This window comes from Vicia villosa, linkage group LG5, assembly GCF_029867415.1.
Source record: "Vicia villosa cultivar HV-30 ecotype Madison, WI linkage group LG5, Vvil1.0, whole genome shotgun sequence".
Taxonomy (NCBI): domain Eukaryota; kingdom Viridiplantae; phylum Streptophyta; class Magnoliopsida; order Fabales; family Fabaceae; genus Vicia; species Vicia villosa.
Window position 1 is genome coordinate 158,404,832 of NC_081184.1, and position 72,089 is coordinate 158,476,920.

At 32.8% G+C, this 72,089-nt stretch overlaps 7 protein-coding genes and 1 pseudogene across 8 annotated transcripts; 5 read left to right on the forward strand and 3 right to left on the reverse strand.

Annotated features, from left to right (window-relative positions):
- Nucleotides 1–731: 731 nt before the first annotated feature.
- On the forward strand, nucleotides 732–7,176 carry LOC131603477 (calmodulin-binding transcription activator 4). Its single transcript, XM_058875792.1, has 14 exons — nucleotides 732–809; nucleotides 942–1,004; nucleotides 1,356–1,487; nucleotides 2,448–2,563; nucleotides 2,698–2,786; nucleotides 3,044–3,089; nucleotides 3,466–3,922; nucleotides 4,064–4,164; nucleotides 4,288–4,378; nucleotides 4,471–4,691; nucleotides 4,855–5,528; nucleotides 5,672–6,254; nucleotides 6,381–6,668; nucleotides 6,862–7,176. The coding sequence occupies exons 2-14, from the start codon at nucleotides 995–997 to the stop codon at nucleotides 6,952–6,954; spliced, it is 2,901 nt and encodes a 966-aa protein (XP_058731775.1). The 5' UTR covers nucleotides 732–809; nucleotides 942–994; the 3' UTR covers nucleotides 6,955–7,176.
- A 2,140-nt stretch (nucleotides 7,177–9,316) lies between these two features.
- Nucleotides 9,317–10,887, reverse strand: LOC131603479 (nuclear transport factor 2A-like). The gene is made up of 2 exons (XM_058875793.1): nucleotides 10,540–10,887; nucleotides 9,317–9,664 (listed from the first exon to the last, which is right to left on the reverse strand). Exons 1-2 carry the CDS (start codon nucleotides 10,834–10,836, stop codon nucleotides 9,590–9,592), a joined length of 372 nt encoding a protein of 123 aa, XP_058731776.1. The 5' UTR covers nucleotides 10,837–10,887; the 3' UTR covers nucleotides 9,317–9,589.
- A 3,178-nt stretch (nucleotides 10,888–14,065) lies between these two features.
- On the reverse strand, nucleotides 14,066–19,100 carry LOC131603480 (histidine kinase 3-like). The gene is made up of 9 exons (XM_058875794.1): nucleotides 18,050–19,100; nucleotides 17,426–17,707; nucleotides 17,183–17,352; nucleotides 16,635–17,034; nucleotides 16,492–16,543; nucleotides 16,180–16,409; nucleotides 15,964–16,062; nucleotides 14,701–15,836; nucleotides 14,066–14,600 (listed from the first exon to the last, which is right to left on the reverse strand). Exons 1-9 carry the CDS (start codon nucleotides 18,380–18,382, stop codon nucleotides 14,387–14,389), a joined length of 2,916 nt encoding a protein of 971 aa, XP_058731777.1. The 5' UTR covers nucleotides 18,383–19,100; the 3' UTR covers nucleotides 14,066–14,386.
- A 560-nt stretch (nucleotides 19,101–19,660) lies between these two features.
- On the forward strand, nucleotides 19,661–21,738 carry LOC131605841 (uncharacterized). The gene is made up of 2 exons (XM_058878148.1): nucleotides 19,661–20,390; nucleotides 21,107–21,738. The coding sequence occupies exons 1-2, from the start codon at nucleotides 19,661–19,663 to the stop codon at nucleotides 21,736–21,738; spliced, it is 1,362 nt and encodes a 453-aa protein (XP_058734131.1).
- An 8,581-nt stretch (nucleotides 21,739–30,319) lies between these two features.
- Nucleotides 30,320–32,087, forward strand: LOC131603481 (uncharacterized). The gene is made up of 3 exons (XM_058875795.1): nucleotides 30,320–30,478; nucleotides 30,910–31,066; nucleotides 31,903–32,087. Exons 1-3 carry the CDS (start codon nucleotides 30,476–30,478, stop codon nucleotides 31,947–31,949), a joined length of 207 nt encoding a protein of 68 aa, XP_058731778.1. The 5' UTR covers nucleotides 30,320–30,475; the 3' UTR covers nucleotides 31,950–32,087.
- Nucleotides 32,088–35,747: 3,660 nt separating this feature from the next.
- LOC131605842 (protein FAR1-RELATED SEQUENCE 11-like) lies at nucleotides 35,748–39,836 on the reverse strand (annotated as a pseudogene).
- Nucleotides 39,837–43,349: 3,513 nt separating this feature from the next.
- LOC131607950 (squamosa promoter-binding-like protein 2) lies at nucleotides 43,350–46,724 on the forward strand. Of its 2 annotated transcripts, none has more exons than XM_058879895.1 (5): nucleotides 43,350–43,666; nucleotides 43,929–44,642; nucleotides 44,800–44,939; nucleotides 45,424–45,642; nucleotides 45,722–46,724. In XM_058879895.1, exons 2-5 carry the CDS (start codon nucleotides 43,960–43,962, stop codon nucleotides 46,051–46,053), a joined length of 1,374 nt encoding a protein of 457 aa, XP_058735878.1. In that variant the 5' UTR covers nucleotides 43,350–43,666; nucleotides 43,929–43,959; the 3' UTR covers nucleotides 46,054–46,724. The 2 variants fall into 2 exon arrangements, with proteins under 2 accessions (XP_058735878.1, XP_058735879.1); XM_058879896.1 differs by having other exon boundaries at nucleotides 43,350–43,531.
- Nucleotides 46,725–54,051: 7,327 nt separating this feature from the next.
- Nucleotides 54,052–55,239, forward strand: LOC131603482 (arabinogalactan O-methyltransferase 1-like). The gene has a single exon (XM_058875797.1). It carries the CDS (start codon nucleotides 54,196–54,198, stop codon nucleotides 55,072–55,074), a length of 879 nt encoding a protein of 292 aa, XP_058731780.1. The 5' UTR covers nucleotides 54,052–54,195; the 3' UTR covers nucleotides 55,075–55,239.
- The last annotated feature ends 16,850 nt before the right edge of the window (nucleotides 55,240–72,089 follow it).

A 72,089-nucleotide genomic window follows, 5' to 3' on the forward strand; every position in this document is an offset into this window, starting at 1 on the left:
ATAAACGAGTTTATAAATACAAAGTAATTCTAAACAAAACTGAAATTATTTTAACACTTAACAATATTTTTATTGAAGTAATATTTAAAATTTTAATTTATATGATTCAGTGTAATTCATGAAACACAATCCTCGTTCATTGTAGCGAACTTTCATTTATATAATCATAGATAGAAAAAAGTTTCAATTGAAAACTCATTTATTCTGTATTAAATATAATTTTAAAAATATGAGAAAACAAAATGTAAATAATACTCAGAATCAACTAATAAGGTACTTCTATATCATTATTTCAGGAATTTATTTTTAAAACACGGTAAAAACACATCTAATTGATAAATTTTTTGTTAATAATATTAAGGAAAAGCTAACATGTGCCCTTGGGGCACATGTTTTTTTCTAATTATAGAATCCTTAACATGTGCCCCTAAGGGCACACATTAGAATGACCCATAATATTATTCTATAATGTCATCTAAAAATATAATGTATTTTTGTTAAATTATTTTTACAAGAAACTTTAAATAAAAATAATAATTTAAATATTTTTTATAAAAAAAAAATCATTTTTAGTATATGTTTTTTTTGGATATTATCCCTTTTATTAAATGAAAATATCTACACGTGTAAAATGGAAAGAATGAAACCGGCATAGAAGACAAGAACAACTGCATACAGTACTATAAAGCAAATAACAATCTCAAATACTAAATAAAAATTACAAGTCTCGTTGGTTTTAGTCTTTAATCGGTCGTTGTCGCCGAGTTGTTATTTGTTTAATACTATTATTATTATTATCTATCTGACCAGTAAGTAAACACCTTCACCTTCAATTCTTCAATTTTATTTCTACAACCTTTTCGCTTTTCTTTCGATTTTCCAGCTCCGTCTTGAACCAAATCACAATTTTCACTACAACACAGCAATTTCCACTGTTTCAGAACCAAAAAATGCTCTCTGCCTTTTGATTTGATCATCCAGATTCAGTTATACCATGGCATCTGGTAAACATGTTTACTTTTTTTTTCTGTTTGGTCAATAGTATTGTCTTTAAAATTTTCAGGTTAGTTTGTTGAGAATGAAAGGGCGTTGAATTGATTTTGACTAGGTTTGATTTTTAGATTCGGTAGTTGAATTGGGGACCATCACGGTTTTATTTTGTAAATCACGTTAAAGTAGTTTACTGTATTCTCTATATCATGCTTTATACTTGACATGTATCTATCTGTGTCTTGCATTTTGGTTTTGTTTAAATTGTTTTGCTCTCTTTGACACATTTTGCTTCTAACTAATTCATTGGAATTTGGATTAATTGATAGGAGAGTTTTACTTATTTATCATTGTTCTTGTCTCAGGTTACGAATATGATATCAATGATCTGTATCAAGAAGCTCAAAGGAGATGGTTGAAGCCGGCAGAAGTGATGTACATTTTGCAGAATAATGAAAAGTACCAGTTCACTCAAGAGCCACCGCAACAGCCAACAAGTAATCTCTTTATTCAATTGATGATAGAAATTTAAAAAATTGACGCCTTTTACTCTTACTGTATTAAGGCATATGAACTGTTAGTTGTTAGTTAGGAGCTCTGAAACACGGACATCTTTAAGATTAGGCGTGTTCCTGTATTTGACACGCGTCAGTGTCTGACACCTGTACAACAAGTGTCGTATTTCATTTTTTTTTTTTTGCTTCGGCACACCTTAGACACTCCTCAGACACTTTTACGAGAGTTAAAAATGTGTCGAAGAAGTGATGATCAATGAATGGATTTAAATTCATTGAATTTGATTACACCATTTTTAGCTTTTTGGTATAGTAGATAGACAAATGAAGATAAAAAACTATTATATTTTGTTTAGGAACTTTTTTAAAATGAAACAAATTGCTCGGTTTAGATGCTTTTATATAAATTAGTATTGTCAACATATCAGTGTCGTGTAAAGTCTCTGCATCGCAGTCGGTGCTTCATAGGTTAGGAGTAACTGTTTGTAGTTAAGTTAGTTATAAGTTGAGTCAACTAATTAATTGGTGTTAGTTTATAGCCTTGTAGCTTGTTACTCATATATAAGTTGAATTCACCAGAGACATTACACTAAAGCCCTGTTGGGATAAAAACTTACTTAGACACTTATAGCATGAGTGTTTATCATATCAATACTTTTGTATAAGTTATTCCTATAACAAGATAAAATAAAGTCAATTTGTTTTCATATACAAACATGTCAAAAGCTGTTTCCATAAGGTTTCTCAAATAGTCTCACAAGTCACAACTGCATATGTTAGTAGATAAATTCAAATAGACTGTTAAGAGGAATAATTTCATATAATAGAGTTTTCTGTTGTTCCATTTCTTGCCAATTCCATTTCATAAGATCATGTTTATTTCTATAGAATGACTATAATTGCTTCTGCATGTTTAACATTATCAATTGGTCTCCTAAACAGGTGGTTCCCTATTTCTGTTTAACAGAAGAGTACTGCGTTTCTTCCGTAAAGATGGTCATGCTTGGCGGAAGAAAAGAGATGGAAGAGCTGTAGGAGAAGCCCACGAACGGCTGAAGGTGCATTATAAGTGTTTATGCTCTTATGTTTATTAGTTGTTCGCGAAAAAGGAAAATTTAGTATGTGCTTTTACCACATTTTGATTTTTATTTTTCATTTCGCTTTGAATAATAAAAAAAATCTGCATGACTAGGTTGGAAATGTTGAAGCCATAAACTGTTACTATGCACATGGAGAGCAGAACCCTAATTTCCAGAGACGGAGCTATTGGATGTTGGACCCGTGAGTATTTTTTTCTGTTACATAGCTGCTTATCCCTCATACTATCAAGTTTATTATCGCATTTTGTATATCCTTTAAAATGAAGAGCATGCAATTTTTTGGTAAAAGCACATACTGCAGGTAACTAAATATTAAAAGAATTGCCGAGATTATAGCGTTTTGACACGAATTCAACCTTCAATCTTCATAATTTGATCATCTATATGTTATTGTAGCAGCTGTTGTCCTTAATCACTTCTGCTGTTGTTTCATGGCAGGGAATTTGACTATATTGTTCTCGTTCATTACAGAGACACGGGCGAGGTAAGTCTTCAGAACGTGATTTCAGATAAGCATTGAAAGAGTACCTCGTAATTTTTATAGTATCACTCTAAAGAGACTGGGGAAAGGAGTTCTTTTGCAAGATAGTTCATTTTCTAACTGTGTTCCAATCCTTATTAGATGTATTACAGTTTACGACTTCCTCCTTTTACACTGTCTGTGAAATATCAACCATTTTCCATACTCTTATGTACTAAAATTTTGTAAATGACTCCTCTAATAATCCATAAGCTGTTTATATCGTTCCTGTATGGCAATTGTTTGATCATATTATGTTATTCACCATGTTCTTAGCAACAGTAAGATACTTTCGGTCAGTAGTAGATTTCACATTACTGTTTACACGCACATGTTGCAGGGAAGGCTCAGTTCTGGACCTGGCACACAATTGTCACCGGGTTCCTCTTCTGCGTTCAGTCAGAGTCCTAGGTCGTTTAATACTCAGAATCGAGGTTCAACGTTTGTTGATGATTCCTATGGACCTAATCAGAGTTTCTCCAGTCCTGGATCTGCAGAAGTTACCTCTGATATATTCATTTTGAACAATGGAATGGGTCACTCTGAAGGAACGGAAGCAGAATCAGGAACCTCAACTGAACTTAAGGTTACTCAAGCTTTACGCCGATTGGAGGAGCAGTTAAGTTTGAATGATGAAAGCTTTGAAGAAATTGTTCCCTTCTACAATGAGAATGAAGCTACCCATGATTCAAAACCACAGAATCATCAAGGGGTGATCTACAAGCAAGAGGAATCTGCTTCTCTCTCTGGACCAAATAGTCAGGGGCTGCTATATGACGGATATAATGGGAGGCAAGGTATATAAAAAACGTCAGCTGTTGAAAATATATACATGCTTTAAATCAGTGTAGATATTTTCTCCACCACTTCCTTAAAATTAAACATCATCTGCTTAGGGAGGAGAGTAAAAATGCTAAAAGTGGTGTATATTCTTGTAGGTGATAGTGGTGAAAGTTATTGTGAATTACTAGACCGTAATTTCGCTGATGGAAATGAAAAGGCTTTATCTTGGAAAAATGTATACTTGCCTGCTGAAAATGTAAGTATTGCTAGAACATATTTCACAAAATTTGTATCATTTATCAAAATTAATATTTGCTCAAATGTTGAAATAATATTTTTTTTTCGTGTCTCTTCAATTATTAAAATTTGATACTTAAAGCAAGAGAGCTCACAATCTTCAATAAGGGAACCAGTTACGAACCAGGAAAACTGTTGGAGGACAAATTTCAACACTGATAATGCTGGAAACTGTATGATTTACTTTCACCTTATCAATTTAACATTTATTTTTTGGCTTATTTTGGAGTTCCTCCCACCTCTGATGCGCCTCACATGTCACCAGCTGTTTTCTCACTACCTCAAGGTGTTGGTGGAGGCACACTTCCATATTCTTCTATGGTAGAAACACAAGATACTCGTTCTGGCTACTATGCACCATTGTTTGACCAAAGCCAAATTGGAGCATCTCATGATGCATGTTCAAGCTTAACAGTTTCACAAAAACAGAAATTTACTATTAAGGCAATCTCCCCAGAATGGGGTTATGCCTCTGAGACTACAAAGGTTTGTGCCTTTCAAGGCTTTTTGCTTGCTTGCCCTATACTATGATTTATAACTAGCGGTATCTCTGAACATTTGAACATTGAAAAAGCTCATTCTTGTCTTTAAAATGATTTTATTGATGCATTCCTTATTTGATTCCTAAAGCCCCATGTGTTGTGCACAGGTTTTCATTATTGGATCTTTTCTTTGTCGTCCCTCTGATTCTGCCTGGGCCTGTATGCTTGGTGACGTTGAAGTTCCCGTTGAGATAATTCAGGATGGTGTAATGTGTTGTGAAGTTCCATCTCACATTCCTGGAAATGTTACTTTGTGTATTACTTCTGGAAACCGAGAGTCATGCAGTGAAGTAAGAGAGTTTGAGTATCGTGATAACACCAAGAGTTGCACCAAATGTAGTCCATTGCAAATAGAAGGCACTAGAACTCCAGACGAGCTGTTATTACTTGCTAGATTTGGGCAGGTGCTCCTTTCCGCGTCACCTATAAGTGATGATAACAATGAATCGGGAATTTTCATAAAACAGAAAGCTGATGATGATTCATGGAGCCATATTATAGATTCTCTTCTATTTGGCGGTGGAACTTCTTCTAGTACTTCCAATTGGCTTCTTGAAGAGCTTCTAAAGGATAAGCTACAGCAGTGGCTTACTTGCAGATCCAGGAGAGTAGATGAAGAAACAGGCTGTTCGTTGACCAAGAAAGAACAAGGGATTATTCACATGGTTGCTGGGTTGGGTTTTGAGTGGGCCTTGAACCCTATTCTCAGCTGTGGTGTGAATATAAATTTCCGCGACATCAGCGGGTGGACTGCCCTTCATTGGGCTGCACGTTTTGGGAGGTAATGGAAATTTTCAAAATGCTTCTCATATCAGAAATCATTTGAACATCATTCTTTCAACGTTAAACACTTTCATGATTTAGCGGATTCTTTCTAAAGTATTTTGTATGTTTTTTGACTGAAGTGTTTGTTATTCCCTACAGGGAAAAAATGGTTGCGTCGCTTTTAGCATCTGGTGCATCTGCTGGAGCAGTGACAGATCCTAATAAACAAGATCCAATTGGTAAAACTGCAGCATCAATTGCAGCCAGCAGCGGACATAAAGGACTGGCAGGGTATCTTTCAGAGGTAGCTATAACAAGCCACCTGTCATCTCTTACACTTGAAGAGAGTGAGCTATCTAAAAGTTCTGCGGAGCTTCAAGCTGATTTAACTGTTAGTAATGCCTCCAAGGAAAATATTGCTTTCAGTGAGGACCGGGCCTCGCTCAAAGATTCGTTAGCTGCTGTAAGAAATACAACTCAGGCAGCTGCTCGAATACAAGCTGCTTTTCGTTCACATTCATTTAGAAAACGGAGAGTAAAAGAAGCAGTTGGTGTTATGAGTGGACATAATATCGATGCAAATAGCATTGAAGACATGCCAGAGCTTTATGCTTTATCAAAACTGGCCTTTCGGAACTCACGAGAACATAACTCAGCTGCATTATCAATTCAGAAAAAATATCGAGGTTGGAAAGATCGAAGGGATTTCTTATCATTGCGCCAAAAAGTTGTGAAGATACAGGTAATTGATGTTAGCTTTACAGTTTGACCCTAAAAAAATGAAATAATTAGAGCTCCATAAGTCGCAGAGATTTCTTATCAACTGCATTATTATCAAGCTTCAGTTATTTATAATTTATTTTGGCAGGCTCATGTGAGGGGTTACCAAGTTAGGAAGCATTACCGAGTATTATGGGCGGTTGGAATCTTGGACAAAGTTGTGCTAAGATGGCGTAGAAAAGGAGTTGGTTTGCGAGGTTTCAAACCAGAGACGGAGATTAATGAAAATGAAGATGAAGATATTCTCAAGGTGTTCAGAAAACAGAAAGTAGATGTTGAAATCAAAGAGGCTGTCTCAAGGGTGCTGTCCATGGTCAAATCTCCTGATGCTCGGGATCAATATCATCGCATGCTTGAGAAGTACCGTCAAGCCAAGGTAAGTTAGTCTTCAAAGCTGCATAATGAAATATTGATTTATAAATTATAAGGTTTCTGCTATCGGGTTATCCATCATTCATAGGTCATTTTATACTTAGTTAGAAGTAACCATGCAGATCTATATAAATCATTTTGACTTTAGAGTATCATTGTTTTGTGTTACAACGTATAACTTGGCAACTTTTTTGCAGGCTGAACTTGCGAGTACGAGTGAAGAAAAATTGATAACAACTTCTATAGAAGATTATTTAAACATGGAGGATGATTCTTATCAATATCCCTAGGGAGCAATGCTAACGTTATTGATTTCCACCCTATTGAATTATCAGTTTCCGCCATCAACGTTTTGTTGGTCTTTGTATTTGTATCTAGACTAGATGCTTAGAACAAGCTAACGTGTTTGCTGTTGAAACAGTAGATTGTATGTATGTTAGTGATGATGAAAATTAATCTCTGTAAAGCATAAAATGGTTGTGAATGCAGGTAGGACATGGTTTTGAGTTGAAGGAACTGAGTTTATTTTTTCCTCTCATTTGATCATGATATATGTTTGAAATTTAGATATTTGCTTGTGGCTGCTTATAGGCATCTAGAATGGTAGGATCACATTGGATTCTGTATAGGATATATGTTGGAAGACGCATTTGTCTTTTTAGAGAAAGTATTATTTGGGGTTGCTCTTGTTAAGCACAAGTAGTACTAATGATTGCATAAACAATGCTCATGTGTTTTGAAAGAGCGCGGATCAGCTGGGTTGGGCCTTTCAAGATTTTAGGGTTTATATATGAAAGGGAATTTCTTTTTTCATTCTTAGATGCATCTCTGAAATATATCAAGTACACATTCGAAGATGCAACTCCAGACTAAATAAGTGTAATAGGGATTAGAGGCGGCTCACTTGTTTGCGTTCAATTTTGTGAAAAATTGGGGTCCAGAGATGCATCTCGAAACTCTAGAGACATTTTGGGATTTTTACCAAAGGTTTGTGAGAAGGTATAGAAGTGGAAAAAGAAATTCTCTATATGAAAGGGAATTTTAAAATTGCATAGGAGTTTGTCCGGATAATCTATTCGCACAAAAATATAGCTTGCATTTGAATTTTACTATTTGAACGAAGCAAATTGAGGTAATTTTAGAAATTATAAAAAAACAAAACAGAAGATCATTTGGAGTTGCATCTCTAGAGAGACTCTTAGTTTTTGAAAAAATAAGGAGAAAATAAGGGTCTCTCGGGAGATGTATCTTTGAAGTATATCATGCAGACATGATCATGCATGTAAGGTCCTTATTGCTCTACAACTTTTATAAATAGGGTTTCTCAATCCATTTTCTTTACACAAACCAGAATGTCTACATATCCCCATCTTGCTTTTGTATATTTCAATGGCACAAAACCCCTACTTCAATTTCGGATTTGCGAGGATATATTTCTCGTCGATCTGAAAACCAAACTGAATACTCTCATGCAATATTTAAAAAATCGAAGAGTTGTCAAGCTCGAGTACCGTTCACCCTCGATAGACAACGAATAAAATATACGATTCACAATACTGTAGATGATGATTTAAAGGTGATGTGAAGTACCTTTTACCTTTACTCAACAAAGGTTCCGATTGAATTAGATGCGACAATTCAAAGATCAACCAGTGATATTATAAGAATGTTACAACGTTTCGAACCACCTATTTTTAACATGTAATGTTTAATTTTGGTAATATTTATCTATGTAATGTTTATTTTGGAGTTAATTTAAGTTGATTCAATTTCATTCTACCATTATTTATTTCAGCCTGTTTCTGCTTTGATCAAACAGAGTATACTATTAAAAATGCATCTCCAAAAAACTCACAGACTAATGCATCAAGGGAGATTACGAAGATGCATCTCCAAATCAACTTTTCGTGCATACGGAGATCCATCCCCGGATCAAATATTTATACATTAAGAGGTTCTCATAATTTTTACTTCAATTATGTGTGAAAAAAGTGTTCAAAAATATATCTCCGAACATTGAAGATATTTTAGTCTTTTCGAACCCCTGAGAAGTCCATCATAAGCGGGGGCGAATAGCCCATTTTACTTATGAACCACTTTAAAAGTAGAAGAGAGGCTGCCTTCTCTCATTTCACACGTCTTCTAACATGCGACTTATTTGGAATTTTGAATTGGGGCCGCCATGTTTGCAAAGTGAAACGGCAGCAAAAGATGCTGAGGAACTTCATTAAAATATAGTGATATAGTGATATGTAAGTAAATGTGAAAAAAATATTTTGAACTCTTCATTTAACAACAACTTTTCATTCTCGCCTTTCTACATGGAAATATATCCCAAATTTTGTAAAAGAAAAGTACCCGAAAGAGTTCAATGAGGCTAATGATTCGAAAGTTTCTGCTATCTCTATTTGCAATCGAAGCTATGGTCCTCAAGTCAAATGACTAATCAGCAATAAAATGCAATCATCAAAATTAATGCACTAATAACTTAATAACCACAACTTTAACCACAATTATACTCATTTATATAAACTGATTGTCTTTTTCGAAGAAGAAAAACCAAGATTGCGATATTAGTCCTGCTGGTGAAAATAACAAACCTACATTGGGTAAGTAAACATAAAAAATACTGTGATAGCATGCATAAACCAATTTGTTGAGAAGTGAACTAGATAGAGATGCTTGGATCCCATATCTCAGATCAGAAATATATTTTGGGGTTTAAATCTCCCATACCAAATAAAAATGTCGACAATTTATCCTTGAAGATTTTTTCTGATAAATCACAACCGAAAATTCTAAACACAACAGGTACAATTAAGCATCCAACACAATCAACCAACAAAATGAACCCATTTTCAATCTGAAACAATTAAATCAAACAACTTCATTGGCCTTTCAGGTCATATATTTGATGGTGTATCTTCAGGCATAGTTCAAACGGAATATGTCATTCTGCACATAATAGCTTCCTTGCTGTGTTGGTATCAAATGGAACATCTGAAAACAGAAAGTGACAAGTTAAGTCATTGAAAGAAACTATGAATGAGAGCAGGTCAAAAAAGAAAAGAAAAAAAGGAAAAGAGCCATCAGAATTAAATAAATATTTCTAATTATACAGGAAACACAACTTATGCCATTACCAGTATCAGAGCACAACTTGGACATCCCATGATTTCAGCAAATAACCATCCATACACATACAATATTTTTAAGTGATTTGAAACATCAATTTGACAAAAGAAATATGAAACCAATAGTTAATTACTATACCAGCTTCATGGTATAAACATCTACATTACAAAGTAAATATTCATACTATTATAGACAACCTCTTTAAATTCCACCAAGACATAAATTATCACACTCACATGAAATCCTTCTTTAGGTTCTCTGTAGTAAAAAAAAACTACCTTCATTTATCACCAAAACCTTAATCCTTTTATTTGGTAGTTCGGTCACAAAGATCCATCTATCCAAACATAACCTAACTCATACATGTTAACTTTGTCATTCAGAAGTAGCTGCCAAGTTCTAGTAGGGATCAGCACTTCCATATTATTTTGAGAAATAATTAGGGTAAAAAAACTTTAGGATTTGAAGGTGGATCTTGATTGAAGTAAAGAATAAAGTCTCGAAATTCAACCATCTTATTACATACTAGGTCATAGTTAAGTGCATCCTAATTATAAACGATTGAAAATTCACCAGAACTTCATCCCCTTGTGCAATTACCCTAAATTTCAATCAGTGGCAAATAGTAACAGTATTACGATAACCTAATCTTAACCTAATACTAATAATAACAATGATAATAAAACATTGTAATATTTAATAGCATCGACAATCTGAAAATAAAGAAGCGAAAAAGTGACCTGACTGAATTTGAGGGCGTGTTGTTCACCGCCGAGTTGAAGGTTACCGCTGACGAAGACAAGCATGCCAGCGTTGACGGTGGAAGGTTGGCAATCGACGGTGGTGATGGAGTGATGGCACTGCTGGAAAGGGAGAGAAGTGAGCTTGGCGACGATGTTGGGGGAACCTTGAATCTTCTGACCTTCGAAGGTGAGCATGGATCCTTCTTGGTAAAGAGTGGCAAGGCCGGCACGGTTGTTGTCGAAGGTGGTGTAGTAGTGCTCCACAAATGCCTTTGCCAACGCGTCTGGATCCATCTCTGTCTCTCTCTTTCTCTCTGTCTCTCTCTTTCTGTACGCTACCCCCTCTCTATGCCCTGTTTTATATTGTGTTTGGAATTTGATTCTTCAATTTTTAAAATTATCAATATCGAACAAAATAATATTTTATTTTCAAAATTAATAATGTACTTCTTTAAATGGTTGTTTTGAGGTTTAGAAGAATTTGAATCCCTGTCAATTTTTTTTTTTTTTTCACCAATAGAGAGATCGAATCCGGGTAAGAGAGATCGAATCGTAGTTCTTTTTACCAAGTTCAGCGTCAATCACCAATAGACCAACTAATGATTATAGTAAATAATATTTAAAATTAAATAATTATATATAAAATTATATTAAAGTTTAAATATTATTAAAATATATATAAAATAAAATATAAAAATATATTATTAAGTCTATTTTCCATCAGTTTTTCTACTATATGTGTTATCCTCTTTAATATTTTCAGTTCTAATAATATTATGCCTAGTCTTACCACACATTAAACATAATATCTTCACCTTAACTAAATTTACTTTATTCTCGTGTTAATTCTTAAACACCTATATTTTGTCCCTGTATAACATCGCAGGTCATACCGCAATTCGATAAAATTTTTCTTTCAATTTGAGCAGTACCTTTGCGTCACATGGAACCCCTTAAACCCTCATTCATTTCAGCCACCCAACTTGAAATCATTGATTTACACCCCTTTCTATTTCGCCATCATTTTGTATTAAGACCTAAGATAATTAAACCGCGTGACAGACCATTTCCTTATTACAATAGATTTTCATCAAGGTTCAACCTTATGCCCTGCCTTGGGTGAAAAGACCCAACTTTCATCTCTAAGTTAGAAACACTTCTTTTATTGAACTTACATTCCATATATTTCGTTTTACTTCTGCTCGTCTCCACGTCTTTAACCTCTGGTTTAAATCCTTCTTCGTTTATTCAAGTAGGATTATATCATCCGCAAAAAGCACGCATCTTGATGCTAGTTCTTGGATGTGTTCTGCAAGTACATCCAAAATTAAGTTAAAAAGGTAGGGGCCTGTTGAACCTTGATGAAAATCTATTGTAATAGAAAAATTGTTTGTCTATTCATACATATCTTGGATAACTCAAATAAATGTAATCCTAACCTCTTTATTCTCGAGGATTTTTAACAAAATCTCGTAGGTACTCCATCATACGCCTTCTCCTAATCAATAAAAGTAAGTGCAAGTTTTGTTGGTTTGTCTGATACCGCTCCATCACATGTCGTAGTAGATAGATCGCTTTTATGGTCGACCTTCCAGGCATAAAATCTTATTGATTCTCAGTGAGTTAGTCTCTTTTTTTAGTCGCCGTTCAATCATTTTCTCATAACCTCGTGGTATGATTCATAAGTTTAATTCCCTTATAATTTTCATAATTTTATATATCCCCTTTGTTCTTATAGATTGAAATTAGAGTGTTTCTTCTCCATTTATCCAACATTTACTTTAATCTCATTATTTCATTAAAGAGTTTGGTAAGTCATTCAATACCTTTATCTTCGAGAACTCTCCACACTTCAATCGATATGTTGTCTGACACAACCACCTTAATGTTACTCATCATTTTCAACACTTCTTTTACCACTTATTTCTAAATTCAACAGTAGTTATTATAGTTTTGATCTTCTGCTCTAAAGTCAAGCCTCTTAGAATCTTGTGAGATATAATATCCTTTATTACATAAATTATAGAAATATGTCTTCCACCTGTCCTTTATATCTTTTTCCTTAACCAAGTATTTGTCTTCTTCATCTTTAACACACTTTACTTGATCCAAAAATTTTGTTTTTCTTTCTCTTCCCTTAGTAAGCCTATATATAAATTGTGTCCCTAACTGATTCCTAAATATTAATATGATTCATTAAAACCTTGGGTTCTTGCTTCACTCACCACATTCTTAATCTCATTCTTTTATATATATATATATATATATATATATATATATATATATATATATATATATATATATATATATATATATATATATATATATATATATATATATATATATATATATATATATATATATATATATATATATATATATATATATATATATATATATATATATATATATAGGGAGCATATCAAGTGAGAGCATTTTATAATGAGAGATGAGAGGAAGAAATATCAATCATTGGATTCATCAAGAGAGAGAATGTTAAAAATTTAATGTGACTATTAATTTCTCTCTCTTGATGAATCCAAATCCAATGATTGATATTTCTTCCTCTCATCTCTCATTATAAAATGCTCTCACTTGATATGCTCCATATATATATATATATATATATATAATTTTCGGCATTTTTACACTTACAGCCGTCTTTAAAATATATTTTTTTACTGTAACTTTACTCTGAACACTTTCATTCCACCACCACGATTATTTACTCTTAGGTCCAAAACCTCTTTATTCACCCAACGTCTCTTTAGCCACTTTTCTAATCTCTTAGATTATCTTATTCCACATATCATTTGCACTTCCTTGAAGTTGTCCAAACGCTCCCTCCAAGATCTTGTGTTGGAAATTTTCTCATTATGTTCTCAATCGGTTCAATTGGAATATAATTTGTGAATTAATTTGTTGATTTGGTGATTTTTTGGATTTTTTTTTCAAGAACTCATGAACTCAATAACACAAAAATGGCAAAATCATGATTCTTAACTGTTTCAAGCAAATGTATACACTATTAGAAGCCGAATTTCGCCATGACTTTGATTCTAATTAACTTTTCATAAAACCTCATAATCAAGCCGGATCAAGCGTGTTTATATTCGAATTTCATGCCACTTTTTGCTTCGATTTGTCAAATTCATAACTTGCTTTGCAATTTTAAATACATATTTGAAATCGTGGTGAAATTCCGGTTCTAACTATATATAATTTGTGAAACCGAACTGTGAGTCAAGCTAATTATTATGGGTCAAGATGATGATTGCGGGTCTGAAACCGGATTGAGGTGATTCGGCTAAAGGTTGAAGATGATGATTACGATTTTTTATTTTTTATTATAAATAAAATAAAAATAAGAAGCTCAAGTTAGATTAATTCAAAAAATAAGAATAACACCTTCGTATAACACCATCTCGAATGACTTTTTTAAAACAGTCATTTTTACAACTTAATCGTAGAAACTCCCGTGCTTCAAAGCTGAATTCGGCACTCTTATTTATTAAGAAGAGAATGATGCGAAAGTGTCAAGTCTTAAATTAGCTTTATTTTTTGAATCATACATATACATGGTTAATGGTGTCTTTGTTTCCAAGAACCTACTTTAATACATGTAACATACATACACAAGATGAGACATTGACTAACTTTACATGGAAGAAGAAGAATCAATGAGTTTTCAAATCCTACTATGTACACTCCTTGTCACTAAAACAATATTCTAAAGTTGTTGTTCTGTTCTTCATTTCTACATTCCCTTCCCTTTTCTGTGATGATGATTGATAGATGACAAACATTCTAGATAGAAACAACAAAACATTTCTGTATCTTCTTTTTAAGATGCCAGAAAAAACCGACAAACTTCTCTATAAAGCTGTTCAGCTTCAAATGGTTTTGAAACATATCCATCCATTCCACACCTTAAGCATTCCTCATGTGTAGCTTGAATCACATCTGCAGTCATAGCTAAAATCGGCACATGCCACTTTATAGATACTTCCATGTTCTCATTATGTTCCATCTCTCTGATTCTCTTCGTAGCTTCAAAACTGTCGAAAAGTTTATGTTAGTACATAAGTTATGATATTTTTGAGGCAACAAGTTAGAGTTTGCAAGAAAAATTATACTAGTAGTAATTCTTATCCGTACCCGTCCATTTCTGGCATTTGAATATCCATGAAACAAGCGTCGAACTGATGAGGCGGCTTCAGCGAAGAGATAGCGTCTTTTCCACTGCTAACACAAACCACTTCTGCTCCATACTTTTTCAAAGCACCGGCTGCTACTGCGCGGTTCACGCCATTGTCGTCTACAATTAGAATTTTCCTCCCAACAAGAAGATGGCTAAGAGACAAATTGTGAAGGTCTCTATTTAGAGTTCTCTTGTCCCTGACATTCATTGCTCGCTGTAGTGACGCAGCGAGCATGCTTGCTCTAAGAGGCTTTGTAATGATAGTAGGATTATCAACATCTGAGGTTACACTGCTAGTTTTAGGAGAGCTACTACTAGAGTTAACAAGAATGAATAGCTTTGGAGGAAGACCGGGATCGACTTTCCTTGTGCTATTGAAAAAATGAGATGACATGCTTGAATCTCTATACCAAACTTCTTGATCAATCAAGACAATGTTGATAACGGCATTCCCTTTGTTTATGGTTGATAAACCTTGGTTCAAATCCGAAACCGTTTCAACGTGGATGCCGAGGCGTTGGATGTGATATTGAGATACTTTGCCTCTAATAGGCCTTGGATCAATGACCAACGCGTTCATACCCTCGAATTCTGAAGATGCAGGTTGAGATTGGTTATTGATTTGCGGTGTTTTACTCTCGTTAGAACTGAGGAGTCCATTGGTGAATACCGCGGTAAAAGTGAAAGTGGAACCTGTTTTTGGTTCACTTGCAAATCCAATTTCACCCTTCATGAGGCCAACCAAACACTTGCTAATGCTTAGTCCAATGCCAGTTCCTCCATGTTTTCGCGAGATGGACGAACCTGCTTGCATGAATGGAGTGAAGATGAGGGGTTGAGATTCTCTAGGAATACCATCGCCGGTATCTTCAACTGATACAATCAAATTGATGAGATCAGTAGAGGTGGAAGAGAAGGAACCAAGTGGTCCTTCTTGGCTGAAAGCCTTGAATCCCTTCCAACTCAAGCAACTATTCGTAACGGGGAAACCGCTCAAAGTGTTTTCGGGATTTGATTCATTGTCAACCTCTATGGAATGAACAATCTCTTCAACAAGATGAATGGTCACAAAAATATGTCCTTTGTCCGTGAACTGCAATACAATTATAAAATCAGTTATACGTAAGCGCTTATGCAATAAGTTTTTGAATAAGCTGTTTATCCAAATAGGGTCTAAGTGACATGCATGATTCATAAAGCTCTTTCTCACATAAATTCACCTTAATTGAGTTTCCCATGAGATTAGTAATGATTTGACGAAACCTTCCCGGGTCGCCTATTAGTAGTTTCGGAACATGATTTGAAACATAAGCTGCCAACTGCAATTTTCAAACAATTCATTCAAAAGAAGAAATGAGCTATAATTAGATAATGCTTGTTTCGAAGTTTTCATCATGATCGAATTGAAATGCATCAGTAAACAAGAGATATATTACCTCTACTCCTTTTCCTTGGGACTTATCAGAAAATAGTAACAATACATCATCCAAAATCGAGCGTATGTCAAAAAGCACTTTCTCAAGCTCAAGCTTACCAAATTCAATCTTGGCCTGATCCAAAACCTCATTTATAAGTGACACTAGAGCTTTTCCACTTTCCTGTGCTGTTCTGACATATTCTTGCTGTGTTACATCTAAATCTGTGTCCATAAGCATATGCATCATCCCTGAAAATACAACAATATAGAACAAAGTTATGGCTTATTGAGCTCTTCCTATATACTAAACCATAGGCATTACACAACTCACCTAAAACACCATTCATCGGTGTTCTGATTTCGTGCGAGACAGTGGCAAGAAACTGCAGTTATAAATTGTAATCGATCAACTACACATGATTAGTGCAGGTTGAGCCATTTTTCTTATGCAAATTAAAAAAAATATATAGAAACCTGTGATTTTGCTACATCGGCTGCTTCTGCGCGTTTTGTAAGCTCCATCATCTCTCGGCAATCCTCTTCTACTGTGGCAATTCGATTCACCGTGGCATAGAAAATATGTCCAACAAGGAGAGCAATAACAAGAATTCCAATTGAAGTAGTTATCACAACCCAAGGCCATGGTGGTTTATGTTTGAACCTACAATGCATCTCATGTTTTCTGAAAGGGTCTCCAAAGTTAAGAGTGCTGACATGATTGAACACATCCCCGGTTATATTTGAGCCATACATTGCAATTGGATGTGTATGATTTGTAGTGTCATACACATTAACAATTACACTTTGCTTGCTAGCAAGTTGCTCAAGCAATTTCTCGACTAATGATTCGACATCAAATACCCCGCCAATATACCTGGACAATATATAGACCAGATACATTCGTTATTCGTTATTCAATGAATCTAAAAAGTAAACATTTTCTAAATAAGACCAGAGGGAGTAAATGAAAAAACAAAAAACTAATGGCATGAGATTCATCAAGTTCCAAAAAACATGCATACCCATTAGTTGCTTGAATCCTTTCATTTGGAGTTGCATTTGATGGAAGATATCTCTTGTAAACAGCAAATGTTAGTATAACACCTAGACGATTTGATTTGAGAAGCCTGAAAGGCGCAGTTAAAACTCCTTTGCCTGATTCTCTCGCACGCAACACATTATCGCGATCTTCCTGTTGAGTAACAAGTGTGAATATAACAAATGTCTAATTCTCAAAAGAAAGTTTTATCTTCATCAAAACCTACCTTTCCAGAAAGCACATCAACCGAAATGACATGTGAGATTGTATCTTGTGCAAATATGACAGGAGCATATTCTTCCTGAATAGGAGATGGCTCTAATGCTTCTGTATCATAATCATCCTTATGAACCGGATTCTGCTCCAGAGTATCCATTCTCTTAATAATCCAACCTTGTTGCTTCTCAAATTGTTCCCTCTCATAGTGAAGCACTCTTACCGCATATGCAACACCACTTGTTAAAGGCCTCTCAAATGCTGTTCTTTCTGTGTAGCTAGCAAAAGTCCTCTACATAATTTACAAGTTAGATTCACATACAAGCAATTAAGGTTATTATTGCAAGAGTATGAAGCACCGACACAACACATACACCTCACATGACACTGACACGTCAATACTGCTAATAGTCTAACAAAACGAATCTACAGTGACCACATGTGTCGGTATCTTATTGATGTCTGCACTAACACATGTCAGACACCAAACATGTCTTTTAACAAAAGCGTCTGTATTAAAAAAAGATTACACATCATGTGATGGTATTGTATTGATGTCTGCACTGTACTGACACGTGTCAGACACCAAACACATCTTTTATCAGAAGCGTCTGTATTAAAAAAATATTAGTACCTGATCAATGGCTGAGGGGCTCTTGGAATGATGAAAAGTTGAGATCAAAATAGACATAGCTTGAATATGGTTCATACTAACATTAAACTGATCCTGAACAATCCTAGCCCTTTCATCACACATACTTGCAAGAGTTTCTTTCCTCTTCTCAGTAGCTTGTAAACTCATAAAGCAAAAGATCCACAAAGACACCACAGTCCAACCCAATACCCATGTCAACAAAAGCCTCCTCCACAACTCTCTCTTCACTCTCTTTGACCCAATATACTGATAATACTGTCGATTGATTTTGTAACCATTCCCTGAAATCTTCTCCCACCATTTCAGCCACATCTTGGTATCACTCACTCCACTGTTAAATGAATACTTACAACTTGCAACTAACAACACCAAATTGCTAAAAATGTTGTGAAAAAACAACTACATAAAAAAATCTCTCAGCTTCTACTACTAAGCAAGTTAAAGTGAAAATTGAAAAGAAAAAGTTAAGCACTGTAATTAAGTAATTAAACACCCTTATAGAAGAATGATAAGATTCTGAGTTTCTAATTCTTAACAGAAATTGATACTTGTCAGTAGCAGGTACTAAAAGGAGAGGCCAATAGTGAACCTACAAAAGATTCTAATTTTATCATCATTCTACACAGAAACCACTGCAGGGTCATATTCTATTCTATATACCAAAACAAGAACAACAGAAACACACGTGACAGTTCAATGTTTGTCTCTTCTTCTAGTAGAAGCTAAACTACTCACTGTAAAAACATAAACAGAATGAGTTGATGAAACTAAGAAGAATAAATTTGTCAAAGAAAGAGATAAATAACAGACTGTGTCCAATTGAGAAACAATAGCAATAAATGTGTATATATATATATATATTGTTTTAGAGTGCGGTTCCTCAGCGTTTTATCTGTTTTACTATATGCTGAGGATCCGCACTCATTATTTTATAGGAAAATAATGATTGACTTGATATTTTATTATATTTATAATATATTTGTATGATGGTACAGTTAATAATGTAGAGGAGAGAAAGTTATGGTTCCACTAAGGTGAAACTCACAACTTTTGTTTACTTTGTGTTCACATCCCTATCTATCTATTTGTACAATTCAGAAGACAAGTTCTTCACGCATAGTTGTTACTTAGTTTAGCTATCTGCTTACGTGTGTTTGTCTGTTTTGCTGTCTTTTTTAATACCGAAACTGCCCTTGCATGGAACCAAATTTTCAAGAATATGCATCATCATCACTTTACCAAAGTTGCCATTGGAAAACAGCCAGTCAAAAGAGAGTGCAATGCATGATGAGAAATTCTCGACTCAAGGTGTTATTTTCTTTACTTTATCATGTTAGTGTATAGCTTTACTGTAATGAATTAGGCCCAAGTTATATGAGTCCATTATAATAAATAGTGGTGACTCATTTCTCTTTAGAATGATCTAGATATGAGGTATTGTTATAAATATATGCTTGGTGAATGTAATCATTACAAATGAAATGAATGAAGAAATTAGTTTTAGAATTGTTATTATCTTTTTAGTGTAGTTTTCTCTCTATTTCTCTTAGTCCCAAAGTTATGTTCATAACAAATGGTGCTTTCATTGCCATGAATTCTCCTCCACATAATTCTCCTCCACATAATTACTATCATCACTATCATTATGACCCTACAATCGTCCAACCTCTACCAAATTTTTATTCTTCTTACAACTATCCCCAACCATCACCCTCGAATACGTTAACAGCACCAGCACCAGCACCTAACCCACCTTCTTTCACATACATCAACAACCATTACCAAACTCAGTATTCTTCCTCACATTCTGTTGAAACATTTCACACATTTAAGGTTCTTCAAGAATCTATAAATGACTATTTTGAGACTTCAAACAAATTGACTGATAAATTAAAAGAGCAGATTCAAGCATTCAGTCTTTCTCTCAAAGCATCATGTCCTGAAGTTGTTGAAGAAGACCAGGAAGAATTACCAGATCAATACCAAACACAACTGCATCATCTAAATCTGATGCCAACACAAGTTGATGTTTATGAAGATGAGGAGAAATCAAAGATGCACGCACTCGAAGAAAATCAGCAAGAGAATCTCCTTCAAAATCTGTTTCCAACCAATCACACCCTTACTCTCTGCGATTCAGATTTCGTTCCCTGTTTAACCGTAGCCAAGTCGGAAACACCGCCATTTCCTTCAAAATCATCACTCTTAATCTTCAATTTAGAGTACACTTTCTTGAAATTTGGCATCGGTGTTGTTGCTTCCTTTAATATTGGCAGGGATTGGCCCGGATTCTGTTACGCGGCGCCGATTTCATGTAGCGGTCAGAATACACCATGCTCGTTGAAGATTCCATCGGATATACCATCAAATTTGCAACGGCCGCCGCCGGAACCTCCACCATTTTTGATTTCATTCATTATTTTACTTTTTAGTTTTGAAAAAAAAAAATAATAAAGAAGAAGAAGAAGCGTCGAAGAAGAAAGAGAAGGGAGAAAGAAGAAAAAAAAAATCGTCATCGCTAATGAAATCTGTCCACCACCATCCCAAATTTTTTTGTCCAATTATGGCATGCCACGCGTTCCACTACTCTCTTTCTCCCATGTGATAAGGTTTATTTTACCTAGTTTACTCTCCCATAAGATTTGCAGTGCCTACAAACAAACAAAAAAGTACTAGTATGGTATTAGTAGTATTAGTCCTATAAGTCATAATAAGTAGAGCATATTTTAGTTTGTTTTTTTTTTGGACTACACCTTGAGGACAAGGTGTTTTTTCAAGATGGGTGGAATGTAATGAATTAGGCCCAAGTTATATGAGTCCATTATAATAAATAGTGGTGACTCATTTCTCTTTAGAAGGATCTAGATATGAGGTATTGTTATAAATATATGCTTGGTGAATGTAACCATTACAAATGAAATGGTGCTCTCATTGAGAGAAAAACCATGACTCCACCTTCTCCTTCCATGGAAGAACTCTCCGCCTCCCTAACTCAACTCATCCAAAGCCAACAATCATTTCAACTTAATTTTTCAGCAAGCATCAACAACCTCAAAACTGAATTCCATCATCTTCGATCACTTATTCCTCCACCAAATTTCAATTCACCCATCACACCTCATACTCAACAACAAACTACACCACAACCTCGTGAAATTTTCATTCATCAACCTTGTTCACCACTGGGTTTCACTTCACCCTTCACACCAGATCCATGGTTGTATTCACACACACCATTTCCTCAACATCAACCGAAAAATAGTCCTTCCACCACCACTCATTTCCACCATACCCACTCATCATCTATTAACCACCAACACCACCTTGAAATTTACGTTTCTGAAACTGTGGAGAAGGACCTAACAAAATCAACAAATCTTTACCCAACAGAACTGCAACAACCAACTCTAATTATGAAACAACAACCAACTCTAATTATGAAACAAGATGAAGAAAAAAAGTCAGTGGGAGAGGAATCACCACCTGAGCCACCACCGAGAATGATTTCTGATCAACCTCCAGTGTCGTCGCCGCCCTTAAAACCTCAGAACACAGTCTCACATCAATCACCGCCACCCCTGCGACCTCCAAATGTAGTCTCATCTATGTCACCACCGCCGAAAACACCATTGATACCATCCCATTACTTTTTCTCTCTCATGTGCTAAAGTTTAAAGTAGTGCATACAGCTGCATTCCATTTAAAATAAAACCTAAGATTTATGAGCTTTTTTAATTAGTGATCTGCATAAAAAAAAAAATCTAGTAGTTTTGGGCTTTGATTTAATTATAAGTTAGAGGATACATTGTTACTAATTTTTGGATTACACCTTGAGGACAAGGTGAGTTTTCAAGATTGGTGGAATGTAATGAATTAGGCCCAAGTTATATGAGCCCATTAGAATTAATAGTGGTGACTCACTTCTCTTTGGAAGGATCTAGATAGTGAGTATTTGGTTTATGGTATTAGTATAAATATGTAATTGGTGAATGTAATTCTCATCAAGGAAATGAATGAAGAAATTAGTTTTAGAGTTGTTAGTTCTTTTTAGCATAGTTTTCTCTCTATCTCTCTTAGCCTCAAAACTATGTTCATAACATTTACACTGTATTCAGACACAGAACTTTGATACCTAACTGTTTTAATTAAGAGTTTGATTAGTTTAATCTGCATTGTTGAGTTTAATTGATCCAACACATTGGATAAAAGAGAGAATTTAGGTAATTGTCTTCTTCACTTTACTAATTGGAATTGGAACATGTTCTATTTGTTAGATTCTAATATGCTCTCAATGTTATTATTTTACATATGAAAATGAAAGTAATCCCCACCAATAGGAAGCTTAAAAATGACTTGAAGAGACATAGCATCTAACTCTAGACACCAAAGTAATAAAAGTCAAAAAATTCACAACCTATGTCGTGTGTAAATTCAACAATAGGCTATCATAGTACTAGGTAACTATAGTCAAAACAAACACCTCTAACCTAGGAGTGAAATCCGGGGAGATATGTTTACCTTATAGGAGGCAACAAGAAGCAAAAGTTTGACAAAAAATTCAGTTTGTGGGCGTAAATTGGTAAGAAGCTAAGGGGCAAGATGGTAAGTTGTGATGATGAAACAGGTGAAGAGACAAAGTAGTTGGGGAGCACACAAATAAGGAAAGAAAATGCTATTTAAGTGGAAAGCAGAAGCAACAATGGATGGCCCTTTAATCTAGAGGTGGCCACGTAGTGATTAGGACATCATGAAATTGATTGTTACATGTTAAAATTTGAAGCAATTGTGTTTTTTGTAAAGCTTTATGTTTGTGTTTAAATTGGCAAAGTTATGTAGTGGAGAGGACCGACCCTATTTGATAAGGACCAACTCTAAGGGAGATTAAGGAGTTTAAAAGTTAAGAGTAGAAGGGTAATTGACTAGAGGGATATGAACTAGGAAGTTAAAGGCTTGGTTGAAGTAACATTATGAATGAACTAGGAAGTTTAAAATTTTCTTAGCCTTTAAGATCCATTATAAAGATTGATTTATATTAGGAGTGGCAAACGGGGATGCTCGTTCCGATTAAGCTTGCCCCGCAAAAGTCCGAAAAAAGCGGGACAGGATAGGGCGGACATTGATGAGGGTGTGGGTCTAAAACCTTGGTCCATTCCGCAAAAAGTGAGGGCGGGGCGGACTAAGCCTGCGGGTACTACATCTTTTAAGTTTAAAAATGCAAAATTTTATGTTAATTTTAGTGTCAGCAAAAGTCCGCATAAAAAACGGGACGGAGCGCGTCGGTCACATTAAAGAATGAGGGCTTAAAATCTTGGACCGACCCACACTAAAATGCGGGAAAAACGGACATACCCAACGGACCGGGCGCGTTTTATCCTCCTTAGTTTATATCATACTAATATCTTTATTATAAGTTAGTTTAAATATTACTTTTAATTTCAGAATGTCATCATTATATTTTTAATCAATAATTAAGTTCCTTTTATGTGTGTGAATAAATACTTGCTAACTTATATGTTGTCATTAGATACCATTTCATTTGGTGATTTCTTTATGTACCCTATTGAAGATTTCTTAATGCACCCTATGTATTATCAAAGAACTATGTGAAAATACAATAATGTTTTCATATTTTAGATATACATCTTTGGATGCATCAAAATGCATAGTAATGAGCATTTGTTTCGGATATGCATCTTAGTAAAAATTATGGAGATATATTTCCAGAGAGTTATGAGGTAGTAGCAGAAAAATAGAATAAAAAAATAGCATGTTGACAAAATAAAATTACCATTGATATCATAAAATCAGCAATACATAAGGGATTTTCACATAGATCAAACATTACATTTTAATATGCAGGTGGACGTTGCAACATCTTGATAATATCTTCAACAGATCTCGAAATAGTCGCACCCAACTTTATTGAAAACTTTGATCCTAAACAGAAAAAAGTTTCCACATAGCCCTTAAATCAACGTCCGTCTTCAGCTCATAGTTGCTGAATTCAATCTTCCCTTATTTGTCAACGGATGACGAGCGGTACTCGATCTTCACAATTTGGCGATTGTCACCATATGATAGGAGCTCCTGCAGTGTGTATTTTAGATCTTCAAGAAGGGTGTACTCAGTGATCTTAAATTTTCTTGAGGGTGTCACACCGTTAAAGTGGACATTTCCGACATGCCAAGTTTATTCTGGTGTAACGTGTTTTGGTATGAAACAATAAGACAAGTGCCTTATATTTATAGTAGTTGTAGACTAATATGGACCTTAGAAATTCTATCTTGTACCAGGGGATGTTCTGAAAATCAATTTTTGGTAACACCCTTTATTTCGAAGATGTATTTACATAACCTTCCTTGGCAGAAAAAAATAGAACAAAATAGAAACAAAACATGTAATCAATGCTGAATTTTTTTAACAAACTTCAAAACGTATAGATTAGACATCATAACACATTAATACAATGTTACTTACAATAAATTGAGAAATAAATACTAAAATATAAACTAAAAGGCTTATCGCCGCCCAAATCTATAACTATTGGTGATACCCCATATAACTTTTGTTTATTTGTTTCTCTCTCAATCACGCTCAATTAGGTGAAGTCTTGCATCCTTTCAACAAAATGGTTTGGCCAAGTCTTGACTTTCAGTTATGCTACGGTCAGTTTCAGATGAAGAAGTGGGACTTGTAATGAAATAGGAACATAATGGAATATGTGGGAGTTATATTGAGGGAAGAGCGTTGTGAGGAAAAATACTCAGAGTTGGATACTATTGGCCAAGTATGTTGCAGGATTGCACCCGATTCATAAATCATTTTTAGAAATGTCAAATTTATGCCACGTTCATCCACTCCTCCAGCAAGTTGTTAGATTCAGTAATCTCTCCATGGTCGTTTTACCAGTAGGAATCTGGATATTCTGGGCCCTTTCCCTATGGCGGCAGGGCAATCGAAGTTCCTTATAGTTGCAGTTAACTACTTTACTAAATGGATGGAAGTAGAGGTTGTACCACGGATCACAACAGGAAGGTCCCGACAGTTCTATAGGAGGAACATAATATGTCGTTCCGGCCTTCTCGGGATCATTGTATCCGATAATGGTACACACTTTGCAAGCCCGTCGGTCTCGGGCTATTGGACCGACAAAAGCGGCTAACAAAATTATCTTTTAGACAATGAAGTAGAAATTGTAATAAGCGGAGGGGTTATGGGCTGATTACTTACACGAGATCTTATGGTCCTACAACACTACACCTCACTCAACCGCTAAGGAAACCCCTTTCATAATAGGACTGATGCCATGTTACTCGTAGAAGTTAACACCCCCCCACTTGGTGACGTGTAAGTTCCATCGATGATCTTAACCATGAATGATTGGATAACTCAGCCGACTTCATGGAGGAAATCAAGGAGCTGGCCAGTGTTAGAGAGTTTGCTGCTAACCAAAGAATGGCCAGGAGATTTAATACCAAAGCCCGTCTAAGGAATTTTTTGAGAGGGTGATCTGGTCTTAAAGAGGATTACAAATCCAAAAAATAAGGGAAAACTCTACCCAAATTAGGATGAGCCTTTTCGAATTCGACAGAGGCTGAATAATGGAGCTTACAAATTCGAGAGTTTAGAAGGACTTAAAATACCTATGGCTTTGGAATGTTGCCAGCATGAGATTTTATTATAGTTAAAATTATGTAATAACGTTATTTAATAAAAATTATGGGGTACCACTATTTTCCCTTGCAAGGGCAAGGGTTTTTTATGAGGCACTCATAGTTCCTCTTAATTTACGATAATGTTTTCATGTTTTACAGAAAGGACCGAACAAAAAAAAAAGACGACCTCATTATATCGTTTGGAAACATGCTTGGAATTTGCGGTCTTAATCACACCAAGGTCCACAAAGATTCTCTGACGGCCTAGTTATGTTAATATACCTCTGGCCATATTAAAAAGTCAAGCTAATATACCTCTGAAACCTCGACTATGTTAACATGCCTCTAACCTAATTATGTTAATATACCTCTGACCATATTAAAAAGCCATTTTAATATACCTTTGGCACTTTAGTTATGTTAACATACCTCTGGCATGGTTATGTTAATATATTTTTTACCATATTAAAAAGTCATGTTAATATACCTCTAGCACCTCAGCTTTGTTAACATACATCTGGTCTAGCTATGTTGATATACCTCTAACCAAATTAAAAAGTCATGTTAATATACCTCTGACACCTTAACTATGTTAACATACCTCTTGCCTGGTTATGTTAATATACCTTTGACCATATTAAAAATCAATGTTAATATATCTCTAGCACCTTAGCTATGTTAAGATACCTCTGACTAAGTTATGTTAATATTCCTCTAATCGGGTAAAGGTTATTGCACTGTGGAAATCTCGGTCAGGATATCTCCAACCCAAGGATGATCTAATTGTGTATATTAAGTCAGGTTCCTTCAAAATTCTCGATCTACAAACACATGAATACAATTTATTGTGTTTGATAGTATGTTATCTTTAAATTTGATAGCAAGCATAGCATTTCATGAGGTGATAACTGGCCCTATCTTAATATACAAGCTTAAAATCTGCAATTATATCTCTTGCACATCAAAACACTCAACTCCCTAGACAAATAAACAATCAAATCCATGGTATATGTAATCTATCAAAACACTCACCTATCCTATATGTATATATTTTTTTTAATTCAATTTTTTTACATTATCCACTTTAATATTCAATCCAATCCATTATATATATATATATATATATATATATATATATATATATATATATATATATATATATATATATATATATATATATATATATATATAAAGTTTATAATTAATTATATTTTTATTTATTATTTTTTTAATTTTATTTTTAATATATACAGAATAATTTAGATAGTTTTAACACTTTATTTTAACATTGTTTTCAAAATATACATTATTACTTTTCATAAAATGAAAGTCAATAATTTATTTAGACTCTATAAGTATATGTTATGTATCTTTAGGGTCTATAGGTATAGTTTCTATAGGTTCAAATTATAATAATCAATATACTACACCATCCTTTGCCTTTCATGCAAAATACCAAGTGTCCCTTGGAAAGCATACACCATAACAAGTGTTGATTACTAGCTTTGGTGATCCATTTTCAGCTATTGTTCAAAGCACATATCTAGATCTATTGTATAACATGAGTGATCCGTCACTTTTTCCAAAATAGAGCTATATTGGATCCTAAGAATGCAATTGTGGATGTCATAAATGACTACATGTTGGATCTAATATATGTAGAAGAAAAAACTTATTTGAGTCATGATTCTCCATTTAATGCCATATCAAACGTTGACTTTCCAGATGATGTACACACTCCTGAATTTCTAAACATCATTGTTTCTTATAGACTTCCAAATCATAAATTAAGTTTGAAAGTTTGAGTCTTAGTCATGTTGTTGAGAAATATAGACCCGTCTTTAGGATTTTCAATGGCACCTGGTTGATAATTGCAAAAATGGGAAGGTATGTGTGTGAAGGAAAATTATATCTGGTAGCAATATTGGTGAGAATATTTTTGTTCCAAGGTTATCACTGACTCTTTCAGATAAAAAACTTCCTTTCAAATTTCAGCGTCGATAATTTCCATTGATTGTTTCTTTCGCTATGACTATCAATAAGAATCAAGGTCAGTCACTCAAACATGTTGGAGTGTATCTTCCCTAATCAATTTTCTCTCATGGATAACTATATGTTGCACTATCAAAGGTTACTTCGAGGGAAGACTTAAAGATACTAATAACTGACGACGAAGGTGAAGATTAAAATCTAACTGAAAATATGATTTACAAAAAAGTGTTTCAGAATGTGCAGAGTTAGTTAGTAGATTATTTATATAAAAATATGTAATTTCTTTCCGGATATTTACAACTTTTCTATTCTCATTTATGTGTAATTTCATTTAGCATAACTATTTGTTTGATTCATGAGATCATGTTTAATTTTTATTTACAAGTTATATTAATGTACTAACATAAATGTTATATATGATATTTTAAAAGACTCGTACGCAGTCAAGAGATACTAGAGGATGAGCAAATTAGGATATATCATGTTATTGATGTGTTGCCTAGATGCCGTCTTATAATGCAGATTGGGCAGAGAAATGTTGATAGAGCGTTGTTTAAGGATGACTATAGGGTGAGGGACGTTCTAGATGTCATGATGTGGGAGGCACGAGAGACACTACATTATAGGAGACAGTGTAGGAACAAGGGGCCCTGAGTCCGTTATACGCAATAGTATATAATATTTGTATCAAAAATATTATTTTTGATTCTATTTTATTTTTACTTTATTGTGTACTCCAAATTTACTAATTTATATATATCACTGTCATATTATTTTAAAAGTGTGGTTTAATTTATACAAAATTAAAAATAATAGTATATATATTGTCAATTCTATCACAGCATCTCTAAATACAAAGTTAAAAATTAATGTTTGGTGTAGTTTGGAAGATGCATCTCCGAATTCTATCTAATGTAAATACAAAGATACATCTCTGAATCAATTTATGTCAAAAATAACGTTACAGTAATGATACTTAAAATGCATCTCAAAAATAACATTTGAAAAAATATGAAGTCTCACATAGGATGTAGTAATGATACTTAAAAAGTGTTAAAAATGTATTTTCAAAATCAGAACAACATTTTAAATTTTACATAAAATACTTTTTTATTACTTTGAGGGATTCCTTAATGCAAATATGTAGTTTAAATAATTCTCTGTGATCAAAAACTTTTTCTTTAACTCAATTAGTCCTTGATAATAATAATTATAATAATTATTTATATATAAATAAATAATTTTTATTCGTATGTTGGAACACCAATTAATTTAATTAATTTATGAAGAAGACTAAAAAAATTCAAAAAATATTTAATAGAGAAAAATAACTGGTTTTCTTAAAGAGGATTAAAAAATTAATAAAATTAAAATAAAAAGATCGCATTTAAACTTTAATTTATATTTTTTTATCGTATAATTTAGTAGTTAAATTTCACTTTAAAATAAAGACAAAAACTATTAATTGACGTAACAGAATCAATTAATTTGTATATAAAGCTTAGATAAATAAATAAAAACTAAACAAACTCTTAGACCATTTTCAATGATGCAACTTTTTTAGTTTTTTATGGGTCCCACCAGCCATATCATCTCAAAATAATTTATTTAATACTTATTTTATTAGTGTAATTCAAATGGGTCCCACAATTTTACCTCAATAATTAATTTGATTGGGTACCACAATTTTTTACTAGTTGCATTGCAATGCAACTCTACTATGACATGGCATTTTGATTCAATATTTAATTATTATATTGATGTCTAGTTGGAGAACTCATTGCAAAAATACCACCATTGGAGATGCTCTTAGTACTAGTTTCTACAATTACGACAAATCATCATTCTTTTAAGAACCTATGACAAATAATTTTTTTCTTACACTATTTACAATGGTTTCCAAATTCAACACCCTACTTTTTCACTTTTTATACTCCACATCATTTTCTCTCTCTTCCACCTAATAATTCAACACACATTCAACTTTTACTCACTACAATAGTTTTGTTTAATAAAATTCAACACCCTACTTTACCACCATTCACAATACACTAAAAATTCAAATAGTCACAACAACCAATAGGATTTTGCAAAATATTGTATGTGGCCCCCACTCTCATTCATTCAACATGTTGAATTCTTTCAACACAAAGTAATCCACATCATATTAAACAAGCTATTAAACATACCATTGCATGAATTCAACAGATGAAAAAAATTTTCAACACCCCCATTGTACATAGTCTTACAACGACATGTCATCATTCAAAGAGACATATCCATACACTTGTCTTAAAAGTTAAAATAATTAATTCATCCAACAGTTACCATATTTATCAACATAAAAATAAATAAAAAAACCCACCCTACTTTTTTACTAAAAAATCCACCCATTTATGGAGGCTAAACCATTTGTAGAGACTCATTCATTCATTCACGTATTAAACCAAATCTCACCCAGTATCCAAATGCCACGTGTACACGTTTAACATCCTCAGCCAATCCCGAAAAAGCCGTGACGTTATACTCGGCTATCCATTACTAACTTCAACGGAATTAGGTATATTGTTTAAATAATAAACCAAGTAAATAAATAAAAATAATCAGAAAATAAATAACCGCTAACATCGTTCATCGCAGATTCACAAAGCTCTAAATAAAAACTCGGAGAGAGCCACTGCCGGTACCATCACCGTCGTTCAATTTTCCGGTGATCTCTTCGTTTTCTACCGCAGTTCCAATCTCTTACCAATCAAACATGGTTCGTCTTCCTCCTCTCTCACTGTTCAACTTCTTTGACTTTCGTTTCCGTTTAGATCTGTTGGTTATTTTAGACTCTTTTGTTTTGCTAAAATTAAATTTTTGTGAAATGAATCTGAATTGTTGTTTGAATTTGAATTATCTCGAATCTGTTAGGTTTTTCAATGCATGCATAGTTGAAATCAGAATCTCTCGAAATTAGGTTAAATTTTGAATTAGGTTATGAATTTCATTATTTCTAGGGTTGATTGTGAATTTTTTTGGTTGCATACGGATTAATGTGCTATACTTTGATTAAGTTTATGGATCTGATGTAATTTGATCTGATCTGATGTTTGTGATTTTGAGCTAGTTAAGTTTTGATTTGATTTGGTTTTGCTGTGTTAATTTAATTGAAGATGAGATGTGGAATTTTTCTGTTTTGTTGTGCAGACTACATCAAGGCGTCTCTCGGTTAGGAAGGTGGAGAAGTTTGAGAAAAACATTACAAAAAGAGGATTTGTGCCAGAAACAACTGTTAAGAAAGGAAAAGACTATCCTGTTGGCCCAATCGTGCTTGGGTTCTTCGTCTTTGTTGTCATTGGATCATGTAAGATTATCCTTTCAATGCTATTCACGATATGAGTTTTACTGATTTTTGTTTTCTTTATTCCGTAATCGTGTTAGTAAGTCTTGTGCAGAATTGTAAATTTTTATTGTGTGTGATTTTTTGGTATGAATTGTGAATTGATGTTTTGAAAACTGAATTTAACTGTTGGGTTATTTGAGGGATTCTATTGCAGTCTTGTCGGTTTGATGTCCTTCAGTTTTTGAAATGTTGTTTGAAAATTATTTTATTGAGAACTGAGTACCGCTAATGTTAGAGACTAATCAAGGATTTATGGTTAACTGATTAATGGTTAAAATGAACATTGAGTACATCTCTTTCGCCAAAGCACATCTGAGTACATAATTTATTGCCGAACCCCTGAATTGAATCACATTTTCCAATTCTCTTTGCCAAAATGAGTGAAAAGCATTTGGTTTACAATTATTGTTGTTGAATCAAATATGCATGTCTTAGTTGATTTATGTCATAGAGATTCGACAAAGTTTTATATTGGTTGTTGACTGTCTAGCACAACTCTCATTTTATCCGCGCTTGGACCGACTATGCATATTTAGGATTGAATCAAATATGTCTCTACAAACAATATTTTATTTTGTTTTATATTAAAGATTAGAATGAAGATGGGGAAAGGGTATTTGCTTAAGTGGAATTCAATTTGGGATTTAGCAAATCCCAAAGGAATTAGTGTTGCTTGAGCAAATGTTTTAAGTACATTCTTACAGATTAGGATTATATATTTACCTTTCATTTATTAACATTTTCATGGGCTATGTCTTATAGTTTCATTGACATGTTTGCATGTTTTTATTGCACAGCTCTGTTTCAGATAATCAGGACAGCAACCAGTGGAGGCATGGCATAATGGAGCTCTTTGAGTTTGACTGTATCATCTTTTCTTTCTTAGCCCTGTAGAAAATATGAATATACTTTTCTACATGTACTTGAACAATACCCGGTTCCTGTTCATGTTTTGGTGAAGTTTTAAGGATATTTTATTATACATCATCCATTGCACCTCTTCTCTTTAATTTTACTTATTGCGGCGGATTGATCTTAGTAGTTAGTTGTGAGAGCTATGAATTATGACTATGACAGATCATATTTTCATTATTCCTGCACCCCAAATTCAAATGGCAAGGGTGTGGACGTTTTTATTTTTGAACTTCAAAGTGATTCTCACATTTTTTGAGAAGTTGTTAACTAGTCTTACATAATTTTAGTTAACATAACTTTACGGTCCAGGATTATAAGGGTTGATAAAACTTCTAAAAAGAGATTGGCATTGCATGCATGAATTTAATTGTTGTGCTATATCCAAGTTAATACTTCATAGGGGAGAGGAGTACAAAGGAAAGGATTAAAGTTAGATGGTCACGGGTATTGCCCTATAATAGAAAGCATCGTGTAATAAGTAGGCATTACATACAACTTCCATTTCTCTACATATACCCATTTTGTAGGCAGCTTTGAGGATTATCATACAAATTATTAGTTTTAGGTCCCAAAAAAATTGTACGAAACATTTCAACTTGTCGGTTAACAAAACTACAACAACAATTTGGTCTCCTTTATAACCATAACACGTCGACCTTATTTCCAATATTTGGTCAAATCTTAGAGTTTTATTATAGTATATAAGTGTAATACTCCACCATCTTCTCCAACCTTCCATCATCATACCACCGCTTCAGTGTTTATAGAACCCACAAACACTAAGGGTGTGTTTGGTTTGAAAGAGAAGTTGTGAAGAGAGAAATGGAAAAGAGAGAGTGTAAGAAGAGAGAAAAAGATGAGAAATAAAGTAGATTTGAGGTATTGTTTGGTTTAAGAGAAAGAGAGAAGAAATAGAGAAGAGAGAAGTGTTGTATATTTTTAAAAGTACTATTATGTCCTTGAGATAAATAATATTTTTAAACAAATTAATTTAATTTTTTAATTTTAATTTAATTAATTAATTTATTATATCCCTTTAAAAATAATTTGTTTACCATATTTTATTTGTTAGATGATTGTTATAGTCTTATTATACTATTATTATACAAATATATACTAATTATTGGGTTAGCTTTATGCAAAATAATAATTATTATTAATGGAGGTGATTGTTAAAAAATAAAACGAGGGCATAAATGGAAATATAAGAAGATATTATGCATTCATTCCATTTCTTCTCTAAAGAGAGAAGATTGCAAAAAGCTGTGGGACCCACGTTTTAAAGATCTCTCTCACCTATTTCTTTGCTCACCAAACAAGAGAAATACAACATTTCTCATCAACTTCTCTCTTTGCTAACTCTCTCCTTACAATTTCTCTTAAACCAAACATAGCATAACCAAAACAATCTCGTTAATGAGCTTTTAGGTGCCCTATTTGAACTTAGAAAATAACTATTACTTATAATTATTGCACACGTAAAATAAATGTAAAACTATTTTGTACACATAAAATACACTACTTGTTAAACTCTACCAATGCCAGGCCAGACGATTCTCTGAATGAAATTGATTAATTATCCTCTTGGACTTTTCTCTTTATATAGCTGATCCATCTTGTAGGAAAGTTCAATTAAGGTCACTTTAATGCGATTGATCCTCTTAATGATGATTGAAAATTACGTATGAGTCACTGATTGACCTGCCAAAGCAGCTCAATCTAACTATCCAACTGCGGGCAGATTCTTGTTGTATTATCAAGGTTTAGAACCGGCCCAACATGTCGGTGTTATGTTATGGTGTTCAGGTTACAATTCAAATATTTAGAAAATACACTGTCTTTCAAGCATAAGCATGTGAGTAGGGGTGCTCAAAACCAAACCAACTCAATAGAAAACCGCAAACCAAACCAAATCAAGCCGAAATCGCAAAAAACCGCATTTGGTTCGGATTAGTTTGGGTCATTTTTTAACAAAACCGCATGGTTCGGTTCGGTTTGCGGTTTGTATTTTGTAAACCGAATCAAACCGCATTATGTTACAACCTAAAATTTACTTAACTCACATCCAACCCAAACTTAAACCTATTATTCATTAGCCTTATGATTACGAACAATTTTCTCATTCTTACACATATAATTTCAGTCCTGATCTTCTCAAATCTCTAATAACATTATCGCACATTCTTTGCCACATATATCTTCTCTCTTCTTCTATAGTCTCTGTACTCTCTTATAATTCTTTCTTTTTCAACTTCTCATTTTTATATAAATGTTTTGTATTTCAGTTTCATTTTTATCGCACATCTTCTTATCTAATCTCTCAACACTTTTTTTTTTCTTTTTCACCTTCACTAATCTTTCGTCTCTTTAATTTTTTGTTTCATTATAATAATTTTTATATTATTTTATGCTATTATTTTATGTTTAATATTCCACTTTTGTCTAATTTAATTTTTACATATTAAATGGAAAATTGTTATCAAAATATGACGAGTTTTGTTGTTATTTGATAGTGTATAAATGTCTAAATACAAAATTATATTGTCATCTATATGTGTATGTATGACTCAATAAAATATTTGTAAAAAACCGAATCAACCGAACCGAACCAAACCGCATTAGTTTGGTTTGGTTCAGATTTTTTTTAAAAGCCAACCGAACCAAATCAAACCGCAATATTTTTTCTCTTGCGGTTCGGATTATTTTTTTCGTCAAAACCGTTCAAACTGCACCGTGAGCACCCCTACATGTGAGGCATGTGAGAGTGAAATATTTAAGATAGAGGTCTTGGATGCATATTTAAGAAACACAGATACACCGTCTCTAAAGTGTGAGGTCCACGAGTTACTTAAGATAGATCTTAGATACAATCTCTAAAGTGTGAAGTTCACGAGTTGCTTAAGATAGATCTTAGATGCATATTGAAGAAATTCAGGATGACTATATTTAAAATGTATCATATGACCACCAAGTAATACATCTCAACAAACAAATCAAAAAAAAAATCGGTGTTATGGTGTCCGACCCACAATTCAAATATTTAGAAGGTATATAATCTCTCAAACATGAGATTTGTATGAAGCGAAAGTAAAAGGCTTCAATGCATCTTTAAAAAACTTAGATACTGTTATCAAAGTTATGAAAAGTCAAAGTTACCTTATTCATTCCCATGTTTATCCGTGATAGTCAGGTCATTTTTAAGGAATCTAAAATAATTAAGCTATGTATATGCATTGATATTAGAGTTTAGATAAATTTAGTGAATATATATATATATATATATATATATATATATATATATATATATATATATATGGGGAATGCTATAACACACCCATTCATTTCTATGAAGGTGTGTGTTAGCATCATACACCTTTGTCAATTAACACTAAAAATTCTTCTCTCTCCTCAATTACTCTCAAAAGCATATTTATGTTTAAGACTTAATTTTTCTCTCTCTTTTTTTCAACCAATCATTCTGATACATTTATTCTAAATAATAAAAAAAAAAATTAATAGTACTAATATTTCATGCTTCAGGACTGATACCATTGAAAATTATCAAATTGTTTAAGGATAAAAATTAAACATACACCAAAAATCAAATTGTTTATCGATAGAAATTGAATTGGTCACTTATATAAATTGTCTCACCATTTCATAACTAGCATGACAAATGCTCTCATTAAATAAAGTAATTACACAGTACTTGATTTAAGATGAATAACTATTTCCAACCTGTGTCTGTGTTGATTCTGTCAAAACACAAGAAAATATACACATTGAATATTATCATTTAATAATTCTAATCATGAATAAAATAAAAGATACCAATTAAAGCTTACTTATTAGGAGATTGAGAAGGAAATATTTCCATCTTTTTCTTCTTATTTGGACAATTTTGAGAGTCGTGATTAGTTCCTCCACAATCTGGAACATGACAACGCCAGATCTTTTTTGCAGCTTCAACTCCTCCTTTTAGCCGTGATCCTTTCGGTCGACCTTTGGTTTTTGAAACAATAGGATTTTCAACATCACACTCATCATCATTTGGAACATCATATTCCAAATCAATCAATTGTTCATGAGTTTCCGGCATGCTTTTCACCTCTAAGATAATATTTTCCAACTCTTTTGTGGCAACTCGTTCTCGTTCCTTTGTTTTCAATGATTCAACTTCTAAACATCGAATTAGAGACTGAAATTTTAACGAGGAGTCGCCTTTGCCGTTTATTATGTGACTAGATTTTGGAATTAATGAATTTTGTCGTCTCCATCGGAGAGGGAGATATTTTGATGGGAGGGCAAAATAATTTTTCACCATTAGCACTCGAATAGCATGTCGACATAATATTCCTGAAAATTGAAACTCTTTACAAGAGCAACAAGTTGATTCTTCTTCGACTTTCCATCTTACTATACGACCACCATCAACTTTGCTATGATGTTGCACAATATAAGAGTCATTGTCAGCTCAATTGCAGCATACTTTGTAGATAACTCAATTTCATGTTGGAGCAACTTAAATGCATACGGGGTGAGTATAGATGCAGCATGCTCTTCAATAGGAAACTCTGTTATAATATAAGGATTGTGATACTTTTGACGTATTATTGCCTCCTCTCCAGCTTGATTTCTAATTTTGACAGCAACACCAACCTACATAAAAAATATACAAAAAGCATAACTAAATTATAAACAAAGAACTATAAACTAAAAATCATGACTAAATTATACCAAGTAACTCAATTAAATTCATACCTGATTTATAAAATCGGTCAAATTTGTTTTCGCATCTAAGAATCTTTTTATAAATGAATTTATAGATTCTGAGCGTCCAGTTGTTGTCATTCCAGCAAAAAAATAGTCCTTTAAATAAGCTAGAGCCCAACATTCACGATGAGTGAAAAGCAAGTCAATATGTCTATCCATGCTCAAACCAAATTGCGATACCATTGATTTCCACTCTCGTTCAAAATCACTTGCACATTCTAAATGATACACCTTATGAAACTCATGTTTAAAGTCATTATATCTCGAACCTAATGAAAAAGAAAACCAATTTGACAACTTTGCGACAACATGCCATATGCAAAATGCATGTTTTGTGTTTGGCAATTCCATTGCAATGGCCTCTTTAATTGCAAGATCTTGATCGGTAAGAATTGTCGTTGGATACTTTCCTTGGACAAAAGCCAGAAAACTCTGAAAAATAGTAACATAAATATAAAACAATTTAATGAAAATTTTACGTTAGAAATTTAACTGTGATAACAATTTTGAGTAAATATAAAGTTACCTGTAAAGCCCAAGTGAAGGAGGAAATCTTCTCATCTCGCAACAAGACAAAACCAAAGAAAATTGAATTTCCATGATTATCAACACCAACCCATATTCCAAGGGGCATATCATAACGATTTATTCTATATGTTGTATCAAAAACTACAACATCTCCAAATGCTTCGTATGCATGAATTGAATCACCAAATGACCAAATAATATGCTCCAATTAATTACTTTCATCTATTGTGAATTCATATCTAAAAGCAATATCTATATCTTTCAAATTTTTGCATAATTTGAGAACATCTGAGGCATCACTTTCTTTACCTGTACTACTATGGGATTGAATAAAGTTTCTAACATCTTTCTCTAAAAATGATAAATTTCCTATATCTATTCCCTTTTCTAACTCAAGCACTCTCATAACAAGATTTATAGAGCAACCAGCTTTCGACAATAATAATATACGATTTTGATCAGCAATTGAGATTCTTCGATAAGCAGGAAGAAATTGAACCTCTTTGTCATCCAATAACTCATGGTTGTGAGAATTGTTGAAATATTTAACCACCCATTTTTCTTCAAACCCAATTGTACTCTTAGTAACCAACATTTTTGCACCACAGTTACATCTTGAAGACTTTCGGTTCCTTTTGCTTTCCCCGTTACTAACTTTACGTTGTTTAACAATACCACCATGATGACAAACAAATTCTCTTTTATAAACACCCAACTAGTAAATCACCCGTGCTGCCGCACGGGTATATTGATTTGATATTATATATATAATTTGTTTTGATATTTATTATATTAAATGATAAATACAATTGTATAAAGAATAATGATATTATGCATTTGCATAGGTTATAATAATTTTGTATGGTGGTTTTATACTCAAATGCATATTAAATATTTATAAAAAAAAGTTGAGTGAATTTAACTAATCGTGTCCCGTTACAAATTTATATGTTATAATATAGATTTTATTTAAATAAACATTTAGATAATTTATTGACAGTGCCCCGTGAAAAAATAAAAAATTTGACATTTGAAAATAAGAATTTTGTGTCTCAAATAAAAACAATTGCTAAATAAAATATGTATTTTGCTTATGGTTTTCAGTGAGAAAATAGAAATATTGATATTTGAAAATAATTTTTTAATAATTATGAATAATTTTGACATTTGAAAATAATATTTTTAATAATTATGTTAATTCAATTTAGTAATTAATTTATGTTTAAAAAATAAAAAAGAAAAGAGAAAATTTAGAGGGAGAAAATTAAATGATGGTGGACTTCTTTTTTAATAGCTTGATAGTTGATTTGTTTAGATATTTAGAATATTGAATGATAAATATAATTATATAAAAAATTAGATATTCATGAATTTGTACAGGTTAAAATAATTTTGTATAGTTAATTTGTATTCAAATGCATATTGAAAGCAATTTTTATCAAAAACAAATTTGCGTGAATGTAACTAATCGTATCCCGTTACAAATTTATTTAATACGATATAGATTAGATTTAAATATACATGTAAATTTGAAATGAGTTATTTAATTATAAAATGAATAATAATAATAATAATAATATTTTTTTATTTAATACGATATAGGTTTTTAATATTTGAAAATAAGAATTTCGTATCTCAAATAAAGACAATTATTAATTAAAATAAAATGGTTATTTTATTGATAGTGCCCCGTGAGAAAAATAGAAAATTTTGACATTTGAAAATAAGAATTTTGTGTCTCAAATAAGTATAATCTTAATTAAAATAAAATAGGTATTTTGTTCATAGTGATCCGTGGGAAAAATAAAAATTTTAACATGTAAAAATATTTTTTTTTAAAAATTATGAATAATTTTGACATTTGAAAATAATTTTTTTAATAATTATATTAATTCAATTTATTAAAATTTTGAGAGAAAAAATTAAAATGAAAGTGAAAATATTGGAGAGAAAATTGTAAGAGAGAGAGAAAAGTAAATAGAAATTAAATGAAAAATAAATGTGGAGAGAGAAGTGAGATAGAATAAAAGTAATATTATAAGAGGATGAAATTTGAAGGAGAGAGAATGAATGGAAGATAGGTGGCAAAAGTAGGTTGAGTGTGGGGTGAATAAAATGAGTTGATTATGAAATGACAAAAATAACCTTTTAGCTTTGAAAATTATTTTAAAGAAAAGGGCATAATTGGTAGTGTGGTGGACTTTAATTTTAATTGCTTGATAGTAGATGAATTCTCCTCAGACTTGCTTTTACAAGATTTGTAAACATGATTACGTCTAATAGAAAATCCATTTTTTCGTGCAAATAAGAAATAAAATTCATAAGCATGATCATCATTGTCAAATATTTGCCCTTCAAAAGGAACACATGCATCAATGCTATTAACTTGCGGCAAAGTTTCGTGTAGCAGTTCTTGAAATGTTAAAGAATTGATGTGTTCATCATCTTCACATACCGAAATATTATCATTTAGAAGTTCCAAGGTGATTGCATCATTTGTTACTCCAAATGTCATATTAGTCTGAATCATTCATAAATTTTTAAAATTAAAAATATTGTTAAAATATACATGTCAACAATCATAAAGGATTTAATTTGAGAAAATATATTTTTATGCCATTAAAATAAAATAAAATAAAAACTCAAAAGATGTCATTTGAGAAAATAATATGTACCTGGGTAATAGTTTTGTGAGACAACTTTGAGAGTTTTTGTTTTGGTATCAATCTGGTTTGCTATGAAGAATGAATATTAGAGGAAAATGAATTAGGGATACACAATAGCTTTCGAAAAGAAGTATTCACTAAGAGTAAATTGGAGGGAGTTGTAAGAAGATAAAAAGAATATGTCTTTCGGTTGGTATGAGAGATGTAGTATCGGGAAATGATGAAAAAATACATTTAATATTTTTATTGTCTTAATTTATTCTAAATTTATTTTAAATTTTTAGTGTTTAATTAACAAATGTGTAGATGTTCAATTTTTATCCGTAAACAATATGGTAATATTCAATTGTCATGCTAGGTATGAAATAGTGAAACAATTTGTACTAGTGAGAAATTCATTTATATGGATAAACAATTTTTTATTTTTTTTATTATTTAGAATAAATGTATCAGAATGATTGGTTGAATGGATGTGTTATAGCATTCCTATATATATATATATATATATATATATATATATATATATATATATATATATATATATATATATATATATATATATATATATATATATATATATATATATATATATATATATATATATATATATATATTAGAAATTTTGATGAAATATTATTAGATTTTCTTTTTTGTTATGATTGTATATTGATTAATTTATTATTATTTACTTTTTCATTATTTTTTTTACATTAAAATGGAACCATTATTTTTATTAAAAAATTAGAGAAAAGTTCCATTCCATTGATTTAAATATAATATTACTTTATGATCATAATTAATATAACAAAAATGAACATAGTGTTTTTTTCCATAAAATATGAGAAAATAAATTAGGCTACGAAACTTGAACAATTTTTTAAAAAAAAATTTATATATTTTTTTTATAAAACTTTATGTTTATGTGCGTTCTTAATTCTTTATTAAATATTTAAATTAATAATAATAATAATAATAATAATAAAATAAATGTACAATTTGTCATTTTTAATACATTTATATTAGTTCGATTGAAACACATACAATTTTGTAAATATGAAGTTTAAAAAAAAAAGTGTAATTTGTTATGACCGATGGAGTCATCTCGATTATATAATGATGTAAAAAATAATTAAAAATTCATTTGATTATCAATTGAAGAGCCAAGAGATTATCCAATCTGATGAGTTTTCAAGCAACTCTTGTTCTCAAGAAAAGTTGATAACTCGATCATCATCAACAAAAATTAGAAACGAGACTTTTATTTTTAAATGTTTTATGGTTCTATTTGATGCAACTAAATTGTTTTCTATTGCTATATTCACATCTAACAGGATCCACAGTTCCATTAAGTAGAAGATACATTTTTCGGGGTTAAGCCTCATGTTGTATTACCGAATCCTTTTAAACATTCGGTTAGAATGTTGAGCGTGCAGGGTGTGTGCATCAGACTTCACGATCATATAATCTATATACACTTCTAGTGTGTCTCCTATTTCTTGAAAAACTATGTTCATTACCCTCAAGTAAGTTGCCCCGATGTTCTTTATCCCGAACAGAATGACATTATACTGGTAATTGGCTTGTTCTGTCATGAATGCAGTTTTCACCTAGTCAGGGCCGTAGATTTGGTCGATATTCGGTAGAGGGTATGAATTTTTTGGACATATGATTAAGATCGGTGTAATCGATGCTCATCCTCCACTTGCCCGATGTTTTTTTAACCAGGACCACGTTAGATAATCATTCGGTATACTTCATTTCTGAAGTAAAATTGGCATTTAATAGGCCTCTTACTGTTTTCTCAGTAGCCTCTGCTTTTTCAAGAGATTGTTTCCTCTGTCGTTGAGATACATATTTATATCCGACATCTAGGTTCAACTGATGGCAAGCTACTTCTGGATCAATATCGGGAATTTCATGAGGGGAGATAGCGAAAACGCCAGCATTCGATTAGAGGCATTCGACTAGCCCAACTCATACCTCAGGGGAGAGTCTGAACCCGATCTTGGCTGATCTAGCCGAATTATTTCCTAATTGCAAGGATTTGAATTCTTTGTAAGGAGTAGGTTTAATTTCGCTCTCGCGTGCATCGAGGTCGAGCCCATCACATTTCCTTGATGCCGAGGTTAAAATATCCTCGTGGATTCTCATCTTGACCCCTTTGGCTTCTTGTAAGTCCATATTTATAGTGACCAACACTTTTTTTTTCGTCGTGATAGGCCATCTTCAGGTGGACTGTTGAAGGAACCACATCTAGCTTTGCTATGAAGGACTTCCCTAGAATTCATTTGAAGGTGCTTTAACACGGTATCATCATAAATGGAAAGTCATTGTTCTCTTCCTCATTTCTTTCCATACTGATAGTGTCAAGTTTATCCCACCACAATGATGGGTGATTGAATCGTTAAAAGCTAACAGTTCTTCTCTCTCGGATGGAGACATGTCTGATCAATTGAGACATATCGATCCGAATTCCTCTCTGTAAAGGATGTTACAAGAACTTCTATCGTCTACTAGGAATCTCGTTACGATCAAATGATCGATAATGATCACGATGACTAAAGGTAGATCAATGTTTGAGATCTTATCGATTTTTTCCAAACCCAAGAACCATAACTTTATCGGTTGTGTTGCTGAAACTCTAAAACGGTGCTTAGTGAAAAGAGACCGACATGTGACGAAACGTTAGGCGTGGTAATACTCAGAACGCTATTGATCGACGATGATACACGAGGAACTGGATATGGATCTGTCTTCTTGAGCATTTTCATAAGGTCGCCGCTTACGCTCACTTGCTCTTGATGAATACACAAGAATTAGAAGTTGTTTCCCATAGACAACGCCACAGTTTCATTTCGTAATAAAAATAGACGTGGCCAAGGAAGCTACAATGGAGGAAAGCTTTCGTTGCAATAGAGCGAGGGGTGTACCGGTAAGGTTAACACTCCAACACTAAAGTCAGTATGTGAATGATAAGAGAGGGTATTCAAATTGTATTTGAAATTTGTCACCTGAAATGAAGACATTCGCATATATAGAGGATTGAAAACTAACTTGCTAACTAACTCACGTGAGATGCAGAGAACCGTTAAATGCGTTGGGGGTGAATCTCTTACTTTTAAATTAACGAAGGAACAATGGTGAGACAACGTTCCAGAAGCTTTAGTATCTACTTGAGAATGATCCGGGATGTTACACTTAAGATATGGCCAGTCCCTGACAAATAATAATAATAATAATAATAATAATAATAATAATAATAATAATAATAATAATAATAATAATATTTTAAAAGAAAGTAACACTTTTATTAAGAGCGAGTGAGAAAGAAAAAAAAACTTTCAAAGTAAGTAAGAAAAAAAGTTACAGTAAAATGGAGTGTGGGTTAAGGGGGAGAGAGATAAAAACGTTTTTGTCGTTTGTGCATCCACCTGTCCACTGTCACTGTTCCAGTCTCTCTGCTTCTCTGCTCATTCCAAATGGAACGCCTCTTTTCCGTTCAAATTTCATCATTATAACAAACAACCCCTCCCTCACCCTTCTAGTACGTTTCTCTTTCTCTTTCTTTTTCAATTTCATACTTAGGTTTTCATCACTCTTTTTCTATCCATCTATCCTACAACCAACTCTTGCATTTTATTCAATACCAATCACTAACTCTTCAGTTCATCTTGTCTTTGTAAGATTCATCCATTTTTACCTTACTCATTTTAGATGTTTAATTTATTCCTAATATGTGTTTTTTTTGTTGTTATGATTTCCGTACTATATATATTGGTGTATTCTTTTTTTTTTTTCTTCCATTTTTTAATTATTGATGCCGTTTATTAGTGGTTTCTTTTCTCTGAATAGTTAAAATGTCTATAAAAGCTTATTATACTTTTCATTGATTCTAGTAAAGCTACAACTATAGCAATCTCATTTTGATTTATACTTTGCAGATTAATTTCCCTAATTTCTAGGCTTTTTCTGATGGAGTTGAATGCAAAATCTCCTTCTTCACAGTGGGAATGTGATAATAACCTAACATTTTTCAATATAAAAGCAATTGAAAATCCAAAATTACAACCACTGAATCAGAGTATCGAATTAGACCGAGAAAACAATGTCGGGCTGTTCGATACGTCTACACCCGGTAGAAGTGGTTGCTCTGGGTCTGAGTTAATTCATGATTCTACATCAAGGTGTTCGAAATCAGTTTCAATCGGTTCATCATGGAATTGGGATAAGGGTAATAGCAAAACATGTGTATTTGCTTTTGAAAATTCCCATGATTCCAATGATAAAATGGAATTATCTAAAGAAGATTCAATTGAAAATTCTAATGCGCCAGGGGTTTCTTTGGTATCTGGTGAACCATTGCTCACTCTAAAACTCGGTAAACGGATGTACTTTGAGAGTTCTAATGCACTAGAAAGTGATCCCAAAAACTTGTCTATTTTTGGGGATTCTATGTCAACTTTGAGTATTGGTAAGAAATGTAAGTCCGATGGTCGGAACTTACAATGTTGGCGCTGTCAAGTGGAAGGTTGTGGCCTTGACCTTTCATCAGCGAAAGATTATTATCGCAAACATAAAGTTTGTGAAAGTCATTCCAAATCTCCTAAAGTGGTTATAGCTGGTTTGGAACGACGGTTTTGCCAGCAATGTAGCAGGTAAAGCTCCTTTAACAAATGTATGATTGATGAATTCTCATTAGCACATGATTAAAAGCTGAGCATTACTCAATTTGATTTAGGTTCTTGTTTTTTATGGCTGGTGTTTAAATTGAATAGTTTGCTTCAAAATTTATCTTTGCTTGTAATGTTGAAGGTTCCATGCTCTTTTTGAGTTCGATGAAAAAAAGAGAAGCTGTAGACGACGTCTTTCACATCACAATGCAAAGCGCCGTAAACCCCGTCCTTCTGATGTTGTTCAGTCAAGTCAATCAGCTCTGTCGTCTTCACGATGTGGTAATACTAATTTTCAGTTTTATCTCAATTTTTGCTTGTTATTTGTTTTTGGTTGTTAAAGCTGAAAAAAACAAGAAATCTAGAAATCTAAGACCAAGCTATGCAAGCTTAAGTTGACTATTAACTTTGGTGAGTCAAAAGTGTTTGAAAAATTGAAATTCATAACATAGTTTTATTTGCTGTCCTGCTTAGTTACAGAATTGTACAAATTATTATCCTGATTGTTTGCATTTAGACTTGAGTGGAGTATGATGTTCCTAAGCCCTAGTCTTTACTAACTAGATTTGTATGAGTATGAGATTCTTAATAATCCGACATTATCAAAAAACAACTTCAACTTTTGCTGTAAGTCAAAACTTAGACCAAAGAACAGTCAATTCTAATTGTTTTCTAATTTTATCATAGTTAACCGCAAAGTATTCATTTCAGGATGATGCATATTTCACTGTTGTCTTCTATCTTCTAACATATTTTAGTTCTGCAGATGATGAGCTACAGATGAGTCCATTTTCGTATTCAAAGACTGCTACAAATTTAGCTATGCAAAACATAGACAACAACAACATGCTCCTCCAAACAAAAGATTTTCTCTTGAAGCCTGCAAATGATAACATTGACACACCAAGTACTGTCACTATGCTTTCTGACGATTCTAATGTCAATTTTACATCCAAAGTCATTGCAACCAAGAGTATCAATCCAGGTAGTTTATCATAATCTACTTATTTTGGCCATATTGGTTGCTAACATAACCTATTCAATTGGTGGAATATCGCTTGCAGGTGTAGAAGATTTCATTACCTTTTCTGATACAAATGCAACACAAGACTTTACTTGTGCTCTCTCTCTTCTGTCAACCAATCCGTGGGATTCATATGCGACTGAATCTATTTCTCTAGAACATTCTAATCGTACTAGCAGTTGTGCTCAAGCCCTAACACATGCAATGAGTCAGGGTACTCCGCTCGCTTCACCAGAATATATTAGTGAACATGATCACCATGTCAATTCCAGTATGTGGATGTCAGACTCAAACTGTGAAGAAAGCAATCACTTTCAAGAATTTCAACTGCTGAGAGAACCTTATGAATCTGGTTTTCATCAGTTGGATTAAAATGAATGTTCTTACCCCAAATAGTTTCAATCCAACCACTTTACAAACAAAAGATTCCATCTCATGATTTCTGATATCTAGGACCTAATTTTTTTGTAATGACTATGTTTATTATGTCTCATTTCTCGTGGTATCAAACAATACGGGAATCAGTTCTGGAAATTTTTTTTGTGATGATATTTTTATAATTCCATTTGAAAATATGTTTTCTGAGACCAAAATAACCCTTATCATCATCTGTTATTTATATAATCTTAATATTCGTTCTGTTCTAATGGGAAATCAAGACCCTTGAACTTGAATAATCTCTCTAGTTGCCTGGTGTAGAAAGTTGACATTTTCGAACAGTGTTAATCACCTTAATTATTTCTAGTTCATTAGTCATAGCTTTAATTCAGTTGCATAAGTTATTGTAAGTTGTAACCACTCCTATTATTGTGCAAATTGGTTATGACTACAGATGTATATATACCAATCATCATCCCACATCAATGAAATTTAGTTTTGATGAAATATTTTCTTATAAGCTTTCATTTTTATTTCTCTTTATGAGAAATATCATTTTCAAAGGGTCCTAGGTAGGGGTGTTTAAACAACTGTCAAACCCAACTGAACCACTAAATCAAACTAAACTGAATTAAAAATAACGAATCAAACCATTAACTCAATAGCTGTTCTCGAATTGAAACTGATTTGTAAAAATTTGAACTACTATGTATATAGTTCACGAACCAAAACTAAATCGAACTGTTTAGAACCGAAGGTTAAAACTTAAAAGTTAACCATTTAACATATTTCAAATTCTCAGTTCTAAAAAAAAATTAAAACTCAATTAAAAAAAAAAATCACTTTGAACATTTAATCATAACCTCCTTAAAGTTAAAACTAGTGATAGTTTTTGTAATTTAAAAAAGAAGTGATTGAGGTTCGGTGGTGATATCAGTGGTGTATTCCATGACATGACTATGCGAGGAGGTGATATGAGTAGACTATTGTTGTTGATTATTTTAATATAGCAATTTGTTTAAAAAATATATTTTTATTTTTAAAAATGAGTTTTATAATTATATTTTATCAGTGGTGTATTCCATGACATGACCGAGGAGGTGATATAAGTGGACTATTGTTGTTGATTATTTTAATATAGCAATTTGTTTAAAAAATATATTTTTATTTTTAAAAATGAGTTTTATAATTATATTTTTTAAAATATTAAAAAAAAAATTAAGTTCATTTTTTATAAATTAAAATATTAATTTTAACATCATATATTATTGAATATTAAAATATTAAAAACTTTAAAAAGATATACATTAAAAATTATTTTATAAAAAATTATTTAAAATAATTTTAATTTTAAATGATTTTTGAAATTTTGATATTATAAAAAGTATTATAACAAAATGATGAAATGACATTTTAGGAATAACTATACAAATTAATTTTTTATTTGAAATTTTTTGAAAAATATTTTTTAAATATTTTTAATAAAAATTTATAATATTATAAAAATTATTTAAAAAAAAAAAACTAAAATAAACAAGTTCATAGCTATTCTCAAAAAGCTAATTTTCTATAACACCCTATATAGATATATCCAGAATAATACATAAGTGGCATTAATATTGTTGGTACTGAATACATATCACAGGTGCATAAATGCTATTACATACTCAAGTACAAAAGAATACAACATCGCATCGCTAGTACAAGATCATATGTTCACATCAAAAGATATTATAGATCTTCAAAATACATCAGCGGAAACATCTTCAAGTTTCCTTAATAAGCTTGCCATTTCTTTTAGTTGGTTGAGAAGTACTTGAAAATAATCAACAGTAGTGGGATGAGATTACTAAATTCCAACGAGTTTCAAACTATCACTAAAGTCCATTCAGCTCTAAGTTTTATTTTCCTTTTTGATCTCGATAAAGGGGAGAAGTATATTCTTAGGGGGAGTGGAGTATGCTCTCTGATTAATTAAATGGGAGTTTGATTACTAAAAAGTACTTGTATATGCTTATGTTACCACTTCCCCTGAGAGATGCGTTGTCATCATAAAAAAGGGGGAGAACGTGTGTAACACCCCAATTTACCCCGTCGAATATTAATAAGATCAGAGTAATAAAATTCCATTCAACACAAACCAAGATGTCACATTTCTTCATAATACAAACACTTTCTCACAATTAACCATGGATACATAACACATTTAAGTCGGATGAACCGATTCAAAACAATATAGTCTTCAAAAACATCTTTTATTACACAACGGAAATTATACATAATTCAAATGAAAGCTAACATAGCAATTAGTTCAACAAATAGTCAACATCAATATTTAAAATACTTCAACAATCATATAAATTCAAACAACAACAACAACAAATAGCGTTCATTCCTCCTAGTGTTACATACATGAGTAATGACGCCGACTCAAACTACGTAAGGTAACTATCCTTCACTCCTGATCAGCTGCACGTTATCAACATAGGGGTAAATTTCAAACAGAAGGGTTGAGATATCATAACAATATAAAGAAAAATATGACAATAAGTATATGAAGAATAAAGTCATACTCATTTCACCACTTCACAAAGCATCAATATCATCAATTAACAAGTAGCATACAAGTATTCAACAATAAATAGCTCATAATCACACCATTAGTTATACAAGAATTCATCACCAAACAACTCATCATCATTCATTATCATGTCATATGCAATGAGACCAACGACTATGCAAATGCATGTGGTACCAACAGGGCATAGACCCCATCACAATTTCCAATAAATAGAGGTAGCATCAAGGCATACACCTTCATCTTAATTTGCCAATCCATGCCATCTTACATAACATAAGCCCTCGTCACGAATGCAATGTATGTGACATGACATGCAACAACAACAATTATGCAACCACAAGGCATAAGCCTTCAACATTTGTCAATCCAGGTCAACAACAACAACATCGTCAAACAACAACATAATCATGCAACAATAAGGCACAAGCCTTCAACATTTGTCAATCCAGACCATCACTTCATCGTCATCGTAAAGCCACAACATACACGCACAAATAACAGTTAACAAACAAGATTAACATATCTTTCTCAAGCACTCAACCATTCCAATGCATAAACATAGAAACTTTAAGTATTTAGTTCTCATCAAAAATCGACTCAAAGGTCATTCAAACGACTTCAGTAAATTCTGGAAAATTCATGAGAAATCACTATTTTCCAAGATCCAATTTAGTTTTGAAAAATTTAAACTTTTTATAATATGGCCTGCTAAGCGCAGCTAGATCGTTGAAAACCCATCATAAATAGTTCATTTTTTTCTCGAAAGAATCGTATATTCACGTTCCTCTATTCATATAATATCATTTGGGATTATAAAAACGCAATTCTACGACGTCACTTTCGACTCCAAATTTATGACCAAAATACAACGTTTCACAAAAACTAATAACAAGACCAAATTTCATGCAATATAAGTCATACAACACATATACAACACAGAACAACAAGAATCATCATTAAACATGAATCAATTTATCAATTTCATGGAATTCTTATTCAACATCAATCATCTATATATACACACATACATGTCATTTTACACAACCACGCAATGATTAAATCATTTACTAGCAACAAAACTAATTTTATTGCAAATAATATCGCGCTATATTTCTAACGCTTTGAACGAGGACTGAAACGGAGTTACGGTTCAAAAGTTGTGAATTTTTTAAGTTTTACAAAAATTCTGCTCCCAGGCTATCTGGCTTAGCGAACGTAGCTCGCTGAGCGAGCTCTGCGAGTTGCAGAAAAAATACTGCACAGACATAATGATCCCTTGTGCGATTCCTTCACTCAAAATATGTTTTAACACCAATTTTTATGCAATTTAAGGCATTATAACTTATATCTAACATGTAGGTTCAAGTACAAACATCAAGACATGATTCAAGCAGCAATTTCATGATTTCTCATACACATCATAACATGACAAAACCTAAGAACATAAACATGGAAATCAAAACCCCATTCCTATCTACTAATCATCTTACCCATTCTTATAAAGTTAGAACCCCACCCTTAACTTGGATTGAAGGTGCTCTACTCTTTCAATGAAATCCTTACCATAGCCTCTTTGTGCTTCTTCTCCTCTTTCACATTCTCTCCAAAATTCTCTATCTTCTCTATTTTCCCAATTCTCCATTCTCTCTTTTTAGTTAACTGTTCACTAATTCTTCCTCACTAATGGGCCTAACCCACAAACCACCACTACTTCTAATGCTAACACAAAATAGACCCTACTATCTATTTACTCATTATTATTATTATTATTATTATTATTATTATTATTATTATTATTATTATTATTATTACTATTACTCAACTATATATTAAAATAGTATAAATACCAATAATTCGCAAATACATCACAAATTCATCAAATAATTCACAATCAATTAATTAAAATAAACTGGTGTTACAATGTGGATCTATTTGCTTGCAGGTTATGAAGATAAAAGTTCCACAGGAGATCCATCTGAAGTTTTGATGACGACAATGTATGACAATAACTTTCAACCTCGATGGTGATAGTATAACCAAAGAAAACATCTTATGACTCATCAACAAAAGGACTCAAGATTAAAGTGCATGTATAATAAAAAACTATCTAGCAAAAGTCTTGAAGTTTTTAAAAGAAATGTGTGAAGTTTTCCAGATCATGTCTGTCTATCTGTCTGAGTGACCAGAGTATTGTAAAAGTAAGTAAATAGCTTTAAAATACTAGGATAACTATCACACATAACTAAAAATATTTTCTCAAATGTGTTTAACCTACAAAATCTTTTTCTAAGCCAAGACAAGTGATTAAAAGTTTTCTTAACCTTTTCAAACCATTTTAACTAACCAATCGATTGGTAAGTTGGGCCAATCGATTGGTAAAACTTTTTTGAGCCAACCAATAAATTGGAGAATTAATTCAATTGATTGAAAATGTGCTAATCGATTAACCAAATGATAATGACAACACAATATGACTTGCAACGACTCTATATTCAAAATAACATATTTAGGCTTGCTATTTAATTAAAAATTAGTTGGCTAATCGATTGGAGCCTTATGCCAATCAGTTGGCTCCTTAATTCTACCCATGGATTATTTGCATTTCGAGTTTTTCTAACTACTATATAAAGGAGGCACACCTTCACTTCAAATCATTCCACTTTCCAACATTTTATTATTTCTTTGGAATTTATATCTCTAATTTCTTTTTTTCTATTTCTCTATGAAATATCTCGTTTCACTTTATATTGCCTTAGTGCTAGTAAGTGAAACTTTGCTTGTGAGGAATAAATTTCTATAAATGGTCGTGACGATCGTTTATATTCCTAAGGGTTTGATACTCTTAAGAAATTGAGTTTGTCTTGTGAGATAAACTCGTCATAAAATCTCGTGGTTGGTTTCTTAAGTTTTTCTGGAAAAAAAATTGTTTTCATTATTGAGATATGCCATAAATCTCTAATCGGTTCGTTAGGTTAAGAAGACCTCTTGGGGACAGGACTAGTCCAATGTTTGGCCAAACTTGTATAAATCTCTAGTGCAATTTCTCTAACTATATTCTTTTATTTTTTGCAATTTACTTTCAGCATTTTATTTCTGCTGCAAATTACTCGCCTAAAATTACTAATACAATATAATTAAGTAAAACTAATCACAAATTATAAATACCACAATTCATCCCCTCTTGTGCTTGAAGTTACTTGCCCAACACCCACGGTGGGTGCCATTGTACTTGTCAAAAAAATATAGAAGTGTGACCCCATATGCTGGTAGGGGTGGCTAGGGGCTTTAGGGATTTTCTGTGATTTAGGACTTGCTCACGGTGGTGAGAAACCTTGTTCTATATTATTTTTGGCTATGGAGAGAGTAAGCTCACACGAGGTGAGAAACTCTATATTGTTAGAACATTTTGTGTATGTTATGAGATATCCTTGCTCATGCCAAAGATGAGGTATTTATAGAGGGATTATGGGCCTTGATTAAAGGGACTTCTAAGAAGTGGTAACCTCTCCACTTTGACTAGGGAAACTATTGACCACCTATTTATTAGGGAATCGTGACTAAGACTTCATACAAATGTTGTTATACGCATGCACACGTAACTCCTCACATTTTTTGTCCGGGCGAGTAGCGATCAAAGTGGGGATAACATCTAGGTGCCATATTCTAGGGAGATTACATTACGGAGCTTGGTCATGTACGAACTAGTCAGGGGCCTTTACAAATATATCACTACAAGATGGAAGAATAGAGTCACGATCGACTTACCTCTTTTATTCTCACAGTAATGTTGAGAAACTTTTATAACCACCCAACTCACAGGATGTAATTTTGAAGGGGCGGTCAATAGTTAATTAAAGATGCTAACCTCGAATTCGTTGAAAGGGTTGCAGAACCCTATATCATTCCAACATAGGGATAACACAAGTATCGTATCAGTTGTATATCCTCTTATTTTCACATAGGAGAAACACCCTAATCGATCGTGGAACCCACGTTAGTTAAAGCTTGGTCAAAGACACCTTCACGAGCAAAGGAAGAAGTAGTCTCTAATACTCTTGGATCCATCCAATCGCCTGAAACATCTTTAACAACTTTCTTGGTCGAATTTGAAATTATCACCATGATTAAACGATGTGTATTTTTAAAGAATCAGTGTATGTGCAATGAAATTCGAGTAAAACTCAGATGCCTTGAAAGCCCTAACGAATTAATGAAGGATCAAAGAAAGACCTAAAATTCGAACTTAGATAAAAGGATCGATGCAACATACAAATCCAACAACGACAAGAGGAATAGTTGGTTTTTAACTCACTCCAGAATGAAAACACTCTCTTCAAAAATAACTCGCAGTAAAAAAGGAACAAGGGCCATTCATAATCCCTTTGTGCTCTATTCAGGCAACCATATGATCCACTGTACACTATCAATGATCAGGATATTACCAAAATGGCCTAGAAGCATTCAAGCACCTTTTAAAAAGGAGATATATTAATGCTAGCTAACAAATAAAGGTGTGTCTGACACTCCGAACATCATGTTACAACTCCTAAAAAAGGCATTTAACGAGTTAGTTCCCGAGACTAGGGACGTTCCATCCGAGAATTCCACGACCCAAGATCTCGTGGCCAGGTAGCAACATATGTCATAAACCCTCGTCCTCCCAAGCAAAGACAAGTGTTTAAGGGCAACTATTCTTGGCCGGCCGCAAGGCCTAATAAGCAAACACCCAATAACAAAGTAAGAAGCTACCATAAAAAGAATAGATACACCATTTTCTCTTCATGTTTCAGAGTACTCCTCACGAGAATACCATGTCAATCTTCGAAAATCAATCCAACGATTGACTACACACATGCAATTGCCATTCATCTACCCTAATTAAAGAAAAAAAAATGTTTCACTCATCAAGAATTCAAATCTTTCCCAATCAAACTTCATTTATTACTTTCTTACTAACTTGAGCGTCAAAATGTCAATCTTGTAAGTCACACTCTTTTCAGCATAACGGAAACTTTGAACCATCGTAAATTCATAATACCATGTGAATTCAATCTTTCAGATCATCTTCTAATTTTAGAGCCGAAATGTTAGTATAGTTAAGCAAATTACTATGATATTTTTCAAAATTACAAAATCAAAATGAATTTCAAATACAAGAAACTTGATCACATTTATTCCTCCATTTTCTATAAAAAGATACTCCTAACTATAAAATTAATATTTTCCCTTGGCGGTTTAATTGTAACCCTACATAGATATCATCCGGACGGACACACATGTGAATCACGACAAAATTTTATGAATTTCAAAATCGAATAAAATTGCCAATCCTATCTTAACACGTTGACAATTTTGCAGTTGTGCTGTCCCATTATCAAATGCGAAACGCCTCATAGGGTTTTCTTACCATTAATATTCATTATTTTAACACCACTCCCCAACAACAACCTTATTTTAATTCTCACAACGTTATCAACACCACTTTCATCCCCATTTCCATTTTCATCATCCACAGTTTCATTCTTTCACTCTTATATAACCCAATCTCTCCAACAATGCAGGTCAACGAAAAAATGAGGAACCGTTATCCTCTTATCGGTGAAAAACGTTGGTCGGTAGTTTTATTGGTCATTCTAGGAATAATCGGAGCATTGGTTTTCGCAACAACCTTACTCCAAACCTCCAACAACACCTTGCTATGTTCCCTCACCCGAACCACAACCCAACAATCCAACCCTACACCGATCCAGCTTCGTGCCATTCTCCACTACGCAACCTCCCACGTTGTCCCCCAACAATCCCTCGCCGAGATCAGCATAACGTTAAACGTCATCAAATCTTTAAACCGTCCCTTCAACTTCCTCGTCTTTGGCCTCGGCCACGATTCCCTCATGTGGGCCGGGTTCAACCCAAAGGGAACCACGCTTTTCCTCGAGGAAGATCCGAAATGGGTTCAAACCGTTCTCAAAGACGCGCCGGAGCTTAGAGCCGTGACGGTTCCCTACCGTACGCAGCTTCAAGAAGCCGATGAGCTTCTCAAATCGTACCGATCTGAGCCGGCTTGTTCTCCGGCGAAAGCCACGCTGAAAGGCAACGAGAAATGTAAGCTAGCGCTTCATAATCTTCCTGACGAGGTTTACGATACTGACTGGGATTTGATCATGATCGACGCGCCGAGAGGATACTTCGCGGAGGCGCCGGGGCGTATGGCGGCGATATTTTCGATGAACGTCATGGCGAGAAACAGAAAAGGCTCCGATGGGACACACGTGTTCTTGCACGATGTGGATCGGAAGGTTGAGAAGGAATACGCTGAAGAGTTTCTGTGTAAGAAAAACAAAGTGGACGGTGTGGGAAGACTCTGGCACTTCAAAATTCCTGCAAGTGGAAACAATGACACTCGTCGTGATTCTACTGATTCGAGTTTCTGTTAAGGATTTTTCAATGCCACTACTTGCGGAGTGGTTTTTGTTTTTATTATATCTATTTTGTTTGATATTTCTTGACCATAGAGTTTGGATCTGGAACAAGTGGCGGTGATAGAAACACCATTGTAGTGATATTCTAGTGAATAGCTACTACTACGATTTTACTTTACAGTTTTTTAATTTAAATTTTGTTTTTCTAACATTTGTGTTTTGTCGTGATTATAGTTTGGTTTTCATGATTAGTATCTTTAGTATTACAATGATGATTGTCGGTGGACTCAGATTTTTACAGATGGACGGTGGCGATCAACGGTCGTGTCTTTGAATTGTCCGTTTGCTGACACAAGGTGTTTGCAGATTTACACCTTTTTAAATTATTATTACATTTGGCTCTATTTTTTTTTTGTTGATAAGAAAAGTGGATTATATTAAAAAGTATGTTTAGTCAAACAAACAAAAAATCATGTTTAGTCAAACAAAAAAAAAAGCTGGTTTGGGGTAAATTAGTTTTGTTATTGTTTGTGGAGGTTGAAAGAATAGACTGGTATTTGATTAAGGTAGGATTCAATTTGGAAACTAAACTATGAATAATTTGTAGTTTTGTACAAATGGTGTTGATTTTTTTAGTAGGCTTTGTTATCTTTGGCGAAAAAATCTATTCTTTATAATAATAATCTATTATTTTATATAGTACTGCATTTGATTTTGACATTTTAAAATACATAGAAAAAATTATGGTGATGCACTACCATGTTGGTTAAAACTCTTTTTATAGCAATCTTAATAGGATCATTGGTCATATTTAGTAAGTTGGCCCAAATAAAGCCATATGGCTATTTTGGCCAGGCTGAATAATCCACCATTTATTTAGCTCCCAAAGTGGTGACCAAATCTTATTCTTGTATAAAGATAATTGTGTATTTGTCTTTCAATTCAAACAGATTTTTACATTATACCCTATTACTTAGAGAATATTTTACCCTAATAATCAAGTTTCCTTAATAAATACTCAAAATAACCAAATTTTCCATTTAAATTTCAAAATACTTGTGCTTCAAATAAAAAATTTCATAGGTCATTGCACCTCAATTGGGGGTTGCTTTATCTTTTATATAGAAGTATCTATATTGGTGCAGCCTGGTCTCTCTTTTGTTCAAAGAATCAGCCAAATCATCCGTCATTAGGGGTGTGGGATGTGCATAATCACATTTTAATTAAAATTGGTTATAAAATTGTTAGGATTATATAATCGATTTTAAGAAAAAAAATAATTTTGAGAATTATCTTTTTCGAATTTTTTTTTTCAAAAAAAAAATTATTTTGAGAATTAAAATATATGAATTTGGATAATAACCGAATTCAAAATAATTTAACAGGTTTATAACCATTTAATTATATCCGAATTATATGAATAAATAACCAAATCATTAATAACTAAACCGGTTAATAACCATTCAATTATATCCGGATATTTTAAAGTGATTTGGATTTGATTATGGATTTGGGCATCACAACCAAATATTTTGTACACCCCTATCTATCACATTAACCTTTTGCAATTTTTTATTTTTTAAATTATATGTTAAACTATTATTACATAATATTTTATATTTTATTCTAATAGGAAGCGGCAATTAGATTGAAGCGTATTTATGACAAAATTTAATATAAATTGAAATGTCATGTGAATCATTTTCTCACATCTCTTCTCAGTTTTTTTTATTTTTAAATTCTATTCATTTGTTCTAACATGAGTATTATTGAACATGTTATTTATTCGAGACCAAGTCTCACATGAAGATCTCTTTTATGATTTATTGGAATTTTGTGCAATTTAAGGCTAGCTTGAACCATTAGTTGCGCGAAGAGTTTAATGGAACTGAAAAAAGAATTAGAGGAATAAACATGCTTGTCTTATACATATCTATTGTGGATGACAATGACGATATCCAACATCGTTGGTGGCCAATTAAAAATGATAATCATGTTAGAGATATGACGCTGAACGCTCTTGATGAAACATATGATATTGTTTTGATTGTTGAAAGCTATTAGGTATTTTATAGTGATAAGTGTTTTTATTTGTTGTTTGTCTTGTTGTTTTAGTTGTATTTGGTGCTTTGTTTTGTTGTAACAAAAAGTTGTTATCTACTCCATTCGTTCCACAATGAATGATCCAGTTGACAATTTCGCACATATAAAATAAGTGTATAAAAATAAGAGAGAGAATAATATTTTTACTATAGTATCCTTTATCATGTATTGAGAATGATAATTTTTTTTTATTAATTAAAGGGTAGAATTGGAAAAAAATATTGAAAATTGAAATTGGTCATTCATTTTAGGACACTATTTTATTCCAAATGAGTCACTCATGTGGGACGGAAGGAGTAATATTAACCTCAAAGTTTGCAAGAAATTTAACAAAATTAATTTTTGACTAGAACTGGTTCCAACTTTGGGACAATATTTCTGTTTGTGACTGGTAAGATGACATATACAATTTTGATTCTAAAATGTGTGATGTTTGGGCGAACTTTTTTTCTTTCTTCTCATATTTTTGTCGTGGAAAATTATATCCTCTTGATATATTGGCCAATAATTCTTGCTAGCTAGCTACCATTGGGAAGCTATTATTGTAGACATCGAATAAGTTTACCACATTGTAAATGTCAGATAGATGCAAGAATGTGTCTTGGAAAACATTGGAATGTGTCGTTATGACATGGGAGCAAGGTAGACGGAAGGCTTAAAACTTTTCGCAGTTGCACCAATATTATGTAGTTCGACTAAGTAGTGTCCCATTGGACGCCCCTTATTGTGGTCCATTATCTTCTGGACACGGGAATTGAAGTTTTGATGGTCAAATCTTGTAACCAGATGTGTGTTAGATTTTCTAGTTTCATCCTTCATAACTTTCATGCAGTTTTCACTAAACAATTGCCCCGATTCTAATACTGAACTCCATTTTAAACCCCTGTTAGCGAACAATAATCCCAAACTATAATATGTGGTTCTCACCAACGCAATTATGGGTAAGTTTCTAATGTCTTTAAAGACAAAGTTTATTGATTCCAAAATTTTTGTTGTCATGTGACCCTATAGACGATCCTCACCAAATGCTTTTGTCCATTTTTCTATTAGAATGTTATCCATCTACCTTAAAGCTTGCGAATTTGAAAATCTTATTTCCTCGCGATAATGTATGAATGATGTATAGTTCATAACATACCATGCATTCACAACTATTTTTCCTAATTTTTTTTGGATTTCCTGCATGAAGTTTTGTGCAATGTGTCTTATGTAGTTGACATGTGCAAAAGGAGGATTTTGCCAACTATTTTTTGGATTATGCCTATTTGAAAGTAAACAGAAGTTGGGTTGCGGAGAAATGTGTGTTATGAGATTCTTGAGAAAGAAACTCCAACCACCACCAGTCTCACCTTCAACCAGAGAAAAAGCAATGGGAAAGATATTGTTGTTCATTTGTGTAACTACCATAAGTAATGTTCCATTGTATTTCCCATATAACCATTTTCCATCAATTTGAAGAATAGATTTGTAAAATGAAAAATATTTGATGCACGGTTTAAACTCCTATAAGAGTCGGTGGAAAATTCTAGTTCCATAAACACAAGTTCCCTCATTTGAATATGTTGGAAGTGTCTCCATAATTACAACCGTTTTTGGAACATATTTCTGAAGTGCCACCAAATATTGTGGAAGTTCGTTGTACGATGTTTACTGTAGACTTATTCAACCACCTTATTCCTCTCAATCCTTGCTTTCCTGTACCAGGGAGTGTAATTGAATCGGTTACGATATGGGAGATTATGGAACCCACCTTCAATGATGGATTATTTCCCACAATAGGAAAATATCTTATTATATTATTTGAGTTTAATTTAGGATGATCGTGTAAAAGATTGGTGGTAGTGCAACTATGAGGTGTATCTCTTTTCTTCTGTAAGATGTTGTCAGGCGAAACATGCAAAGCTCATTACGACAAATAACCGCGTACCTCCCCATATTTGTGCGGTCTATATTATAATGTACATACTTTTCCTTATGAAATTTCTGCATGGCTCACATACAGTCAACTTTTCTGCAAAACTTTTTTCCCACTCTCTAATTGCATACTATTGTTGTACACAATATTTGAGGATGGTTGATCTTCATTCAAAGACAAGTTTGTCATGTCTTGAGGCGGACAATATACATACCTTATAGGTAATGGCTCTTGATTGTCATGTTCAGAGTCAATATGTGTAAAATACTCGTCGTTCTCAAACAAAGAAAACATATGATAAACTTGTGCGTTACTTTCTTATTCTTCATCATCAATATCATCAACGAACGTCATTGAAGTTGGTAGTTCAACTTGCGTTAGATCCAAATTAGAGATTGTTCAAAATTTTAAAATTATTGAGATTGGTGGAGTAAAATATACAACTCAATATAGTTGAACTTAGACGTTCATGACTAACAAACATGCTTTTAACATCTTCATCATCTTGTTCCATTAGTTGGAAAAATTTGAATTTATTGTTTTAAAAAAAAGATGAGATTTTAATATATAATTTGTAAGACTAGAGGAGACATTAAATTTTCTCTATTCTCTCTTTAAAATGCATAGATTTTATTTTCGGTTGATTGAATACCGGATAATATCGGTATTTAAGAAATCAAAACCGGATACATCAACGACATATGTCTTTCATTTGTTATGAGTGTTAACAATATAATTTGTCCTAGTAGACATATGTGTAATGTAATTTGTGTTTCTGGTTTGAAATTGGTGTGAAGAATGATTTAATAAAGCTGATTTCACTGGTCAATGGTCAAGATTCGACCTTGAAAAGCCTTGTCGAACCAATTGGCACGACCTCTCATCTTTACAAAGAAACGCCAATTGACTTTACGCAATCCTGTCCCTATATTGTAAAAGTTGTACTAACGTACCATTTTGCTTCACCAACCATGTACCATGCACCAAGTCAACCTACACGTGATACTACAGAGAATGCAGTCGTACCAATTGGATAGGTTGGGTCAATGGCGAAGCCAGAAATGTTATAAAGCCTGGGCAAAAATAAACTAATCCCAACCCAAAGTAGACAAAAAGAAACTAATTTATTGTGGATCATGTATTCATAATAAGTCCTAAACTCTATTGTATTCAAACCTCAACACCTTTGTGCACCTGCAAAGTAGGATAAGTCTTATATATTTTGAAGATTTTAGCTCTAAAGTAGGGGTTGTCCCATTTAAAACACCAAGTGATCAGTCTGCTTGGCTTTTTTCCAACCTGAAAGCAGCATGGTGTCTAAAATCTTCAAATAGAGGTAGAAATACTTACCAAGAATTTATAATTTCACAAAGCAATCCCATTGTTATACCAAAGAAAAGAGGATAACTTCGAAGGCTCCTTCACGGAGCATCACCTTTTGTTTGTAGAGCATCAAATTTTGTCTGATTATCTGCAAAAATCACCCCTTTAGCAACTAATAGCAATTCACAAAAAAATTGAAATTGAAATGCAATATAGGATATGGTGATGCAGTATCTCCAGGTTTTGAGGACCCCATTCTAATGTACAGCTAGTATATATATATATATATATATATATATATATATATATATATATATATATATATATATATATATATATTTGGGTTGTTTAATAAATAATGGTGATCAGAAATTAATCAGTGTCAAGATCCACTAATTTAGGGAAAAGGACTTGTTTAATAAAATATGAACTCCTCCATAGATTCTAAGGAGCAATTTATCAGGTGATGTACACAGAAAAGTTCAACCTGACTTTTATGTATGAAATATAAGACACTTAATGAAAAGAGGTGTAGATTAGTTGTTAGATAGTGAAGCTATCCCTGTTGTACAAATGACGCAAATGCATTTACAATAGGTTGAAATAACTAAACTCGTGTTGTAATTTACACATGTTTAATTTGAAAGATGTTAAACAGTTGATACCATATCGATTCTCCATCAATTTGCCAACCACATTCGATCACAACACGATAACAGCAACTCAAACCTGCAACCAAGAGATTTCAACACAGAAAAACAAAAGAACATGGTTTAGGCATTTCACCGAACACTTGATGTACATAGCGCGAAACGATAAGTTCAACAACAATTCTTCACCGATTCATAAACCACAACCCGCAACAACAATGAATAACATCACAACAACGATTTCACATCGAAAACCGAGCTTAAAAGTAAAAGAAAAGGAAGAAGAGAACTCGCGAGGATTCGAAATCTAAACACCATCACTATTCCGCGACTACTCCCTAGAACAGTTTCGATTTCACGAGTAAGAGAAAGACCATTGGGATGAGATTTTGAAGTTTAGGCTGAGAGAAGGAAGAGCTTGGGCAGCTGCCCTACCAGGCTGGGCGCTGGCGTCGCCCCTGGGTTGGGTCAATGAAACTTATTGAGCACGTAAGTTGACACTATAACAATGTTGCACGCATGCAAAAGTTATCCCCTACGTGAAATGTATGTACACCTTTGTATCTTCAATGCACCATTACTCTTTTTTTTTTTATATTCACTCTACTTATTTACATTTCAACTTAACTATAAATAACAGTCTCATTCACTTTATTTTCACACAACAAAATACTAATCTTACCATTTCTCTCACTTACTCATTCACACAAACTATATATTGTAAGGAAAAATGACTATTTTAGACATGGGAGAAGAGCATAGAGGAACTATAAATAGCATGCAAATTGTTATTTCACTTTGATTGTATTTAAATTTTATAACTATAGAATATAATCAATGTCATTGTAACTTATTTATCTTTTCTTTTCAGGACAGAAGCAAATTTCATTGTTGCATCCATGAATATATCGCACAAGACGTTTATATTTAACCTTATTTGGAGTGTACCAACTTTAGCCATGTTATCAACTTTTGTCTTATGCGGTTAATTCTAAGTTCATCCTCGCTCTCCTAAAAAGATGTCGACTGGAGCCATACACATTCCATCTTCCAAATGGGGAATGTACCATAATACTCAAGGACGTGTACATGTTGTTGGATCTACTTATCGATGGTAAGACAATAAATGCCCCATTCAATGTACATGAGTCAATACTTGAGGAACTGTGGGATAGTTTGTACTGAAGATGATACGAGGGGTCAAGGTATTAAACTTATGTGGCTTAAAAATTTATACAATTTATGATATTAACCGAAATTTCTACCAAGCAACAGAAAATAATTAAACTAGAATTTATATCATGCTGCTAAGAAGTGTATTTTCATTTCCAAATACTTCAAGTTGTAGTGTACATATTATGTATTTACCTTTGTTAATAAATATATATATAGTAGGATCATATAGTCGGGGTTTCGCTTTTTTGGTGAGTCTATACAGAGTATAAAACCGCAAAGGTAGCTTCATATATATTATGGGATGTACCGTTTGTTCAAAGCACGAGGTTGGTAGAGAATGCTTCTTATGCGCCAATCAATCGGAAAATTACAGATTCCCATACGCAACAAAGTAAGTTTCTAACCTCATAAATATATCCATTTACTTAATTAATACTATTAACTAAAAATTAATTATTAAATTTTTTGTTGCTTTAGGTGGTTCACTCGTGGGATGCATTACACAAAATATCCTTGACACTGCATCGTGGCTTATCAATCTCTCTTAGCTCACTTGAGACCAAGTGATGCATTACCATTAAACTATTCATTTCTTAATAATTTATTTCTAATATTAACTTTTTCTAAACTAACAAATACATTTTACACAATAGTTTATTTGGAGTTCTCGTGGTAGTACCAAGATACTTCATCTCGAACTCATGTCTGAGTTTAGCCTTTAACCTCAATACTTCTTCGACACTGTCGCTGACTATGAGGATATCATCCACATAAAGCAACAAAATCACAAGTGAACTTCCAGGTCGAAATTTGAAGTAAACACGGTGGTCGAACTAACTTCTCATAAAACCTATGTTTGCCATGAACTTGTCGAATCTCCTGGAGAAATCAAATTCCTCTTAAGATCATGTACATACCTGACAACAATCAACAACTTTATTTATTAATCATGAAGCTTGAATCTGACATATCCAATTCATGCAACCTTGCAGGCTTTGTTGTTTCCCAGCAGCACTGATCCACCATCTTGATCATATAATTCTTTGAACAAACTTTTGTTTGGAGTCATGTGCCAAGTGAAACCTGAATCCATAATCCATTCTTTGCTCGATTATCCGCTAGAAACCACCAAAACATCAAATGATTCATAACCATATTGAACAATGGCTGCACTGCCATCACAATAACTCTTCAACCTTTAAGGACACACTTTTCTAGTATGACATTCCTTCTTACAATGGTAACACCTAATAGCAAGAGCGTCACCACCATAAGACTTTTGTAGATCTTTACCCTTATTCTTCTCAAACTTACCATCCTTCTTCTAAAATTTTCCTTTTACGGATAATTCTTCACCAACAGATGATGGTTTTGCTCCTCTCTTTCGTTCAAATACTTCAAGTACAAGGTTGAATCAACCTCTTTAAAGTTTCGTGACTTTATTCCATACAAGAGGGTTTCTTCGAAGTGAGCATGAGATATTGGTAAAGCACACAACAACAACAACGCTTGATCTTCATTGCTAATGGTAACCTCAATATTCTTCAGATCAAGAATCGACTTATTGAACTTATCCAATTGTTAGGTAAAGAATTAGTCTTCACTCATCTTGAATGAATATAGAGTTTTCTTCAGGTAGAGGAAATTGACCAACGATTTAGTCATGTACAAACCTTTGAGTTTCATTTATACACCCGTCTCTGTTTTCTCCTTCGAAACATGTCGTAGAATTCTATCACCAAGGTTCAAGATGATGGTGTTGTGGGTGTTCTCTATTATCATCATCTCCTCCTTCTCCGTTAGGGTAACATCCATATTTTCCGTTCCTTTCAACGCTTCTAACAAACCATGTTAAACAAGAAGGGCTTGCATCTTTAAGCGCCATAGACTAAAATCATTCACTCCGATAAATTTCTCAATCTCATTGTTTATTGACGTCTTCTTCTCTACCACGCTCATTGCACCATTTTTTTGTAATGAGCGTCGTTAAGAAAAAAATAAAATTATGAGAAAGACTGAGTTTCTTGAACACACACAAGAATTCCTTTAGTTTAACGAAAGAGAGAAAAGAGGGAAGAAGAAGAAATCAGGATTGGTTATAACTGTTTTACTATTCACTTTCTTAATTAGGGTTAAAAGATTACAAGTGAATAACGACAACCAATGCTCTCTCAAAAACCTAAGAGAATAACTATATTTATAGACTACTAAGCTAAATTAAGCAACAAGCTAACTTAAGCAATTAGGCTAATTGACTGCCCAATTCGACATGCTAACAACATAACATATTTGGACAACCTCATTCTTAAACGAAATTCAACTACACTATGCAAGATTTCGAATTCTGTCGAACCAACCCCTGTTAAGACTAGATTTTGATCCAATTACCACACATAGAATTGCATTAATCTTGTGCAAGTGAGAAGTGACCAATTTGTGCAGGTCGAGCGATGGTTCCATTAAGGAGAAATAATTGTTAAGAGAAGGAGAAATAATTGTTAGACCTGGATTATCGTCGGGTGCATACAATATGGGTCTAACACGTGATTTTGTTAATTATGGGTTGTTGTTGAAAGTATGGTGGTGGCGGTGGAAATATGTGGTGAAGACTATGTAGAGGGATATGTATTTGCTGTTGGTTTCATAATGGGATCAAGAGAATCAATATTAGGTGAATAGAGAGGGTTTGAGATTGAAAAAGGAGACAAAATAGATGCAAGTTGTAAGGGTTGTGAAATTAGGGTTTGAAGTTGAATAGAAAACGAAATATGACAAAGGTTGTCATAATGGTGGAATTACATTGTGATTCTGAAGATGAAATATGAAAGATGAGGGTTGTGGTGGTCATGGAATTAAGGTTTAAGGTTGAAGAAGAATTGAAAAAAATGTAGAGAGGAAAGAAGAAAGGGAATGAGAGAGAAAATAAAAGCTAAAATGAAAGAAAATATGAATATTTTAGTTATGAGATACTGTGAAGAGATATGGTGAAATCTTGGGTGAACCAATGAAGTGTTAACAAAGGATATTTTTTGAGTGGATGGTGATAAAGTTGCAGATAGTGTGTTGAGCAAAATCCTGTTGGAAAAGAGAGAATCTGGCACGTGTAGTAAAGTAGGTAAGATGGAGAATCATGATTTGACCAAGAATGTTGAAAAATAAATGTGAAGATGAGATAAAGGATTAAAGTTTAACTCTTCTAATTCCATGTTAAGCCTTGCACAATAGACATCTTATCCCATTCTTATTTTTCATAGAAAATATGCAGAAACAATTAAGAAAAGTACATTTCTTTCTCTTAAGTCTTACACCTAAGTAAGGGTGACAAAACGGACTCGACCCATCGAGCATGTCCGTTTACTCTCATTTTTTTTTGCGGGGCAGGCCAAATTTTTTTGTCTGCACCCTTTAATATTTTCTGATTCGTTCTGCCCCGCCCCGTTTATTAATTGGCTTTTGCGGAAACAGATATTAACATAAAATTTTGCTATTAATAGGCTTAAAAAGTACAATTCCTGCGAGCCCGCTCCGCCCCAAATTTATTTTTTTATGAGACGGATAAATGTTTTAAACCTGCACTCTCAAATATGTCTGTCCCATCCTGCCCATTTTTTGTGGATTTTAGCAGAACAATTTTAAAAGGACGCACATGCCTCTTTACCACCCATACACCTAAGTGAACTCAAATATATAGAGTTGGTCCTAACACATAACCCCAAAATAAGAAATGGTTATAACAAACTAACATAGAAATACAATAATAATAATAAATCAATATAACTAATACAATAATGTAACTAATTATATTTAGTAATAAGAACTTCTATGTATGAATCAAACAAAAACTATAATATTGATTATTGAATTCCATCATTTATCAATAATTGAAGAAATCATAATTTTAGATAGAACATTATGACGACAATTAATTTATGTAGCCGACTTCATTTAATAAAAGGTTATTATTGTTGAACGTTGTATATTGATAGAATTTCATATTTAAAATTGAGATTAATTACTATGCATTATGAGATCAATGTATCACACAACCATTTATAGATGTTATTTTATAAATAATTAAAATAAAGTTAAATATTAATAGATATTCAATAATCACGGTTAATTGATAATGCAAAATCTTTATGACGTTGTGCATACCAATTAAATTATTTAAAATTTAAAGAAGTTCTAGCAAATGTGCTGTATTTTGACTATTAAAATGTGTGAAGTATTTAACATATATATTCCAAAACTATATCTCCAAGATAAAATTTCAAATAAATCCAGAGATTTATGTCCGAATACAAAATAAGAAAAATAATTTGAAAATTCACATTTGAAAAATGTAAAATGTACCGACGTGAATTTCCAGACAGCAAATTTCATCATGTTGTAGATTCTGCAGAATAAGGGCATTTTGGAAGAAAAATATGAAAAATCATATAATGAGATCTATCAGCAAATAAACCGGTGTGAATAGTATCTCATATTTTACTCTTAGGAGCCCTATACTGTGCTTGTATTTTGAATGGGCAAATAAACTAATTGAGTAAGGACCCAACTCAAAAAGGACATTTATAAGGGGATTCTAATAGAATTTAATCTGCCGCCCCAGATTTTAAACTTGACACCCTCAATATTATATTTTCATAACGCCAAAACTGTTCATAATAAAAAAGAACAAAATAGTCGAATGAAATTTTTAGTAGTTCATTTAAAATTTTCGACAGTTTATTCAATATTTATGAAAAACATGCATTCCAAAATTTTTGATAAAAAATAAAGAGTTTTTATCATAAATTTTAAAATTTTCGATAACGCACACATTTCAAAATTGCTGGTAAAATTTCATGAATTTCTATCGAAAATTTCAAAATTTCCGTTAGAGTTTTGAAATTTCCGGTATAAATTCATGAGAATTTCGAAATTTCTAATTTTTTTTTCAAAATCTTCCTATATAATTTTGAAATTTCGATAAAAATTCATACTTTTGAAATTTGATAATTTTAGACAAAAATATAATATTAAAAATACAAAATAGGGTTACAAGTTAATTCCTCGGATTCACAATACTCCTATTTATTTTTAAACTAGCCACACAAAAAAAAAACTAATTTTTGTAGATATTTTAAAGTGTTTAAGCCTACTTTTCATCTAAAAAAACAACAAAATCTACTAAATGTATAAAGTTGGCATTAGATATGGTCCCCAATTCAGAACTAGATATATTAACGTAGAAACGAACTTGAAATTATTAATTTTTTTTTTTGGACAGAAAACTTGAAATTACTTAAAATCAAAGTAATCGAACAAAACTATTTCTCATACAATAATTTAATCATACTTCACCATTTAAATATTTAGAAAATTTTTTTAGCCACCTCCCTATAGGGTCACCCCAGCGAAAATCCCAAAATACCCCTGCTTCGGAAATGAACTTCCGAAGCGCTTTTTTTTATAAAAAAAATTCCACAATTCGGAAGTGCATCTCCGAAAACACCTCATGGGGGGTGTCTTCGGAGATGAACTTCCGAAAACACCTCATGGGGGTGAATTCGGAAATGAACTTCCGAATTATGCAGAAACTGTGTTTTTTTTTAATGTTTTTTCTTAAACTGTCTCGCATTTTAATTAAACGCAAACGCCAAATAAAAATAAGCAACAGATAAACTGAAAATACTAAGATGATAAATCCAATCCAAAAACACTGTGCGAAAGATACAATCCGAAATCAAAACAAAACAAAACACGTCAAACAAAACAAAAACACGTTATTCTGCCCGACGAGCGTTACAAAATACACATCAAACAAAACAAAAACACGTTATTCTGCCCGACGAGCGAACTCCTCCGAATGAAGATAATTATACCAATCCTCATCCCACTCAGTCTCAGAACCATCAGCGTTGATCATGACTCTCACGTCTGAAGACTGAGCCTGCACGTTCGAGCCATGGACCCCCAGGGGATGAGAAGCAGAACCAGTCAAAACCTTCTTCTTCTCCTTCACCTCCTTCACTCCGCGAGAGCACGAGGTTGAAGAACCCTTTCTTCCCTTAGCGCCACCCATTCCTGCGTAAAAATGAAGAAAGAAAGGTCCATGAGACCTCCTTTTATAAAAGAAGAAAGGGGACAAAAACGCTTGGGAAACAGACAAGTCATTAAAGAACAAAGACGTTGGAAACCAGCGACACGCCGTCAAAGAAGTCAGAACGCATGCACACAAACTTCAAAGAAACAGGCACAATAAACAAAGGCGTTAAAAATAAAGTACTTGCAAATTAAAACGGACACTCCCCACCCTCTCTAGCCGACGCAGTCTGGGTCTCCCTACCCTGTCTGATGCGTGCTGGTTGGTTGTCTGACATGTTCCTGTAAACAATTGAAATCGATTAATATGCGAGACAAAATAAAAAACTAAAAAATTTGAACTTCTGATACAATTCGAAAGTTCATTTCCGAAAACTGGGATGGAGGTGTTTTCGGAAATGAACTTCCGAAACATCCCTGCGATGGAGTTTTCTGCAACTTCCATGGCAGACCCCAAAATCAAACATAAAACCAATTCAAAAAGCTTCTAAACAACCTAAATACTACTAACAACCAGTCCATATATCATTTATGCAATTGAAACCCTAAATAACATGCATTTGAATAATGAATCTAACAAATTTAAAACTTACAAATTGAGTGATTTGTGGGCTTTTGAATGTTGTATAACAATGTGATTGGAGCCTTGATGCAGCCTTGGAAGTGTGTTTGCACAAATTTTCGCCTTTGCTTGTTTTTGATTTGAGTTAGGGTAAATGAATGGGGGAGGGGGAGTGTTTTGATAAATCTGCATAACGCGCAGCATTTCGGAAATGAACTTCCGAAATACTGTTTTCGGAAATGAACTTCCGAAATAAGACAATTTTTTCAAGAAAAAAGGCGTTTTCGGAGATGCATCTCCGAAAACACCTTTTTCTTGCATTTTCGGAAATGCATTTCCGAAGTCAGGGGTAGTATGGGGTTTTCACCAGAGGTGGACTAGAAGGTAGGGAGGTTGGCAAAGAAATTTTTAATATTTATCAAGATAATCTATAAAATTTACAAAATACTATTCACTCCATCTTATAAAAAGTGTCTCATTTGTATTTTTTTCATATCTCAAAATAAATATTTTTTTGAAATATCAATACAACATTTATCATTTTTTCCCACTGCTATACTCATATTTATCGACATTCACGTTTTTCAACAACTTCAATAACTATAATAAATAGGAGTATTTTAGTAAATGATATTAATTTTATCATTAAAATCAATACATCTAATCATTTTTTAAGAACCACGCAGAAGTCAAATAAGACATTTATTATGAGACGGAGTGAGTACATCAAATAACCATTACTATCTCATATCCGTTTTATAAATTAAATTTACTAAATAATCAATACAGTAGGATTATTATATATACTAAAAATATTGATATTTATCATCCGTTAGTTTATTCAGTAGTGTTTGACGTTTGATTTGCTAGAAAAAATCACAGTTGATCCGCCACAACTGCGATCGTGAGGAGGCTGAAACTGAAGCCATTTGATGTCAGAATTGATCTCCAAATCAGATTAAGAGGTCCAATAAATCAGATACTGGTGGTGGAAAAAAAACATTGACATTTAATCAATTTAAAATTATAAATATTTCTTATAGTAAGGAATAAAGCTTATAAACCAAAAAAAATCAAATTACAATCATAGAATCAACTATTTTAAAATTATTTAAAGTTGGGACAATCCTTACCGTAAAACTATATATATTAAAAATCTCACAAAGACAATATATGCTCTAAATATCTCTTTGAAGTTGGGACAATACCCTAAAAGTAGGTTTGGTGAAGACTAGATAACTTAACCACATGGATCAGGGCCGGCCCTAGGGGTAGGCCACCAAGGCTACCGCCTAGGGCCTCACATTTTTAGTGTATATTTATATAATTTTTTTAATTATATTTTTAAAAAATAAGTTTTTAGATTATATTATATATCAATTAAATAATAATAAATAATATATATTAATAATATCATTATTTGATTTGTTAATTTAAATTTCACATATGTATAAAATAATTTTTTGAGTTTTTTTTTTTAATATAATAGAAGATTTGATTAAATTTTTTTAACAATTTTAACATTATTTTTAATTATGATTTTTTTAAACAATGAGAAGAGTATTTAGATGAGTTATTTTTATTATCAATTAAAATAAAATATTAAATAAAATTAATTATGATAATTTTATGACTTTATATCTTTAAACATCTAAAATATATTAATTTTAAAAGAATATTTTTATTATATTAAAATTATTGAATTTCGCCTTAGGCCTCGAGATGTGTTGGGCCGGCCCTGACATGGATAAAACTTGAAAAATCAAAATAAAACAGACAAAAGCAAAGACAATTTAAAAAGTAAAAATACAAGATTGAAAATTGAATAAACTGGAACACATTCATACATTTTCAGAAGTCACTCTTTTTTCTCTGACGCAAATACTTTGAGTTTTTCTTGCAATATTACAAAATGCGACCTCTAACGGTGAATGCATATTCTACTTATATAGATGTTTAAAATAACTTCTATTAAACGTTCGACTAATCACAACTTGCAACATATCTATTCCATGAAAAACTGCTTTTTGACAACTTCCCCACGTCTTTGACAACTGCTTGTAAAAGCTGTTCTTTTCAACTACCTACACCTTGGACTCTAGCTTACACAATCTGAAGGAAAATTTGGTTAAGTTCCCACATAACTTTCCTGCAGATTTCGACTATCCCAGTTGTGATCTTTCTAAATCAATGCTTTTCGACCCCTCCAATTTCGACTAACATTCTTTCTCTCAATCTTTTGGTCTCAACACTCTTGCGCTTTTATTCATGCTTTGGTCGAACATTCCTGGCCAACAGTTACCCTTTCTTCTACCTCCTTATTTTCCCTCTTCCTTTTCAATGTTGTTTACCTTTGACATTATAACTAAAAATTGGACGCATATTTGAAATAGATTTCAAATTATGCAAGAGATAAAATGAAGTTCTTGACATATATTTATTTTAGAAAAAAAATAAAGTATGACAACAATTAAAAGAGCAAAAAACTAATTTTTAATAATTAATAACAAAACCAATGGTTAATTAGTTAAAATATGTAGTATGTGATAATTGTTTTAAGTCAATTAGAGAGAAAAAAAATGAAGTCACGGGTCTTTGATGGGGATGCAAGAAGGTTGTCCATGGATGACCTGTGATGCTGAAACTTATAGAGAAGAATTAAAAAGTGGTGAGTTTAGTCCTGAATGTTTTCTTTTAATCGAGTTAACGTAATTAGTTACACGAGAACATGATCAATTTGGCTTTTTATAATTGACCAACAGTAAAAATAGGATATGTGGAACTGTTTATAAATGTTGACCTTTAGTTTTTACTTTTTACCCAAAAGCGTGACGTTTTAATGAACAATATTGTTGGGTCATTTAATGCCATAATTTTAGTTGTTAAGGATAAGCCTATCTTAACAAGGTGTGAGTGGATTAAAAAGTACCTTAAGTAAGAACTTTGACATAAGAAAATATTGTTCAAAGCTTGGTGTGTGTCTCAGATCCATGAAATCTTGGAGAAAAATTTTAAAGAGGCCTTCTTAGTAGTTATGTTTTATGTTTTCATTTTGTAATGACTAATGCACTTTTATGTGTCATTTTTTGTCTTATAATATTGTTCAAAGCTTGCTGTGTGTCTCAGATCCATGAAATCTTGGAGAAAATTTTCAAAGAGGCCTTCTTAGTAGTTATGTTTTATGTTTTCATTTTGTAATGACTAATGCACTTTT

What these genes read in the sequence shown, in the direction of transcription:
- LOC131603477 (XM_058875792.1), top strand. An exon ending in GCCACCGCAACAGCCAACAA is followed by an intron (nt 1,488 to 2,447) that starts GTAATCTCTTTA and finishes TCTCCTAAACAG; the next exon opens with GTGGTTCCCTATTTCTGTTT. An exon ending in AGAAGTACCGTCAAGCCAAG is followed by an intron (nt 6,669 to 6,861) that starts GTAAGTTAGTCT and finishes ACTTTTTTGCAG; the next exon opens with GCTGAACTTGCGAGTACGAG.
- LOC131603479 (XM_058875793.1), bottom strand. Translation starts at nt 10,836, where the DNA reads ATGGATCCAGACGCGTTGGCAAAGGCATTTGTGGAGCACTACTACACC. An exon ending in ACGCCCTCAAATTCAGTCAG is followed by an intron (nt 9,665 to 10,539) that starts GTCACTTTTTCG and finishes TTCTGTTTTCAG; the next exon opens with ATGTTCCATTTGATACCAAC.
- LOC131603480 (XM_058875794.1), bottom strand. Translation starts at nt 18,382, where the DNA reads ATGTGGCTGAAATGGTGGGAGAAGATTTCAGGGAATGGTTACAAAATC. An exon ending in GCCCCTCAGCCATTGATCAG is followed by an intron (nt 17,708 to 18,049) that starts GTACTAATATTT and finishes TAAATTATGTAG; the next exon opens with AGGACTTTTGCTAGCTACAC. An exon ending in TTGATGTGCTTTCTGGAAAG is followed by an intron (nt 17,353 to 17,425) that starts GTAGGTTTTGAT and finishes GTTACTCAACAG; the next exon opens with GAAGATCGCGATAATGTGTT.
- LOC131605841 (XM_058878148.1), top strand. Translation starts at nt 19,661, where the DNA reads ATGAATTCTCCTCCACATAATTCTCCTCCACATAATTACTATCATCAC. An exon ending in GGCGCCGATTTCATGTAGCG is followed by an intron (nt 20,391 to 21,106) that starts GTCAGAATACAC and finishes TTAATTTTTCAG; the next exon opens with CAAGCATCAACAACCTCAAA.
- LOC131603481 (XM_058875795.1), top strand. An exon ending in CTTTGTTGTCATTGGATCAT is followed by an intron (nt 31,067 to 31,902) that starts GTAAGATTATCC and finishes TTTATTGCACAG; the next exon opens with CTCTGTTTCAGATAATCAGG.
- LOC131607950 (XM_058879895.1), top strand. Translation starts at nt 43,960, where the DNA reads ATGGAGTTGAATGCAAAATCTCCTTCTTCACAGTGGGAATGTGATAAT. An exon ending in TTTTGCCAGCAATGTAGCAG is followed by an intron (nt 44,643 to 44,799) that starts GTAAAGCTCCTT and finishes GTAATGTTGAAG; the next exon opens with GTTCCATGCTCTTTTTGAGT. An exon ending in AACCAAGAGTATCAATCCAG is followed by an intron (nt 45,643 to 45,721) that starts GTAGTTTATCAT and finishes TATCGCTTGCAG; the next exon opens with GTGTAGAAGATTTCATTACC.
- LOC131603482 (XM_058875797.1), top strand. Translation starts at nt 54,196, where the DNA reads ATGCAGGTCAACGAAAAAATGAGGAACCGTTATCCTCTTATCGGTGAA.